The 71,035-nt window shown below is 41.1% G+C and overlaps 6 protein-coding genes across 7 annotated transcripts; 5 read left to right on the forward strand and 1 right to left on the reverse strand.

The window, feature by feature from the left end:
• Positions 1-4,497: 4,497 nt before the first annotated feature.
• Positions 4,498-8,729, forward strand: LOC133899362 (tyrosine--tRNA ligase 1, cytoplasmic). Its single transcript, XM_062340349.1, has 9 exons — positions 4,498-4,849; positions 5,320-5,603; positions 5,744-5,840; positions 6,027-6,132; positions 6,293-6,375; positions 7,134-7,279; positions 7,484-7,589; positions 7,959-8,018; positions 8,384-8,729. The coding sequence occupies exons 1-9, from the start codon at positions 4,616-4,618 to the stop codon at positions 8,402-8,404; spliced, it is 1,137 nt and encodes a 378-aa protein (XP_062196333.1). The 5' UTR covers positions 4,498-4,615; the 3' UTR covers positions 8,405-8,729.
• A 1,194-nt stretch (positions 8,730-9,923) lies between these two features.
• Positions 9,924-14,150, forward strand: LOC133899571 (transcription factor MYBS2-like). The gene is made up of 6 exons (XM_062340567.1): positions 9,924-10,293; positions 11,394-11,605; positions 11,691-11,783; positions 11,864-11,983; positions 13,333-13,605; positions 13,928-14,150. The coding sequence occupies exons 1-6, from the start codon at positions 10,014-10,016 to the stop codon at positions 13,955-13,957; spliced, it is 1,008 nt and encodes a 335-aa protein (XP_062196551.1). The 5' UTR covers positions 9,924-10,013; the 3' UTR covers positions 13,958-14,150.
• A 3,149-nt stretch (positions 14,151-17,299) lies between these two features.
• LOC133898312 (transcription factor MYB63-like) lies at positions 17,300-19,788 on the reverse strand. The gene is made up of 3 exons (XM_062338960.1): positions 19,341-19,788; positions 19,068-19,197; positions 17,300-18,381 (listed from the first exon to the last, which is right to left on the reverse strand). The coding sequence occupies exons 1-3, from the start codon at positions 19,471-19,473 to the stop codon at positions 17,649-17,651; spliced, it is 996 nt and encodes a 331-aa protein (XP_062194944.1). The 5' UTR covers positions 19,474-19,788; the 3' UTR covers positions 17,300-17,648.
• Positions 19,789-48,633: 28,845 nt separating this feature from the next.
• Positions 48,634-52,335, forward strand: LOC133899716 (uncharacterized). Its single transcript, XM_062340760.1, has 6 exons — positions 48,634-48,851; positions 48,982-49,008; positions 50,184-50,246; positions 51,827-51,905; positions 52,011-52,056; positions 52,150-52,335. The coding sequence occupies exons 1-6, from the start codon at positions 48,810-48,812 to the stop codon at positions 52,157-52,159; spliced, it is 267 nt and encodes an 88-aa protein (XP_062196744.1). The 5' UTR covers positions 48,634-48,809; the 3' UTR covers positions 52,160-52,335.
• Positions 52,336-55,133: 2,798 nt separating this feature from the next.
• On the forward strand, positions 55,134-58,005 carry LOC133899134 (uncharacterized protein At1g01500-like). Of its 2 annotated transcripts, XM_062340082.1 has the most exons (3): positions 55,134-55,776; positions 57,362-57,419; positions 57,695-58,005. In XM_062340082.1, the coding sequence occupies exons 1-3, from the start codon at positions 55,282-55,284 to the stop codon at positions 57,721-57,723; spliced, it is 582 nt and encodes a 193-aa protein (XP_062196066.1). In that variant the 5' UTR covers positions 55,134-55,281; the 3' UTR covers positions 57,724-58,005. The 2 variants fall into 2 exon arrangements, with proteins under 2 accessions (XP_062196066.1, XP_062196065.1); XM_062340081.1 differs by having other exon boundaries at positions 55,156-55,776; positions 57,362-58,005.
• Positions 58,006-58,453: 448 nt separating this feature from the next.
• Positions 58,454-62,432, forward strand: LOC133899133 (uncharacterized). Its single transcript, XM_062340080.1, has 9 exons — positions 58,454-58,965; positions 59,078-59,354; positions 59,440-59,541; positions 59,631-59,713; positions 59,792-59,908; positions 60,660-60,762; positions 60,847-61,501; positions 61,784-61,968; positions 62,063-62,432. The coding sequence occupies exons 1-9, from the start codon at positions 58,850-58,852 to the stop codon at positions 62,153-62,155; spliced, it is 1,731 nt and encodes a 576-aa protein (XP_062196064.1). The 5' UTR covers positions 58,454-58,849; the 3' UTR covers positions 62,156-62,432.
• The last annotated feature ends 8,603 nt before the right edge of the window (positions 62,433-71,035 follow it).

The following is a 71,035-nucleotide window of genomic DNA, read 5'->3' on the forward strand; positions in this document are numbered from 1 at the left end:
GTGCCTCGGTCAATGTGTTCAAGATCGGCAAAGCCACCATGAGAACTGACATGTTCACCTTCGGTGCCTTCCTGCTCGAGGTGGCTTGTGGCCGGAGGCCCATGGAGAATAGTGACAACACCGATTCATCAGGGCTCGTCTACCTCGTCCTCGAGTGCTGGAATGACGGGATGATCAAAGACACGAGGGACCCAAGGAAGGGGAAGTCATGGCCGGGGCTCACCTTGCGGGACGACATCGATAATGTTTTTTGGTTCCCTCACACCATTGACTGAGCGGCCCCATCATCCTTCGTGGTGATGAATTGCACAATAGTGAAGAGGGGCGAGACCAGCAGAGGCGCAGGCCCCTCATGGCATCGTGTAGCCCATGGAGGGCGCTGCTCAGCTGATGGTGCCTTGAGGTGGCTGGGCGATGATAGACAATGACGACAGAAGTAGGGCAACATCAGCAGCTTCACACCGTCACAAGAGAGAAAACAAGTGCAAGGGTCAGATTCCTGGGATCCTATAGATGGTTCAATAACAAGGAATTGGACAGAGTCTCATGGGAGAAGGAGATCAGGCGGCAATGGCGCCATGGCTGGAAAGGAGGAAGATGATCCTGAGCTACTCGGCTGCTGCACGATTCACACTGTAACTTGAGGGGTTTTACTCCTGGAAATAAGGGACATGTGGTGACACACTTTGCCGAAGTGGGAGATCGTTGAGATTGCATGGATAGTGGTGGAGGCTTCGGGCGTTGAAAGTGCATCTAGCCCCTATGTGTGGTTTTGGTAATTAATGACAATACCTATAGACTAACAATGTTGTTGAGATTGTTAGTAGGTTGTTCAATAGGTGATGCATGGAGAAAAGACATGCATGAACTCTAGGTGAATGGGAAGATTGAAAATATGCATCTAGATAAATGAGCTCTTGGTGATGCTCATAAAAAGAAGAAGAAGCTTGAGTGATGACAATATCTATGGACTAACAATCATATTGAGAATTGCTATTAGGTTATTCCATAGGAGATGCATAAATGATGAAGCATGGATTCTTTGAGAAATGCCATGAGTTCAAATAATTGCATCAAAAGTCATTGATATTTTAGTGATGCTCATAAGAAGAAGAAGAAGCTCAATAAGATTAGCAATAAGCTTGAAGGCTAAGTTACTTATGGAGATCAAGTAACTAAAAGGTATGCTTGTCAATAGATTTTTATGGACTAACCCGTGTGCTATGTGTTTAAGAATGAGTGGGGTTAGGTTCTATATGAAGATTGACAATATGCATGAAGGCTAATAAGTTACTTGTGGAGATCAAGTAACTTAAGGTATAAATGTTGTCATTTAGGTTTTATGGACTAACCCATGTGCTTTGTGCTTGAGAGTGAGTTGGGGTTAGGATCCATAAGAAGGCATAAGTTGAATTGAAATCATATATGCCAAGAGTGAAGAACAAGAATGGACTCCATATTTGATAAAATGAATTCCTTGAAGATGTCGAATACAAAATGGTTTTCTATGGCCAGACGGTGAAGGGAAAGCAAGACTCGGCTGCGATGGACCATCCGTGGTGAAGGGTAAGCAAATGGCTTGGCGCCGAAGGACCAACGCGGTGGTGAAGAGCGAGTAAAGGCTTTGCGCCGATGGACCGTGCGAGGCCATGGGATGCTATGGATGATTCACATCAATCATATGAAGAATCAAGTGAAGAATATATGGAAGTTGGCAACCCTCAAGGTTTGAAAGAAAGAAGCGGTACTTGAAAGATTTCAAATGCTCAAAGTGGTTCAAATGAGTTTTATCTTTGAATTTGAGTATAGGTATGCCGCACTATTAAGAGGGATGCAACGTGAGCTAATTGTCGCGTCTTAGTGCTCAAGAGTTCCTAACCAAACCCAAAGTGAGAGTTTGTTGTTAAGAGTCCGGAGCGGAAAGTGCGGAAGTGTCCAAAATAGATTTTGGAGTGTTCCTAATTTGATCCTATGTGTTTTAGGTCATGAATTGAGTTGGGATGTGTAGCCCTCTGAATAAGCTTTCCATAGAGTCCAAAATCGTCAAAATCGGACTCCGGGATCAAAAGTTATCGCCGTTTTTCGGAGGTCAGCTGTGCTGTGGCCGGAGACTCCGGTGTAGGCCGGATACTCCGGTACCTAGAAAGGACGGAGACTCCGGTGAAGTCCGGATACTCCGGTACCTGGAGTGGCCGGAGACTCCAGAAAGTCTCCGGGGCTGTTTTCTGGGTTAAGTGCCGACCGGAGACTCCGGTGTAGGCCGGATACTCCGGTAAAAGTCCAGAAAAGAGCATAACGGCTAGTTCTAACACGTTCTGTGACCGTTCTGACGCCGTATTTGGATTTAGAGCCGGATACTCCGGTCAGTTCTGACAAAAATAGTAACGGCTAGTTCTTTGGAGTGGGCTATTTATACCCCACTCACCCCATCCTTTGGGGCTGCTGCAAGGGGCACGAAAGAACACATTTTTAGAGCCAAAAGAACCTCTCCCACTCCATTCTAGTGTGTGATTTGAGAAGAAAAGTGAGTTGGGTTGAGAGATTGGAAGATTGAGTGCAAGTGAGCCAAATCCATTCTTGAGCACTTGAGTTCTCGGCAAAAAGTTCTCGAAGCGTTTGTTACTCTTGGAGGTGAAGCCTCCTAGCCAGCTAGGTGTCGCCGGTGAGCTCCCGTGCTTGTGGTGAGCCGCGGGAAAGTTTGTGAAGGGCTCGATTTCGCCTCCGTAAGGGAAGAAATCAAGAGTGGATCGAGGAAAGCGGTTAAAAGAGACCCGGCTCGTTGGAGCTTCCTCAACGGAGACGTAGGATTCACGGTGGTGAATCCGAACTTCGGGAAACAAATCTTTGTGTCTCCTCTCTTGTTTTCTTACTTTTAAGTTCTTGCTCAAATCTTTGCGTATTTTGCTCGATCTACTTGTTTGTGTGTATTTGAGTGTAGGTTCTCCGTGGATCTACTTGGAATCATCTCCGGAAACACACGACATCACTTGGTTTGAGCTAGAACTCTCCACTCATTAATTTTATTCAGTTTCGGGCTCTGTTCTGTACAGAAACCAGAGAATTCGGACTTTACCGGAGTTTCCGGACCTGTACACACCGGAGTATCCGGACTACACCGGAGACTCCATATGAACAGTATTTTCAGGCATATAAACAGTGTTTTTCAGCCTTTTTCAATTTAAGTTTTATTGCATATCTCTTGCTAGAATTGAGTAATTTTTGTCACCTTAGGATTGTAATTTCCACACTTATTTAGGGTGATTGTGCACTAGTTGAGCCTAGCATATTTAGGTTTTTCTCTTGTGAAAAACTCGTTAGTTTATATTCCGCTGCAAGTTTAGGCCAACGGTAGAAAGGGTTGATTTTTTGTAAAAACGCCTATTCAACCCCCCCTCTAGGCGACATCATTATCCTTTCAGGCGTGCATGTCAACAACGAGGAAGACAACGCACTAATCATGGATGCCAACGCGATGCACGAAGCCATCAAGCTGGAGCTCGTTGCGCGATCGTCCCTAGGCTCTGGAGCAGGAGGCATGCATGTGATGGAGCTGACAGATTATCGCTGCTGCTGTCGTTGATTTACACCTTCGGCCACCGTCCGTCCCGTCCAACCCCACGGTGAGCTCCATCATCCTCCACTCTACCTCTTTAGCCCCTTCTTTTACCCTATCCATGCTTTAGCTGACCCTTCACCGTAGCCTCCCTCTAAGCCACTGCTGCCCATTGGCGCCAACCGCCACCGACGCTTCATCGACCAGTCAAGTGCCCACAACCATCCATAACGACCCACTGCTACTCTTGTCGCGCAAAACCCGAGCTGAGACCGGTTCCTACCAAGCACCTCTTTCAGCTTCATCTCTCACGAGGTATCACCGACGATTCGGTCATCTTCCGATGACACAGACCCTACCATCGCACTCATCATGTCCCGTAAGTGCCCTAAGCCTCGCAAGCACTCGAGGCCGCCGCCTTTTCGTCGTTTTCGATCGAGCTCCAACGAGAGCGTCGTTGCCGTCACACTATGTTACCACCCCTCCGTCGCTATCTCTCTGCCTCTCCCTCTCTCTATTGGGCTAAAGCGCAGGACTCGTCATTGCCGAGTCAGCTAGGCCAGCGACCAAGTCAGCTCTCACTGCCAGCAGGGCAGGCTGAGTTGTCGCCACATAGGACGAAACCACCATCAAAATTAGTTAAGAAGATAAATTACATCAGTTTGAATAGTTAAAAGAGGTGAGATATCTAATTTTACGGTTTGAAGAGATAACCAGACTCGAGCAATAGTTGAGAGAGGTAAAATGGATTTTTTTCCAAACGAAATTCGTTCGGTTCGGCCTGCCACGTAAATGTCGCCCCATGAGAGACACAGGCCGGCCTATCTCCGCGGCCCGGGATGAGATTGGGCCACCGACACCTGGAGCCTCGCCTCGATCCGAGCCGCACCTGCCCGATCAGACGGCGCGCGACGCACAAGAGTGTCGGGCCCACTTGTCAGGAAGCGGTTCTCACCCCGAGTAGTGCGCTCTCGCAAAACCCTCGCCGCCGCCTCCCACTCCCGAAGCCGAGACCCTCCCTCCTCCGCTCCTCTCCAGTCTCCACCACCACCCACCGCCGCTATGGATGCCTCGCCGGCCCCCGACGCAGCCCCCGCATCCTCCTCCTCCTCCGCCGCTGCGGAAGATCTGGCCGGTGGCGTGGCGGCGCTGAGCCTTGAGGAGCGGTTCGCGACGCTGCGGGGGATTGGGGAGGAGTGCATCCAGGAGGACGAGCTCCTGCGCCTTCTGCAAAACAAGCCATTCCCCATCTGCTACGACGGCTTCGAGCCATCCGGACGCATGCACATCGCGCAGGTAGCTTCTCCATCTGAAAGCAGCTTGTAGGGATTGCATTGAGTCCATTTCTGTTTCCTCGTACTCTGGAGGTACGAGGAAACGGAAATGGACTGATTTTGCTCCAAGAATTTCTGTGCCCAACTTGAATGAACTATGAAGTGACTTGCACTGCTGAGATTATGAGGAAGTGATTGGCTAGGGTGGTCTCTGTTGTCATCTAGTAACTATTCAATTTTTTGTCAGTCTTCCGCTTGTCCTGATGAAGTACTACTTAATTTGGCGTCCAATAACCTAGTATGGCATCCAATAACAAAGATTCGGGAGGGTGACACCTAGACTTAGTTGTGGTTCTTTGCACTAGATATGCCTCATTGCCCTTTAGGTTTTATGTGGAAGAAAATAAGAACAGAAGAAGTAACTTTTTTCTTTTAAGATTGCAATATTTGAACAAAGACCTGATTGTGGCATATGCTCTCATGTATTCCCAGGGCATTGTTAAGACCATCAACGTCAACAAGATGGTAAGGGCTGGATGCAAGGTGAAAATCTGGATAGCGGACTGGTTCGCGCAGCTCAACAACAAGATGGGTGGTGACCTAAAGAAGATCCAGACCGTCGGTCGCTACATGATTGAGATTTGGAAGGCAGCTGGTATGAACCTTGATGGCGTGGAGTTTCTGTGGTCCTCAGAAGAGATCAACAAGCGCGCAAATGAGTACTGGCCACTTGTGATGGACATTGCCAGGAAAAATAACGTGAAAAGGATAACGAGGTACACACTCGTTTAGGTTGCATCTGCATTTGCGTTTGAATGTTATTTCACTTTCAAAGCTTGAATTTGAACGTGGTGTGGTTGCCTCATTTTTATATGCTTATGAAGTGGAAGTGATTCTATTTTTCTTTGTGTCGCAGGTGCTGCCAAATCATGGGGCGAAGTGATCAAGAGGAATTGACTGCTGCCCAGATTTTCTACCCTTGTATGCAGTGTGCTGATATATTCTTCTTGAAGGTTAGTACTTTTACTGTTATTTCACTCCATGTTCTGCAAAAAGCAAGTCTATTTATTTCCTTTTGCAACCTGAAAAAGCTTTTGATAATTTCATTCTGACGCTACTTAATATCATAGTGTCCACCTTCAAGCTAGAAACTAGTATTCGAGATAAAATTTCTTTCTCTTGTCCTTTTGCCTTTGTAGGCAGACATATGCCAGTTGGGGATGGACCAAAGGAAGGTCAATATGCTTGCTAGGGAGTACTGCGATGACATCAAAAGGAAGAACAAACCAATTATTCTGTCACATCGTATCCTTATCGTGTTCGTTTTTCCTTTACTCTCTTTTGACTCCTTATGTGTATATTATGAACCAATGCGTCCTTGTGTTGATGATGTTAGAACTCTTATTTGGTTTTTCATTGCTAGGTTTGTGAAAAATGTATATTTTTCCCTTAACCTGAATTACAGATATGCTGCCTGGTTTTAAAGAAGGCCAGGAGAAGATGTCAAAGAGTGATCCATCCTCAGCTATCTTTATGGAAGATGATGAGGTTTTTTCCCATGATACGTTTTTCCTCATCCGCAATCTTTGGTTGCTTTCAAATCTTGTGGCACCTAATAAAGTAATAATACAGTGTACAAGCAAAACACCAGTTAACATATTACATTGAGATCAAAGAAAATTACTTTTTATGTACCAATGGTTGGTCAGGAATGGTGCAACCCTGTAGTTTGCATTGGTTAGTGGAGATGCTAGTATGGTGAAGGATACAGGGTTCTACTTGTCTAGGATGTTGTACGATATGCTCCTCATCTGGTATGCAAGAAAAGGAATCTGTAACCACTATAATGTCATCTGAGTTTGACGATTTTAATTAGTTGTATTCTTCTAGATGTGAGTTGACACACCTGTTAATATTTTGAAAAGCCGTTGCCCTTGTCACTGACTCACTGTAGCCTTATATGCTGATTTGCAGTGTTTCTTACCTTTTAATATTCGATTTGCATATTCTAGTGGCTGATCCAATTCTTGTTTCCGTTTTGTGTTTCTATCATTTGCTTGAATTGTCTCTTTGTTGCTCATTATAGGTGGATTCCAGTCATCAGTCATCATTGTAATAAGCTGATAGTAACTTTAAATCAACAAAAGTTCTTCTGCTGTATTTGCTTTCTGTCACATCTCCTTTTCCTGCCTGGTGTCATATTTGTGTTTAGTTGGTCCTGTATAGTAGTAGCATCTACTCATCGGCACTCTACCCTTTGTTCTTTCTATGCCAGTATAGTTACATAAACAACTTTGTTATTGCAGGCCCAGGTGAATGTGAAGATAAAGCAAGCTTTCTGCCCTCCCAAAATTGTTGAGGGAAACCCATGCTTGGAGTACATCAAGTACATTGTTTTCCCTTGGTTTGGAAAATTTGAAGTGGTTCGTAAGGAAAGTAATGGTGGTAACAAGTAATATTCTTATCTCTGAACTATCAAAAATTGAATATTACCGTTTACTATCAAATGTGGGAGAACCAGAAATATTTATAATTCTGTGCCACCATAATCAATATTCAGCAGCCATCTGAGCACATGCAGTTAGGTTATTGAAACTCCAACATGGCATGACTTCTTGACTTTATGGGATTTCTAAAAATGTTTGCTTTCAAACAGGACATTTGCAAACATGGATGAACTAATTGCTGATTATGAGGGTGGTGCTTTGCATCCTGCTGATGTGAAACCTGCGCTGGCAAAAGCAATAAATGAAATATTGCAGGTAATGCTTTCCTGTCATTCGGTGCAGTCTTTCTCTAGTCAGAAACTGATATGGTGCAGTCTCACTCTTTCTCTAGCAACAAACTAATACATGCTCAGACTTTGCCAATTTCGAGTCTGATGTATTGTGATGCTTTTGATTGCTGCTGTCCTGACAAAATGAATTGGACTGTTTTGATTGTTGTGGTATCATCTTATTTGTTGTTAACGTATTTTTTCTTTTTCTTGAACTCGTTTGTCATGGGACACCTGTGTGTCCAGGGTGAAGTTGTTCATGCAAAATTAATTTTTGATGTGTGTTCATATTTGTTGGCATATAGATTTTCTTTGTCTTAATAGTGTTGTGCGCTTACCAATTTTCCTTTTCCAGCCTGTTCGTGATCACTTCAACAACAACAACGAAGCCAAAGTTCTGCTTAACACTGTTAAGGTACATTTTCTCTAACACTTGTCACATTAGAAAAAAAAAACTCTGGTATTATCTGCTTATGATCTTTCTCCAGGCACACTGTCAGACTGAGCAACTTCTTCCCTTCTCATGCCTTGTTCTCTAGCAATGCATTCAATTGCTGATTGATCAGTATCGATATTTTGTTATGCATTTTCGTGACATCTGCTAGTGCATTTGACTCATCAGGCATAACTATGCATATTTCATTTAAGAGGGAGATAAACTTGTTCAACTTGAATTGCAATTTTGTGACAGCTACTCTTACGATGCACCTGTTGATAATTGATATCATCAACATTGTTTGTTTGTGACCGAATTTAATTGGAACATTTAATCTTCTGCAGAAGTACAGAGTAACCAATTAAGGAGTGGAAGTGCAACGTTTTTTTTTGGGGGAATTCCGACCGGCTGCGATTTTGAATGCTGATCCAACTCATGGCACTACAGACCCCCCCCCCCCCCTCTTTAGCTTATGCGTTGCTCATTGTACAATCTCTGATACAGCATTGCATTATGGTGGCAGGGGCCTTGTCATTGGCCATCACATAGTAGCAAATTTTTTGACATGATCCTAAAATTTACCGTTGCATGAACTGGTGGAGTTTAAAAGCAAGTGTTTGGATGTATATCACGAGGTTCAGCCCAAACAGCGATGCATCGGATAAAAGATGTTGCTTGCTTCGGTTAACAGTTGATTGCTCTTGTTTGTTTAGTACAACGTACACTGTCTATGTTTGAGGACGCTCAAAGGTAGCACAAATATATGAGAGGTCCAGACGCAGATGCAGCAAAATAGGAAATGACTAAGGCTCCCGGGAGCTGATTTCGAAAGGTTAATGTTTAACTGAAATTTTTCACTAATCGTTCCAAATTACCGATCAAATACAGAAATGGCAGTTGGATAATAAAATTTAGATGGCCTGAGTTTACTGCCTAAACAGAAATTTATTAATATTAGTCTCCAAACAAATTGCGAGATTTTCTGTAACTCTTTACTCAACGGCAGCTTAAAACGAGGAAGATAGTTGCAAATACATGAAAGTTTTTGAGCGTAGGGCTTGTTTGGTTGCCTGTGTCACTGCCACATTTTTTCTCTCTCTAAAATCAGTCACTACACTTGTCGCAAATTTGGTTAGGAAATGAGTCTGTAGCTAAGTAGGACCAATAGTTCAGAAAAGCAAGGCGCTCCATAAGAGCGGCAAAAAACCAAACACTAGGTAGGGATGATCAAACCTAGACTGTAGCGGTAAATCAAACACACACTTAGCTTCACCTTTCCTCGAAACAAAAATGCATGCCACGCGTCAAATAGATCGTTTCATATGCATATTTGTTGGGTGTCTGTTACCAAGTATGCCGTAAAATCAACTTAAATTTTTAGTTCTCAGTGCAACCGCGCAACAATACAAACCTCATAATCCCTTAATAATTTTTGCTCTAAATATTGTTATCCACCTTCTTTTGCAAAGTGTCATTGTTAGCAAGACCATCTAGGGCATCATGTGGAAAAAAATGATGGTACAATACCGAGATATACCCGTATCTACTTGAAAAATCACATTTAAATGAAAATATATTATTGCTCATTTGAAATCAATGTTGGGCAATGTCGCACCCGTCCATCTTAATAGTCCAAAAACTAAAACATATAACTCTTTGTCCTCGCTGCTATAGGTGAAGCGACAACATCTCTAAGAAAACACCATCTACAAACTCAAATAATAAATTTATCAAGAAAAAATATGTGAGGGATTAAAATTTGAAATTGGGAATGAAAACCGAACTCTTCACGGCTTTGCAAAGGACCATTTTTTATACGGCGAAGGACTATTTTACTAAAATAAAGGAGAAGAGAGAGAGAGAGAGGAGAGAAGAAAACCGTGTCCGATAAATTACAGGGGCTGTCTCCATTCGTCCCTCCGACACCTCCCAATAAAAAGCCACCGCCCCACTCGCCGGAGCCCGGCCGCCGGGATGCCTCAAGATTCGCGCCCAGCCGGGATGCGCCTCTTCGGCGTCACCATCGCGCCGGCGCCCCAACCGGCGCAGGAGGCGGATCCGCCGGACCGGGATCCGAGCCCAAACCCGCCGGTGGCGGCGAGGGAGGACGTGATGCGCAAGTGCAAGAGCATGGGCAACCTCGCCGCCGTCGGTGCCTCCACGGACGGTGTTGGCGCCGGCGATGGGTACCTCTCCGACGGCGGGTTGATGCAATCCCCCGGGAAGCGGCGGAGAGCGCAGGAGAGGAAGAAAGGTGCCGCCTTTTTCGCTTACCTTTTGCCTAGAAATCTCTCTTTTGATCCATAAATGTGTACGAATACGCAAAGATCTGGTGATGAATGGTCTTTTATCCGTGGTAGGAATGCTTAGTTTGATCCTATTGTGTTTGGATGTAGAAGGTGCGGCATTTCTAAATTTTTTAATGCAGAAATGCTATTCTTCTGTATTTGTGCATGCATTAGATGGAGGGTTGGCGAGGATTAGCTTCATTTCGCATCGGAAGCGATTGATTTAGGTGTATTGAGGCGTCGTTTTGTGGTACTATGCGTGGCTTGTTCGTCAAATGCGTAAAACTTGTCCCTTTGCTAGTCTTGTACCTTAGCTTGTATGTAGCATCCATTTCATTGTTCTTGGCATATTGATACATTAAACGTGTAAACCTCCTTTTGTTTGGCTCTAGGGTTGTGGGTATTGTTTGTATGCAGCCTCTGTTTTGTAGTTGTTTGCACATTGGTTCTTTCAGATTTGTTCCAATGATGTGGACTGGTGAGTGCGTTTTGCTCAGTGATAGAGTTTAGTTTGGCAGTGCATTCTGATGGATGATTGGTAAATATAGGACTGACCAGAAAATCTGTCTTTGGAATTTTTATTACTTGTACTGATATTTTGTGATTGAGATCAATTGATTCACTTAAAGGTCAGTTATGAGCTTGCCTTTTTTTCAGTCAAGATGGAAGTCGAATAAGCCAATCATCAGACCCGTGTTTGATTTGTGTCATGGTGTAGTCGTCATGTCAAGCCGTCTACTGTTAATATACTTATGTTCAAGTCATCATAGGCATAAAAAGAAAAAGTTTCGATACGTTTGTTCTGGTGAACATTGTGGATGGATTCTAGTTACATTGTGCTCAATATACTAAAATAAATGATGAGTAACCCATACACATTTGTATGTAAATCTTTTTTACAATTAGTAACGAAACGTTCCCTGAGCCAACTCAGGAAGAAGTTTGACCATATTAAGTTGAAGAAGAGGGATGGGTGTGAATCCATTATGTAGCTACAATGCTTACATGCCTTACATCTTTCTATATTTAGTGCTATTCAGTTAATAGTTTTGTTGCCACTTTGCAGCTGTTCCTTGGACTGAAGAAGAGCATAGGACATTTCTTGCCGGGCTTGAAAAGCTAGGAAAGGGAGACTGGAGGGGTATAGCAAAAAATTTTGTTACTACCAGAACACCAACTCAAGTGGCGAGTCATGCTCAGAAATATTTCCTCAGACAAACTAATCCAAACAAGAAGAAGCGCAGATCTAGTCTTTTCGATATGATGCCAAGCGATCTGGTACTTTCTGCCAACCTATGGAGTAATGCACTGACTTCTGAAACATTGTTTCTAACCAATGCTTAATAAACATGTGATTTTACAGTCACCAGCACTAAATTGCCCCATCTTACCACCATCAATGGCAAAAGTACATGACATGGTAGCTATGACTAAGCAACTCCAGAACAGCAACTTGGTATGCTCATGATTTCCTCACAGTTTAATTTTGACACTGTAGTTTCAGTGCTGAACTGGAAATGACTATCTCATTTCCAGGAAGGAGTTTCATCTTCGAATACTGCTAATATAGCACCTCAAGTTGGAAGAGATCTCCCCCCAGTTCCATCTTTTAAGGCAAACAATATAGATTCAAGTTTCAGCAAATTTGACCACATGGTAATGCTACTATACTATTGCTTCTGTTACATATGTATTATGTGCTAATCTACTCTCAACTGAGGTCCTAACAGATGACTGTAGATTATAAGGTTTTCCTTTGATACATAATATATTATATACCACTATACCATATATCTCACAATATGTTTTGACTCTTGCGGTAAATTTCATGATGAGTTTGGATTTTTAACGAATTTCAATTGTTTTTTTTTTTTTGGTAGTTTTAGGTGTTGGTCCACATGTATGGTTAGCAACATTGTTTTTTAATTCCTATTATTATATCTATAACATGAGCATTATAGGCTCAACATAGTGCCACAACTCACAAGTGTCACTAACTAGATGAACCTGGGTTTGGTGGCTGGAAGTTGGCCCTAGGCGTAGTAGGACACTAGGCCTCCCTTGATCAGCAAAACCAAAATAGTCATTGCCTATTCATATTTGCCAAGACAGATTGTGGGGAAAGTGAAGTTACATTTAGTGGTTCGCTACCGGAAATGGGGCTCAGAATTGTAGGTATCACTAGTCAAGATAGGTGCGTCCGTTGTCTCCCCATTTAAGGATCATCTGAATCATCGCATAGAAAGCAAAGGAAATGCTGGTAGAATCATCAAAATTCAAGATTGTATTGGAATTTGAAATAGACAATAAGAAAAAAAAGGAATTTGGCTGAAAATAGAGTTAGTAAATAAAAATAAAGAAAAACTACTTCTATTGAGTAAACTTTTCTCTGTTTCTCATGTGTGAAGACATGCACTTTTGTTAGACGCTAGACCACCCTAATCCTTAACTTCTTAAATTTTTGTAGAATCTATTGTGATGATTTGGATGGTTGCTTGTCGGAGAGAGTGTTGGAGCATCGAATAGGTGGGCTGCACCAGATATCTTCTGTAGGAGTTGCATACCCTTCTGCACTTTAGCATAACTTATGAGCCTCATAGAATAGGTGGGCTGCACTGGATATCCCCCATGTCCTAGAATTTTTGGAGTTAGAAGCTGTTGCTTTTATTATTGAAACATCTGATGCGTAAAATATGAGGATGTTAAAACATTGCACCTTCTAAACCAAGGCTATTTGTACCTCTACAGGGGGCCTACCTGGTATCAGAAAATTTTCTTATTGGGAACTTCAGGAGTATTTCTTCTTTTTTTATTAGGAAGTGCCTATTACTAGTAGTATGATCGACAACTGATACAAAGAACCTGGCTGCTCTCTGCTAACTGCCTAACTCAAATAATCAAATACAGATCTATTTGTGATGTTTCTTTGCTCAAATAATTAAAATGCAGTGAGACATTTCTTTGCTTATTGATTAACTGATATTCATGCTTTCATCCTTTGTCAGGAGCGCTTCTATAGAACATCATTTCCGTTCAGACCAGTTCCTAGAGCCCCCGAAGGGACATCTTCATCAACTCCTGCTACTGCCAATATAATTGCTCCGGCATCTCAAGCTAACCTGACTGCATGTACTACCACTTTCTTCTTGAGCCCGCGAAGTGATCCGTCATCGTTGCCTCCTCCAAAGGCAGATCCTCCAGCAGAGAATAAGGATTTGGAACTGGCTGTTGCCCCGCCCTCCCAACAGACCATGACCAATCTCTCTTCCCAGAATGCGGTAGGCGTGATTCAAGTCATTTAAACTAATAATTTTTTTGGAAGTTACTATGTCATTGACAGTTGTCCAAATAAACATTAGCATTCTATTAGCAATACATCAATAAAAGCATGAATTAAGGACACTTGTTGTCTGTAACTTTGTATGATCCCATCATCCCATACCTGCTGCTTTTTTTCTGGTCACCGAAGTTCTTGCGCACGTTGACGTGGGGCCTATTTTTGCAACTTTTTTATGTTACTTCTGTGCATGCTTTTAGGAACTGGCACAAGCTTAACTAATCATTTTCGCTGCATTTGTATGCCGGTCGAACTGGTTGCAGTTCATGTGCATGAATGGTTCTCTGTATTAGGTCCTGGCAGAAGGTAGAGCATATTATCAGTGGAGAAAGTGACTGAAAAAGAGGAAAACATAATGTTTTTCCAGCCGTCGGCTTTTCTCCTGAACCTCATGGTTTGTATTATGGTACAGAACAGCTTGGTATCTGGCTGGTGTAACTGAAAGTGTTAGATTGGAATCTTTTGTGAATGAGAATTGTACTTTAATACATATCTCCTTGAAGTCTCTGAAGGAATAGTACTTGGTGCAGAATGCAGAATTGAGAACTAAGAACAAGGGAAACACTTGACCCAAATGCAGGATTGAGCATCTCTGCATCGATCATCTTTAGTCCTTGTTTGGAACATTGAAATTTTTAGGAATTTTATCTGATTTACATTTTGTAGGATATTTCCCGTTTATCTTTTTTTCTTGATTTTTTTCGGTGATCATATATACAAAATGCATGAACCCCATTGATTGAAGCCTTTGGGTTGTCTATCGAACAGTTAGCCACGATGTGTGTCGTCCCTTGCCGCAGTCTCTTCACTCCTTTTTCCACAATCGACTACTCATCCAGATTAAAACGCAAACACACGATTAAATAAATCAAAAGAAAAGATGAAATCAAAGAGTATCACTGACACCACTGTCCTTCAGCCTTTTAATGTAAGTATGAATCAACCTGTCGGCTGCCAAGACCTCAGCACAAACAAAAAAGCAAGCAGATTTTGGACAAAGAAAACCCAAAAGCCAAATGAAGTATATAAGAACAGTAAGTTGTCGGCTTGCCATGTCCAGTACTGCATTTCAAACCCTAACAAACTCTGATGTTGGAAGGCGGGAAAATGATGTTCATACACATGTCAAATGATCCATGGAGCTAGCTATCTGAGATTCGATGCCTCATCCAAGTTACGTTGTCCCGAGCTGCATCCTTACGAAAGTCACACACCACAGAGACAAAATCATCATGACACTGCTACACTAGATCACTACACGCAGCTGCTGCTAGAACAGAAACCTGTTTGGGATACGTCCTAAATCCGTCTGCCATTTGGAGTTCGATCTGTAGTAGTGGAAGCACGAGACTCGTCTGACCACACTGCAAAATCATGCTAAAAATGCACTCTTTCCATGGAAGCAATGCAAGCAAGCCAAGAAATTAAAAGTAATAATCAGCTAAAAAGCGTGCTTTAATCCATCGTCGGTCCACAGTGATATGCGATGGATCGTATCCATCAGCTGCGCGTGACGCTGCAGCTAATTCTCTCCATCGCTTTGCCAAAGTCCAACTCCACCTAATGAACCGCACAAAGTTAGTGATACAAAAGTTTTTTTCACCGACGACAATAATTAGTTATCGGGTGTACATCGGCTGTCACTGGACATTCGTATGAATCATTTGATGAATATAATCCAGAATGAGACGGATATGGATGAATGCATATAATAACGTACACCACTGCTTCTGCATGCGATGCCTTCCTTTCATGTCGTTCTCTCTCTTGGACGAACGTACTTGTCAACATGGGCCTATGCCTGCCTTGTCTCACGAAGAAGCTGCCTCTCCAATAATCAATTGCTATATATTTTACTTGTTCTTCTCAACACATGCCTAGCTAGGAATTGCACTCATCGATCGAGCTGCAAATAAAGCTCATTGCATTGTGCCCTGCTGGCTAACGGAGCACCTAACAATATTCCCTCGAGATTTTCATGGACATTATATTACATTTAGGCCCACACCTAGGGCTGCAAATTTGCCCCTGTCCTGGTCTGACATCTGAACACACACATTAGTGTCAGCGTGTGTGTAGGATGTGACACGCAGGGGACATTCTTGGATGAGGGTGATGCAACAAGTCTCGCCACTTGACGAATTAATTTCATGCTTGGGCTCTAAGGAACCAATGCATGCATGCATATATGCATGTTGTGCTTGTACCAGCACATCTCAGCTCATGCAACAGTTAGCTCTGTCAGTTCAGGTTTTGGGGGCCATATATATATATATATAGATATATATATTGGCGTTGATTAATATCACAATATGGGTGTAGTACTCTTGATTATGTACTCCCTCCATTTCAAAATATATGGCGTATTAGGATTATGAAAAGTCAAATTTTGTAAATTTTGATCAACAATTAGTCAAATTATGTGTATGTTTGGTGTACAAAAGATGTACCAATAGATTCGTATTTCACATATGTTTTAGTAAGATATTGGTTTCATAGAAATTGATGATATATTGTAGGAGAAATTAATGGTAAAAGTATACTTTCAAAGAGTTTTTCAATCATAATACTCCCTATAAAAAATAGAGGGAGTAATATTTAAGCAAGAGTTATCAGCCCTTCAAGCTAGATGAACATAAGAGAAATGTGTTGCCGTTTTGTTAAGTCATCTCACCTAGCGTTGATCAAAATGTGTATATATCTATTCTGTAAAGTTCCAATATTGCACCATGCGTGGATTGTGATGTTAGCTATGTGGGTTCATGGAAATGCTATATGCAGTTCTTATGAGTGTCTGTGTACACGTGTGTGTGTGTGTATATATATATATATATATATTAACACATTCATTTACTGAAAATTAAAATACAATAATTGATATGAAAACTTCAAATGTAAGAAACAAAGAGTTACCGGACAGTGGAAAAGAAACAAAGGGTTGCCCGTTAGAAACTAATTTTCATGATAATTATATATACCGTCAGGCACTTGGAATGCTCGTGACGTTCTACCGCTCACAGAATTAGTCTGACAGTTCCCCATCGAAAAATAGTTTCCTTATGGTTTTTGTATTTATATTTCTCTGATGATTTTATATGTATTAAAGAATCAAATTATATACCTTCATAAACTAATTAACCACACATTCAACGATGACTATTGTTATATGTATTAAAGAATCAATTTTGACAAGATTTTAAATTTCCCTTCGATCTACATGTGTGACAGAGACGACGCACATACTCGATCACCTCTCTCAACTCTGACGTACGTTTATGCGGTTTTTTACTTGTACAAGCGGTCGCTGTAGGTATGAAAATGTTAATTTTGGACTACACATCCATCCGTGACACCATTCGCTTTCGATTTTTATACATATGAAAGCCATATGTTGGATTTGCAATATATAGTTAAGCACCAATTTATTACACTTGATCTTAGCCAATTTATTCTGTTCTTACACAAGAAAACAAACAGATTACGAGAAACAGAAACAAGAAAGTAGTTGATAACTAGATACATCCATCCACATCCACATGCATGCGCAATCTATAGCACAAACAAACACAAGAATCCAAAGCAGAAAAGAGTGGCTCCTTTTCAAACCTTTTTCCTTTTCATTTGTGTCATGTTGCTTATTTTAAATTCACTTAGATACATCAATCAAATTACACTCCGAGTGCAACGCTATGCAGCCATGCATGCGTGCAGTTTCTCTTTGCAAAAACCCAATTAACATGTACACACTCTTCAGTCTTCACTCCAAACAAAAAAAAAAAGGTTAAAACAAATGGAAAAATCCAAATGAAAAAAATGAAATATCCAACACAATAAATTACACGCTCCTTTAGAAAACCTCTTTTTTTATGTATAGACAGATCAGATCGGGTGAGAGCTAGAGAGGGAAGAGATAGATCAGATCAGATGAGATCAAGAAGGAGAGAGAGAGAGAGATCAGAGATAGATGCATGCACACCAGCTTAATCATGCATGGTCATTTGGTCCCATAAAAAGGAGGGAGTGAGCACCACTTTGCATGGCTTCCAGGTTGGACGGTGTTAGTTCCTGGTCATCGTCCCACATCAGCAAGTGCTGCGCCGACTCGTCGTCCCACTGCTCGTGCTGCCCTAGCTCCTCTTCCTGCTTCTGCTGCTCGTAGTAGCAGCAGCCGCCGCCGTTCGCCGTGTCGACCGCTTGGCCATTGTTGCCTTCGGGATGATCGCCTCTTTCCTCACCTAAGCTGCAGTCCATGACTCCCATGCCCATGCTTATACCGTCCACCAGGGGAGGCAGCTGGTAGCTCGGCGCGTCCATCGCCGCCGCCGTGAAGGCGAGGAACGGGTGCTGCAGCTGGGCCGCCGTCGACGTCAGCGACGACGGATGGTTGACGCTGCTGACGTCGAACATGAACAAGGGGCAGTGTGGAGGCAGTGGCGCCTGCGGCGATTCTTGGCCGCCGCCAGTCGCCAGCTTTGGCGGCAGAGCTAGGCTCTGGCTGATGATGGCGTCAAGCTGGTGGTCCGCCGCGCTGAACGGTGTCTGCAGGTGGCCGTGCACTACATCCAACGCCGCCGTGCTGCATGGAGGGCTCGTCGTCGTCGCCGACGAGCTCGTTGTGCTCGCTGGCTTGCGGATCTTCTTCTTGATCCATGAGTTCCAATAGTTCTTGATCTCGTTGTCAGTCCGGCCGGGCAAGTGGCTGGCAATGTGGGCCCACCTGCAGAAGGGAGAGACAAGGCTGTGGTCATGTACACATCAGCTAGGTGTTGCATCACTTTGGACTAAGCCTTTGTTTTCAAGTAATGCAATCCTTAATTATACTGCTTGATTTGTTATAGTCGTGTTCAAGTCTAACTAGAAGAAAAAGGACTTATTAATTGGCACGATTCGCCATGTATATATGATGTCAAGCTGATGTATGTACAGATCACTAATGAATTAACATTGAGAGGAAAAATTGAAAAAAGATATATATTAGCTAGCGAGAGATAAATACCATCATACGACACTTCAAATCACAATTAATTAATTTTGAAGAAATTTCAGATCACTTGTGTCGTTTGATGTTACATACAAGATCGATCGCTAAGTCAATGTGCCACGGGATGAAAATGCAGCGAGGAGAAAATTCGAAAGAAGAAGATGAAGCATCAACCAGTAGCGATTTCCAGCCAAGGCAGCATTGCCAAATCAAGAACACAATAATTGAGCTTGGGATCGAATTCATCGAGATACGAACAAGAAACACACCAACGTGGCGGGTTCACCATTTTTTGTTAGTAATTGACAACCCAAGCTGATTCACTATCGATCCTAGCCATGTAAGTAATTTGCAGAAAATAAGTAGATGAAGAGAGAGATTAACTAATGGAAATTAAGCTCACACCAACTCTTGAGACCTACCTGTTGCCAACAATGGCGTGGAGGCTGATGATCAGCTTCTCCTCCTCAGCCGTGAACCGGCCTCGCCTGATGTCCGGTCTGAGGTAGTTGATCCACCGCAGCCGGCAACTCTTCCCACACCGTTGTAGACCTACACACAACCATGCATCACATTGCACAAATTAGCTTCATCAAGCAAATTAAATCACCCAGCAATGTTCATCCAAGAACAAGAACCCAAATAATGATCATCTCAATCAAGTCATGGATCGGCGATCGAGTCGAGAGACCTACCGGCTTTCTCGGGGACCTCGCTCCAGCATCCGTAGCCATGGGTGGTGATGTATCTGATGAGCTTCTCATCCTCCTCAGGAGACCACAGCCCCCTCTTCACCTTCTGCTGGTTGCAGCAGGAGTGATGCCCCATGCACAACACACAGTCACACACAACCTTGATAACTAACTTGTTATGGATAGCTAGCTTAACTATAGCTAGCAAAGTGTGTTATAACTATGTATCAAAAGCTAGCAATATGACACATATCATATATGGGTGCAAATGGTTGGTTGGTGTTCAGGCCTTTTAAAGTGATCGAGCTCTCTTGGCTTGCCCCCTTCTTCCTCTTCTAGCTCCAGTTCCTGCCTCCTTCACTCTTCTTCGTCGATTAATTAAATTAAACTAAATCCTCGATTAGTTTCTTCGCTTGTTGAGGGATCCTCCTGATTTAAGCAAGTATACAAGGCCTCATCACGACACTTCCTTTCAATTGCATTTCCATGGTGAGGGCCCTGCCCTTGTTCCACTATAATTGGTGCTTCCTATCTAACCCTACAGCGACATGGCATCAAACATGTAGCTAGAAAGAAATTGCTTCTTCACTATTATGCAGCATAACAACCTGGTAGCTACATGTACACTTGCATGGACGCGATCTTGTGATGTACATGGCATCAGTACGAAGCATGATAGCACCATAACTAACTTGCAGAAATCTATATGCATGATACAAGGGATTGAAATTTCGCCAATTTCAGAAAATTCAAAGTGGAACAAAATATCTAATTTTTTTTAAAAAAAATCACTGATATGTGGAACTCACAAAGCAGATGACAAAAAATGATTGAAGTTTCAACGAAATTTCGTGAATTTCGGCCTTTTCACTGGTGAAAAAAAAATTATAAAACGAATTGAAATCCCTGATAGATACTGTTGTGGGGTAATATATATGTATTGTACACACATGTGGTAATATATATGTATTGTATATCATGCAAGTTGGTGTTGCTGTCAAGAGAAAATAAAAGTGCATAGATATGTGCCTTTGGGTGCTCCTGTTGGTAGTTAGCAAGCAAATGTGGAGTTTGGTATGTAGTCGACACAAGATTATGCGTGATCTTGATGTCAACCTACTTTTTGATGTGAGTTGAAATGAAAATTGAGGTATCTCCTGATTGGGATTTGGGATATTCAGATTTCTATGTATGTATATTCATGATCTCAATAGCAATCATTGCTATTTTTGCTTGGCTATTTTCAATAAATGGGATATGTACCTTCTTCCATTCTACCCAAACAAAGTAATAATACAGACTATGTTTCCCCCTGAAAAACTGTATGTGTTAATTGAAAGTGTCTAGTTTAATTAAATGAAATTATCTCCCTTCGGAAAAACACACAGCCTGTAGAATTGAATGTGGATCCATTTTTAACAATTCAAATATCGTATCAACAAGGTCTCTCACTAATATAATAATTTATTATTATATTATAAAATCCAATTATGTGGGGTTAAAATTAATCTCTCAGAAAAAAGTAGAATATAATGTGCTGTGAGTTCCCGCAACAAAGAAAAATATCTCGCCCTGTAGAAATTGAACTACAAGATTGTGATATATACAAGACTGCGAATGTATTTAAACTAAGATAAGAAAGAGTATATGATCAAGCAGCAAAAACACCCTCATTAGAATATACTCTAAATCAAATTCGAGATTTGGAACAATCCAAGGAGCATACTAGACCAGAGATCTGCTGGGTGGGTGTGAGCCTCCATATTTTTTTTTTTAAAAAAAGACCAGAGATCGTGCAACTGCAAGGCGCACGATATTACTTTCTACAAATTTGAATGGAAATTTTTATTATCAGTGACTGAGAAAATAATTCAGGTGGAATATTTTATCCAGATTGTTGAGAATGCCAATTGAAGACAATTAGAAAGAGGTATGTTCTAGATTGCGTTATACGAATTAGCTATAGTCTTTAAATGTAAGTTCTAGACTCTTGATTTATTAAGTGTCTTCTTTTGTACATATTTCTTTTTCATCGAATTGAAATCCAATGGTGGGAAGATAGGCTTCCCCAACGCATCCTGTTGCACTCAATTCTAATACAAGCTAAAGATTTTGAGATAAAAGTATATTTAGGTTTCGAAGCAGAAAAAAATCTTATGAAACGGAGAGGCTTGCAAGATTGCTGGTTTTGCCAAACAGATATACTAATGCATAGTGAAATTGTAACACACATTCATAGTTCAAAAATGCTCTTAGAAGAAGCACATGAATTTCCTTTTCCAAGCTATATTTTCCCGGACATATAATATTTTATAGATAAGCAAATGGTTCTTTTTGGTTCAAGGAATCAATATGTAACGTTGTTCTTGGTACTAGATTCTTTGTAACGTAACAATGAAAATGGTTCTAATCCATCATTATCTAACAAGTGGTCCTATCTGCTTTTCTCTAAGAAAAAAATCGTGTACATCTTGGAAGAAACTGGATTGAACAACTGATGCATGCACTATATTATTAATCGTCGCTAGAAAGTAAACACCGTGAATAATGGCTGATGACTAAGACTCGCAGGAACAGAAATTGTGGAGTTGAGGATTAATTATTTTGAAATGAATATATAGAAGCCTATTTGTAAACTGAATTAATTTACAGAAGCAAATATGAAAAAAATCTTATGAAACGGAGAGGCTTGCAAGATTGCTGGTTTTGCCAAACAGATATACTAATGCATAGTGAAAGTGTAACACACTTTCATAGTTCAAAATTGCTCTTAGAAGAAGCACATGAATTTCCTTTTCCAAGCTATATTTTCCCGGACATATAATATTTTATAGGTAAGCAAATGGTTCTTTTTGGTTCAAGGAATCAATATGTAACGTTGTTCTTGGTACTAGATTCTTTGTAACGTAACAATGAAAATGGTTCTAATACATCATTATCTAAAAAGTGGTTATCTAAAAAGTGGTCCTATCTGCTTTTCTCTAAGAAAAAAATCGTGTACATCTTGGAAGAAACTGGATTGAACAACTGATGCATGCACTATATTATTAATCGTCGCTAGAAAGTAAACACCGTGAATAATGGCTGATGACTAAGACTCGCAGGAACAGAAATTGTGGAGTTGAGGATTAATTATTTTGAAATGAATATATAGAAGCCTATTTGTAAACTGAGTTAATTTACAGAAGCAAATATGAAAAAAAAATTATGAAACGGAGAGGCTTGCAAGATTGCTGGTTTTGCCAAACAGATATACTAATGCATATATAGTGAAAGTGTAACACACTTTCATAGTTCAAAATTGCTCTTAGAAGAAGCACATGAATTTCCTTTTCCAAGCTATATTTTCCCGGACATATAATATTTTATAGGTAAGCAAATGGTTCTTTTTGGTTCAAGGAATCAATATGTAACGTTGTTCTTGGTACTAGATTCTTTGTAACGTAACAATGAAAATGGTTCTAATCCATCATTATCTAAAAAGTGGTCCTATTTGCTTTTCTCTAAGAAAAAAATCGTGTACATCTTGGAAGAAACTGGATTGAACAACTGATGCATGCACTATATTATTAATCGTCGCTAGAAAGTAAACACCGCGAATAATGGCTGATGACTAAGACTCGCAGGAACAGAAATTTCAGTGGAGTTGAGGATTAATTATTTGAATTGAATATATAGAAGCCTATTTATAAACTGAGTTAATTTACAGAAGCAAATATGAAAAAAACATTTGTTAGCATGTTTTCCCCTAAAGAAAGTTTACCTTTAATTTGTAAAACAAAAATATCCACAGTGCAAAGAGGTCATCCAAAAGAACAAAGAGGTATAGCTTATACTCCATCTGATTACAAATATAAGTCGTTTTAGCCAACTCAACTATTCTTTAAATATAAATCATTCTCAAGCTTCTATGCACTTTTTTCTCTTTTATTCTTTTTTTACCCTTATTTAATAAATATTACCACTCTCACAAATGAATGCGTCATCTTTTTCAATACAGAATAAATAAGGAGCAACAAGTTCATTCGATCTACTTTCTTAATTCTTATGTATAAATCTAAAATAACCTACATTTGCAATCGGTGGGAGTATAAAATACTTGTCACGGCATTTATGAAAATACATGACACTTGGACCCACGTGTCAGCGACTGAGGATTTTGTCCCTGCATGGCCCACAGCACAGGCCCACCGGCAGCTGCGCAGAAAACGGCATGTCGTCGACGATGGCGCATAGATTGAGATTGAATGAAATCTTATACGAAAGGTAATCAGGACGACCATGAGATGTGTACGCAGGAGACGTCCCCTTCACCGGATCGGCAACCATAAGCTTCGCATAATCTCGATCAGTACGATCGAATTGGTTCTTTGAGCAGGATGAAACTGACCTTCCGAGGCCGCCGCTAGATCGACAAAAGCAAGATTCTCTGATGACCTCATTGAATGTCACAGTGATCTCGAGATTTTAATTTTCTGTAAGAATGTAAGATCTACAAATATGAGAATGAACCTTGATAGAGTACTCTTTGATGGACTTGATGACCAGAAGAGCTGTTTAATTGTACGATGCAACAGAACTAACTTTTGGTATCTCTGCCTAAAAAAAACTTTTGGTTTCTCCTGTAGATATTGATTTGTTCAGAATATTGGTCCCTTTGTGCATTCGGTGCAGCAAGTAAGATTGAACATACGTGCATTCACATTGTGATTAATACGTAGTATTATCAAAGCTTTTTTATTAAAAAATATGATGCCCACAATTAAAAAAAGGCACCAATTGGTTGCAAGGCTTGAGCCAGAATTTGGTGAAAACAACTTTATTCAAATCAGAAATCTATCCACGAGCTAACCAAAAGAAAAAAAAACTGCACCCAGTTCTAAGCAACTCCAAAGAACTTGTCTATCTCTGTCTGATAAGAAGCTTAGGGCATCTCCTAATTGCCATTGTTCAAAGCAAAACAACCATGACAAATTCTCTGAACAAACTCAAATGCATGTACATGTAGATTCTTAATTTTAAGACAACAACTCACCTTCCATTATTTGCTGATGTTAATCTTGAAATTAAGTACCCTGGATTTGCAGTAATTCAGACAAGTCCAGTTAAATTCAACACAAGTAAGTAACTGATTGCCTTCTTCATGCAGAAGTGCCCAAGAAATCCAGACATTTCCAGCATGACAATCTTGATCTTAACAGTTAACACTGTACTGATCACCAACCAAAACATGATCTGTAGGGGCCCAAAAAAAAGCAGCCTTGGTCCCGTTGGCTCTCTCTTTCCCCTCAATCATGTACCTCCGACGCCGACACCGTCGATCTGACACAGATTCGCCGTGCCGCCGTCGCCGTTGGATGTCGCACGCGGCACGCCTCTTCGCCATACGGTCGATCGGCCGGTTCCTTGGTCCTCACTACTGTGCATTGTTAGTTCAGCAGTGACGCTGATGGAATCCAACGTACGCACATACGCTGCAGCTGCACACTGAATTATCAGGCTTCTTGTCTGCAACTTGCAGCACGCACTGAGGAGAGAGAGATGGTATTAATATGTTGGTCTAAAAAAAAGATGGTATTAATATGAATGTTTGATTATTCCTCTTCTGCTTCATGCTGCATGCTAAACGTAGATTGATGTAGATATCAATAACTGATCAAGAACTTATGAGGGAACGAGGAAGACAGAAAGTCCTCCTGCAATTGATTGTGCTGAAGAAAAAATGGAGGCATGTACATCATCATACTGCTTACTGCATCTATAGGTAACTAACTGAACGACAAGTACATGAGCCTTACATGATCTTGACTTCTTGTACCCATGGTGTGCCTTTGAATCCATGTGAGTTTGTACTACTCTTTTGTTGAAAATCCAGTTAATGTGGCCCTGTTTTTCCAGTAAATATCAACAGATGAAAGGGACAAGTGTTTCATAAGCTATATTTACTCTTCTATGGGTGTAACAATGAATTTGATCGTCAGGATTTAATTTAATTTGTAGCGGTTATCCTTGCTGCTACTGAATAAATGTGGTAAGCAAAGCTGTTGTTTTCTTACGGAGCGAAACCAAAATGTTGTTTTCTTGATCGTTATTTCAGAAATTAATTAGTTATGCTATGATGGATTTGGACTATCTTTATAAATATTTTTGCAATAACCGACAAAGATTCGTCAGTTGGGTGAAGCATCAGTGCCAAGAATTGTGTTAGTTTTACTAGGTTGTTCTCTAACAAATCGAAGAACGAGAGAGACGAAGTAGAAACAAAGTAATTTTACAGAGTGAAACAAAAAATGGTGCTTTCTTCATCGTTATTTCAGCAATTGAATTGAATTAATTATTCTGGGATGGGTTTGAAGAAAAGAAGCATCTTTTAAATTGTTGTCCAATAACTGACGAAGAATTTCCTCGGTTTGGTGAAGCATCGGTGCCAAGAATTGTGCTGGTTTTACTAGGTTGTTTTCTAACAAATTGAAGACTGAGAGAGATGAAGTACAAACAAAGCGATTATTCTTGTCCATATGTAAACATGGATCCCAATGGTAGCTAAAATAGATGTTATGGGCAGATTGGGAAGCCAACAATTTAGTGAGAATGGCCCTTTAACAGCAAGAACCAAAAGGGAGGCAACCAAAGCATGTGGTCAAAAACCTTTTGAAAATGTGGTTTGCAGTTTGCACACATGGCAGACAGGGTAAGCTACATGTTGCTGCGGTTAGGCCACGTTTGGAATGTGATGTTCCCTATACCAATTTCCTGTGGGAATCCTACATTCTGAACGCGGCTCATGGAGAATTCAGGTTCGTTGCCGATGAATTTTGGATATTACTCCCTCAAATCATAAATACTTATCGTTTTAACTAAGATTTGATCAAACTTTTAAAACTTTGACCGTCAATAGTTTTTAAATATTTAGTTTGAAAATATAAAATCACACGTGTAGATTTTTCTTAAAAATAGTTTTATAATATTATATTTTTATTAGATATTATAATAATATAATAATAGAAAATAATGATCAAAGTTGTTCGTCGAAGATTGTGGAAAGTCAAAAGCGATAAGTATTTATGACGGGGGAAATAATAAAAAGGGAACACTTAGCACTAGATAGTAAGGGCACGTTTGGTTACTCGGCAATGGCTCGCCTCGTCTTGCTCGGCAAGGCTAGCCGTTTGGTACTGACCAAAAAGCTTGCTTTGTCGGGCAAAGTCGCCCACGCGAGCAAGTTTTTCCTTGCTCGTGCAAGAGAGCCGATTTGTCTCTGCCGCACCGGCAAGGTTCGTTTGCCCGCTCGAGTGCCAAGTTAATTGAGCTCGAGACACGGCGAGGTCGTCCCTATCCCCTCCGACTAGCTTGTCCCATTTTCTCAGGTCCTCATCGATGCCGAATCAAGCTCCAATCAAAATGCTCGATGCTGAATCGAGCTCCAATCAATCTGCTCGCTGCCAAATCTAGACTAAATCGAGCTCCTTACTGACAAATCAAACCCAAATCGAGCTCCTCGTTGCCAAGGTTCACGTTACCAACCGGAGCTCGGTAACCGAGCTCACCGAGCTCCGGCGGTAACCAAAATCTCGTGGTAACCGCGGTTACCGGTCAAAAATTCAAAAAAAATTCGGAAAAAATTCATTCGGCAAAATTTGAATTTTTGTGAAAAAATCGTGTTTTTGCCCTCTCAGTAACCGCTCGGTTTTGGTCGGTTACCGAGCGATTTTCTCGCATTTTTGATTTGGTCGGTTACCGAGCGGTTTGGGTTGGTAACCGCTCGGTTTTCTCGATTTATCGAGCGGTTTTATCGAATTTCAGCGCAGTTCAACAAAAAACCTAAAAAGGGCTCAATCTTGTAAAATCAATAACTAATTCATCTGAGATTCAAATCAAGTGAAACAAATTTTGTTGGCTTCCTTGTAACATGATATACATGATAAAAGTATTTATACTCATAAAAAAGTTCAAAATTTTCTGTGAGAAATTTTATTTTTAAACCAAGTTAAATGCATAGTTTACTCTTTGCTAATCCAAAAATCATGAAACTAATTTTGTTAGTCTTCTTACATGATCCTATATCTTTTGAAAATACATGAACTCATGAATTAGTTATTGTAACATGCATGATTGTGTAAATGTGTTGCGACTAGATTAATTCATAACTGACCCATCACACCTCAAAAATTAGTGAAACCACTTTCATTAGCTTATTTATACTATTATTTACGTAGAAAAAATAATAGTAGACATGAAAAAGTTAATTACAGTGCTGTTTCTTAACATATTCACTTTATGCTTGTGAACTTTGTAAAAATCATAGAGAATTTAATAAAACTCTAAATAAAGTGAAATCAATTTTAAAAATTCTCTTAAAATACGTTTTATACAAGAAAAATATGTTTTTGCATGTTACACTTTTCCTTAACGTGAGTTAATAACTGAGCCGCACGCTTCAATTTTTTTCATTTTTTTCAAACTTTCTCCCTATAGAATATGATGCAAACGACATTATTTTTGAAATTTTTTCACATAAGGTCTTAGAATTGTGTCTAGTTTTTTTAAAGATTTTTTTTGAAATTTTTTTGAAATTTTTAATTTTTTAAATTTTTTGAATTCAAATTTCGGTTACCGTTCGGTTTCTGAAACTAGACCGGACCGAGAAGGTCGGTAACCGCGATTTTTGGGGGGTTACCGACGGTTTTTTGAACCCTGCTCGCCGCTAAACCAAGCTCCGTTGAGGACGATTTGAGCACATACACATCTAAATACCACATACTTTTATCCAGATTGAGGCCAACTCGAGCGGCGGTGCGCTCTCGGTGGCGGATGCCTATCTGTCTGTGGGGTTTTCTTTTTCGAAAAGGGCATCTGTTCTTGGATTGATTTCCTTTCTGGTGCTTAGTGATTCTAGATTTACTTGGATGGATTTTTGTGGATTATTTTCTTCCTTTTCTTTTTGGCTGAGGAAGGGGGAAGAAGGGTGATGAGCAGGAGGAGCTTGGCAAGCAACGGTACCAAACAATTTGGTTTTCCTTGCTTTTGCCTCTCCTTGCCAGGAGAGGCGAGTGGGCAAGGCGAGGTTCACAGTAGGATCCAAACGTGCCCTAAGGTAATATATGCTAAATTTTTTGGTATACTCATTCTAGCTAGGAATTCTATTTGCCTGCCTAGTAGCTGGTGGAAGGAAAAGTTCAGTGGCATGAGGAGCACAAAAATATTGCTTGCTCATGGACGTGTGGGTTAATATGTCAGTATCCCCAAGTACTATCGTACGTGTAATTATTATTGCTTATGTTAGTTATAGTTGTGCGTGCCAATAACGTTTTTCTACGGCACAGCAGCAGGAACAGCTGAGTGATGTGTGATTGAGGCATATAACTCACCATCTGTGATGTGAGCAGCTCGAGCTTCCATATCTCTTTCTTCTTCTATTTTTGCTTCGACGGGTAGCAATCCATGGCTGAATAATAAACAAGAGGAACAATGTGGCGAGTTCTTTATAATATATATATATATATATATCTGTGTGTGTGTTTCAAATAGTAGTAGTTCACTGTAATCTCATATCACAATTTTATTTTCTTGCTATTATGATCTTGAGTGCAATGCATCAATACATAGAAGTTCGTGCGTATCCACTATAGTTTTGGTAACATATCATGAATTCAGGATAGAAATGTAAAAACCAACGACTTTGAAGGTTGCAGTAGAATTAGAACCTCAGACACATTTCGCACGAACTATTTCTGTTATTACCGACATAGTTGTGGTAGACCTACAACCTCATGCTTCCTGCATTTTGCATGCACGAAGCATTTCAGCTAGAGGACTTGAACTAACTCTTAAAATTCCTGTGTTCCAAATTGAAACCAACGGAGCCTTGATCGAGCTCAAGCTACCTTAGCTTGGTGATCTGAAATAATTAGTGACTAAACTAAAGGGATTTATGGTTAATCAGGGCCATCAGCTTAGTTGTTTTAATTAGGGCCACTATACTGTAGCAATCAGAAGGACCTTTTTGTCAAAGCAAGCAGTGGAGACATGCTTGATTAGCACTCACATAGATTGATGAGGAAGGGCAGGGCCCTACACGGCTAGCCACTGTCGCCCTAGCTAACACTGTAACAAAGCAATTTAGCTAGAGCCTTTGTGTTACTGAATTCAACGGATGCTTATTCTCTCTCTCTCTCATGAGTCGATTAAGTGAAGCCAGTCCGAGATGGTTAAGACGTCGTAGTCCTCTAGCTTATCGATCCTCTCTCTCTGAATCTCTCTCTCTCGTCCCCATATGTCCATTAGGGGTTGTCCTGTGACCATCCCCTTAGGGCAATGTGGCCCTCTACCCCTAGCCGGGGCGCCACAGATCCTAATCATTGAGCTCATCATTCAATTCATTAACAAAACGCAATGAACAAATCCCGGATGATCAATGCATGGATCGGTCGGTGCTTCGATTTTCGTGCAAGTGTGCCGGCACTGTTCACTGTTTCTTCCTGGCTTGATCAATTGACCCACACACATGTACACACTGTTGATTCTATGGGGACTGATGAGAGTGGAGGAAGACTTGTTGTACTATAGAGAACTGTAGATGAACAGCTTGCTGGTAATTATTTTCCTATTTTGCAAGCAAGAATATTGCTAAGTGGGGACAGGGTTTAACTTATCGTCGGTTACCACTCGATAATCACAATTATCGAGCTTATCAGACCGTACCGTATTTCACTACGTCAGAACAATACATTAGTGACGGGTGATAACCGTCATTAGTGACGGTTACAGCATTCATCACTCTTATTACGTCACTAATGGCAATTACCAGTGACGGGTTATAATTGAGACCTATCACTAAAATGCGTCTTTTATGATCTGAGCAGGCTGGTTGCCTGTTATTGTGACCGTCATTAGTGACAAGTGTATGTACCACCCGTCACTAATTATCTATCCCCAGTGACGGGTAGTTTTCCAATCCGTCTTTGGGACTCGATCATTAGTAACGGATGTTAACTACAAATCGTCACTACTGACCGAGTTATCAGCGACAGTTTCTTACCACCTGTCATTGGTTACTGAGTCATTAATGACGGGTAGATTTCTAACCTGTCTCTAGGACTCGGTCATTAGTGACGGGTGATAACAACAACCCGTCACTAATTAACTAGAACCAGTGACGGTAGCTACAACCCGTCACTGGTGTTATGAGTCATTAGTGACGAGTATATTTTCAACCCATCTCTAATGACTGAGTTCCAGAGACAGGTTAGAAAGCTACCTGTCACTGGGACTCAGTCATCAATGACAGGTGAATTTACCACATGTCACTAATAGTCTCATCCCCGAAGGGATTTACCTTTTTCCTAGCTGCATCCTGAAGCAATGTCAGGATTTAGCAGCCATCTTCTCCTGCAAATAAGACACATCCAGATACATTCATACCATGATCACCATTCATTTCAAGATATATACCCGCATGGACCAAGTCACGAGATATGCAACCACAAATTACATAATCAAAAGTCCTTGAAACGTACAACGACGCAAATCCACATCAAGAGCTCGAATTACATAAGTCAAAAGTGCAACCTCGAATTACATAAGTCAAAAGTGCAACCACAAATTACATCAAGATAGTTACAAATTACATAAATCGAAAGTGCAACCACAAATTACATAAGTCAGAGATCTGCCTCCCTACAATAGAACTCACCTTTCGAAGAGACGACTTCGGTCATTAAGAACGAGGCGATCCGTGCTCGAATGTTGGAGAGTGCAGAATCCTCAATGTTGCCATCCGATAAGCTGAATTACTGCTGAATGAAAGTAGTTATGGAAAAAGTATGTAATTAGCGTGAGCAAAATCATTTTATCATCAGATATTTGTAATGAATAAAAACAGCTATGAAAAGATTATGCAATTATCTTACATCTGGAGATTTCATATCCTTTGCTGCCATAAATAGCAGCATGCAACACGCAACGTAAAATCCGCAAGAATTGCCCGGTGGTTGTTGGTGACACTGGAGAGGGAAAAAACCGTCAGTTCGAAAGAAAAAAATGTAGTAGTAGAGTATTTACAAATATGTCTGCTGACACTTACCATGAAGGCGGTCTTATGTGTCAGTGTGTGGGGCTCTTTCAGATCGTACTTTGGATCACATCGCATATAAATGTCAAAAGCCCTACATGTGAAGAGGGATACAATAGTCAACATTTGGTGTAAGTTTGAAAAGTTCAATATGTAACCTAAGTCATGAAGAGCTTACTCGTCGAGGATTTATTTGACGAAAGTATAATCATGTTGTTCCCATTCGCCGTTAGGTCCCACCACTAATCTTGATGAATCGAGGTACCAGACCAAGTTCCACTTGGGAGCAATGATCAATAAGATCCAATGGCCACCCGTGTTGTGGGCAGCTATCAGGTAGTCCCTCTTCGAAAAGTGGCTTATTGCCCTAGCCACATATTCCACAACAAATTCCCTTTGTTGTTCGATCAAAGAAATCGTCAAATTTTGAGGGTCAAGGAATTCAAAGGGCTCCTTCTTCCTCGTTTCTTGTATCAAGTGTCTATATATAAGAAATTAGTTAGACTGGAGAATTTAGTGGTAATAATTAATGAACATCTAGTTTAAAAGGGCTTACAATGTAAAGCATCACAATAACCCCATGTCCAGACCATCGAGGTTGAAGAGGTCATATAAGTTGTTGAAGCCCACAAGGAACTAGTCGTCCCCAGTCAAGAAGTGACGTTTTTGGTAATATAAGACAATGGAAACCTTCTTCTCTCTACAACCTTGCAGGTAGTAATTATGCAACTCAACACAAGGTTGTCCCTCCCGCTGAAGTGGATCTGCCAGCAGCAAGGGCTTCCCAAGCTTGAATTTTGGGTTTTCCTTAGTCCAAGCTTCCCCTATCCAACGCTTCTCAACGATTGAGTCCTTACTAGAGGACTTGGATTTCTTCGACAACTACTTCATGGACCCTGGCCTAAACTTCTTCTTCTTCTCTGGGCTGCCCTCAGGTTGCTTACTTGTAGATAGCAGAGTGGGCAAAGGCTTCTTCTTCTTCTCTGGGCTGCCCTCAGGTTGCTTAACTGTAGATGGCAAAGTGGGCAAAGACGACACAACTAGCGCATCTCGAGGCTGAGGTTGGGGTAGGGAACTTGAACATCCAGGCGGATCGCTCCTAGGTACCGTGTGCACCAGGATGTCCCCCTCTTCCATTGAATCCTTTGAAGACGAGCTTGACTACTCTTGTGTCCAGCAATAGGGCTACCACTAACTGGTGCACTAGGAATTACAACTCCCTGTGCCGCAAATCTTTGCATGACATCTTGATAAATTAATGACTTAATATTAGTGACGGTTATAAGGACACCTGTCACTAATTATTTAACATTAATGACGGGTGATAAGGATACCCGTCACTAATGACACATGCAAAGATTGACTTCTACAAACAAGAGAAGTACATGCATGCAAACAGAGAGTACTTCAACATCCCATTCAATAGAACTGAATTGAACTTCAATGGATGACATCCTATAGCAATGTCAGAATTTGGCAACCATCTCCACATTCAAGAGCATAGATATACATCTAGAAACTTGAATTTAACTCAAATCGGTCATATAATATAGTTATACATACTACTTATGCAAATATCCATACATCATTACACTTTAGCATTTGTCGGAGCACATAACCTCTGATATTTAACATAGTTGAAATCTACAATACTGTATCCTAGTACTTCATCAATATACATTACCGCATGAATTTGTGCACTCTCTTTCGCTTGGCATGGACAACCCGATGCTTTACCATAGACAGTAAACAAGATCTTATTAGCTGATTCATTTTCACTTAAATGAAACCTTATATCAGCCTGGAAGTTGCCTCCAGCAGTGAAGTCCACTCCGGGGATATAAAATCTTAACCCAAGTTGCTCCATAGCTTGATCTAAGATAGCATGAAAGCTAATTGCCGCAAAGGTGTCACCAAAAATATCCTACAAGCAAAAAATAATAATAATAATACACGCTAACAGTCATGTATATCAAAACAACCGGATAACATATTATTGTACCATATCATATTCATCGAATTGAGTAAGCCTCTCACAGATCAAAGCTAAATCCTCTTCGCCCTCCTCAAGCGCTTTTATTAAAAAATAGTTGTAATCAGGCAAAAAGAACCTATGCTCCTCAAGCACTTTCAGGCACCCTTCAATGATGGTTTTTTCAAAATACAACGAAATCGGTGATGCCTTACCACAGGCCCTAATAGTGATATCCCCACTACTTTCTCCCCTTGAACATATGTCAAAAGAGATAGACAGCTTCACAAAATTCCTTCCATCTAGAGTGGATTGCACCAAAGGTACAGTACCACCTATCACAGGGATGACCTCTTTAAGCCATATGATCGGTTTCAACACCTACATAATAAGATGATATGAATTGTACCTAATGTACTATAAACTCAATAAATTGTTATATCCTAATGAGTGTTACTATGAGCCTAACAATGAGGGAGAACAAGAAAAGAGATTACTATGATCCGTCTTGATCATGGCCAGTGGGGGAACGCCGGTGGGGGAACACCTGGAGGGTAGTGTATGCCTAGTGCATGAGCCGATGGAGGAGTTGTCGGGATCCATCCAAGTCCGCCACGGCGACGGCAACGCCCCCGCCACTACCTTGATCCATCGCCCTAATCCTACCAGGTAGAGGGGGGTGGCGGCGTATGTCAGGTTGTGGTGGAGGGGGGAGGATGGCGGCGAGGTGCGAATGGTGGCAACGATGGGAGGAGGAGGCGAGTGAACATGAGCGGAGATGAGAGTGGTTGAGAAAGAGAAATGGGTAGATAAGAATGGTCGAGCAGATAGGAGTGGCAAAAATTAGTGATGAGTTATAAGGACACCCGTCACTAATGAGTTAGTCATTAATGATGTTAACAACTACAATCCGTCACTAATTACTTTAATATTAGTGACGGGTCTCATTACGACCCGTCACTAATGAGTAGGCTGTATTTAGTGATGTGTGCCCCATATACTGTCACTAATGACTGAATTATTACTAACGGATATTAATGTGATCCGTCATTAATATCTTTAGTGACGGACTGTTCGCTCGCCGTCAGTAATGAACCCTCATTAGTGATGGGTCGTGGTCAGGTCCCAGCTCGAGCCACACATTAGTGACGGGTACTAAAGAGCCGTCACTAATGACATGTCTTCTTTGATGGTTTCTTACGTAGTATTTGTAAATCGAACAATTTTCAAATTTGAATTTAAAAATTTTAAAAAATGAAAAAAAAAGGTCCTAAAAAACTAGAGACAATTCTAAGATTTTTTGTGAATTTTTTTCAAAAATAATGTCGTTTGCATCATATTCTATAGAGAGGAAGTTTGAAAAAAAGAAAAAAGTTGAAGCGTGTAGCTCATTTATTAACTTATATTAAAGAAAATCTTAATATGTAAACACATATTTTTCTTGTGTAGGAAGTATCTTAAAAGTATCTTTAAAATTAGTTTCACTTCATTTAGAGTTTTATTAATTTTTTCATGGTTTTTACAAAGTTCACAAGTATAAAGTGAATATGTTAAGAAATAACACTTTAATTAACTTTTTCATATCTACCATTATGTTTCCTAAATAAAGAATAGTATAAGTAAACTAATAAAAGTAGTTTCACTAATTTTGGAGGTGTGATGGGTTAGTTATGAATTAATCTAGTCACAACACATTTACACAATCCTGCATATTACAATAACTATTTCATGAGTTAATGTATTTTTAAAAGACATAGCATCATATAAGAAGACTAACAAAATTTGTTTTGTGATTTTTAGATTAGCAAAGAGTAAATATGCATTTAACTTGGTTTAGCAAATACATTTTCTCACACAAAATATTCAACTTTTTTATGAGTATAAATACTTTTATCAGTAGATCATGTTATAGGGAAACTAATAAAATTTGCTTCACTTGATTTGAAGCTCATATGTATTAGTTATTCATCTTACAAGGTTGAGCTATTTTTTGTTTTTTTATTGAACTTCACTAAAATTCTAGAAAACCACTCGATAAATCGCTAAAACCGAACGGTTACCGAAAATGCGGAAAATACGGAAAAATCGGTCAATAAATCGTCAAATACGCTCGGTAAACTGTGTAATTCGACCAGTTACCAAATGTTCATTCGGTCGATTTTTTCTCCAAATTTTAAATTTGATCGAGTGAATTTTGAGCTAATTCCTATCAAATTTTGAGTAGTTTTCATGATAACCATGAATTTTCATTTACCGTCGGAAGCAATTTTCGATATCCAAACGATTTTGTGAACCTTAAGTAGGGCTTAATGTCGATCGATCATCCACACACTTTTTGGCCACCATGTACGTACCTAGATGCATATCGTTATGTTAATTATCATATACAAATGATGGTTTACATGGTATATATTTGGTACCAAAGTGCGCCAATAATTTGTTATTAAACTAGGAGTAGGTTTATATATATTTGGTACTCTTAGAGTATGTTAAAGATGTTCAAATGGGTCAATCGGGTCGGCCCGGCACGGGTCTATCTCGGTACGGCCCGATTGGCCCATTTACTGTTACGGGCCGTGCCGTGCCGGCCCGCGTGCCAAGCCGTCGGCCCACGGCACGACCCAACTGTCACCGTACCGTGCCGGGCCGGCCCACGTCACGGTCGGCACAATGGGCCTGTTCGGCACGATGGGCCCGTTCGGCACGGTGGAGGCACGACAGGCCCGTTTGGCACGACGGGTCCGACCGGTACGGTGGAGGCACGACGGGCCAGGTCGGCACGGGAAGGCACGACGGGCCCGGTCGGCACGGTGGAGGCACGTTGGGCCCATCAGCACTCAAAAAAATAGAAAAAAATCAAAAATAATAGCTAAAAAATTCAAAAAACAATAAAAAATATAGAAAATAAATACATAACATCTTTATTGATTGGTTACCTCGTTAAAAACCTTTCTACTAGAAGAAAAAAAGAGTACAACCAATGATTATGCTCTGAAAATTATATGGTTTCATTAGAAACCCCAGAATTTTGCTTGCAATTTTTAATATGCTTCCTCAAGTGTCCCGTTCCATGTGAAGATCTGGCACCTATTTCTATGCTGCATATATTACACTTAGCAAATCTTACCTGTTCCCCGTTAATTTCTTTGAAGACCTTTTCAAAATGTTGCCACACCCATAACCATGCACGTGAGTTCTCGGCGTCTTGATCCATGAATTGAAATATGGAATTGGTTTCTTGATGTGAAGTGACTACTTGCTACTTGGCTAGCAAATAGGAAAAGAGAGATGGGTGGGCAGGGTGGGCAATGAGAATACATGGAGTTTGAGATGGAGTAGATGGTATTTATAGGCCACGATGAGAGGAGAGGTAGGTGGGGGTGGGGCCGCGGGGGGTATTTTAAAAAAATAAACAAAAAACATGAATAAAAAAAACTTAGAAATAATAGGGGCACATGATTAATTCTAAAAATGAGCTTTATTGATAGGTTGCCTCATTAAAAACCTTTCTAGCAAAGGAAAAAGAGTACAACCTAGCTCAGAAAATTTAAAATTACACGTTCTCATCAGCATCTAGATACAAATTTTGGAATGATTCTTCAAGCTCAGTATTTTCTGCAGTGTGTTGCATTCGTGCTTCAGCTTGTTCCCAATACTTTACTATGGTGAGTATTTCAACCATCTCACTTGACAGATTTGTTCTTCTCTCTTCGATTATCTTTTCTGTAAGACTGAAGGCAGCCTCAGAAGAAACTGTAGATACAGGAACCGTTAACAAATCTCGCGCTAACAGTGAAAGCACTGGATAATTCGTCTTGTGCTCATGCCACCATTGCAGTATGTTGAAGTTTTCTTGTTCGTGGCTGATAACGTCACTGTCGATGAAGGTAGTTAGCTCCCCTCCGGATATTGGAATTCCGGTGCCCGTAGACGATCGTGACGAAGAGTCTGAACTTCTTGATGAAGAACCTGCACCAAATATTTTCCCCCACGTTGTCGTCTTCTTACTTGTTGTGGGTACTAGTGGAGGTCGTTGCAGGCGAACTCCGCCATACTTTGTTTCATATTTACTATAAACTTCGAATAACTTAGAACGAACATTAGTATAATAATTAGAATAATCATGACCAAGAGCATCACCTAGAATTGCGAGAACTCTACAGAAAGCTGCAATTTTAGCTCTAGGATCTAAAATAAAGGCAAAGGCGTATAATAAAGGAATTTCTTTCCAATATTTTAAGAATTTAGATTTCATAGGAACTACACAATCTCTTAGAAGATTGTCATTTTCATAGTTGTTTAAATGAGTAGCAATTTCAACAATATTATGCACTACTAAACAAGATGTTGGATAATAAACTCCTGATAAACTCACAGTTGAATCATAAAAAAATTCAAGAAACTCCAGTATCCTTTCAGCAACATACCAATGCGCTTCCGTGAGTAAAGTTTGACCCCCCATGCTGATGATAATGTGTATGAATAAACACACCAAATGTGCTCTTATATGGTATAATATTTTTAAGCATCAAGAAAGTAGAGTTCCATCTCACCGGCATGTCCAGAGCAAACTTACGTGGACGCACACCCATTACAACACAATACTGTTTATATGCTGCAATTCGTTGGTTAGAGGAGTTCACAAAAGATATTGCAGTACAAAAATCTTCTAAGTATCGCGATAACCTCTTCAAACCGGATTTTACTATAAGATTGATAATATCACAAGCACAACGTTGATGTAACAAGAAATATTCAGCATAAGTACTAAACAACGGAGTAAGAATATCCATTGCTCTAACATTTGCACCGGCATTATCTAAAGTGATAGAAAATATTTTATTCGTGAGGCCAAAGTCTGCAACTACTTGAGATATTTTTTCAGCAATATTTTCACCGGTATGCGCGTTGTCAATCAAACGAAAACCTATTATTCTCTTTTCTAATTCCCAATCATTATTAACAAAATGAGCAACCACACTAAGATAATCCTCTCTAGCCCTACCTGCCCATATGTCCGAGGTCAAAGCAACTGAAAATGTACATGTTTGCAATATTTCTTTAAGTTTGCTACGACACGTATTGTAGTATTTTACCATATCCCTACTAGTTGTCTGTCTAGAAACATGCGTGAACCTAGGATTATGAGCTTGCTTAATGTAATCTTCAAATGCAGCAGACTCACCGATATTGAGTGGTAGATCCGCTCTTGCAATGAAGCGACATAGCTCTTTTCGAGCATTGGCAGAGCCGTACTCCCAATGATGAACAGAGCCGTCGGGGTTGTACTGCAACACCGTCTGTTTCATGCCTGCTCCACTATTTCGCTTGCAACTTATGGCGTGCCTCTTCAAGTGCCCCGTTCCACCCGAGGGCTTTGCAGATAATTCATTTTTACAAATATAACACCTAGCATACCTGACACTTACCCCATCTTCCTCTTTGTAGATCTTTTCAAAGTCTTGCCAAACTTCGGAAGTACCGACTCTTGATCTTTTAGACCCGCTGCTTGCTAATGTGTGCGCACTTGTAGAGCCTGACGATGGAACTGCTGCTGCATCACCTGGATCTGGATGTGAACCAACCGGAGGTTCACCGCCGGATCCATCATCACCTGCAGCACTGGTATCAAAGGGGCCATAGTCCCCTGTGAGTCCTTGAAGAAAAAAATCATGATCTATGGATGTATCATGATCACCGGCATCCATGATCAATGTCGAATGACACTATAAAAATTGCAAATATTCAGAGTTAGAAATAATCAAGTAATAAAACTAATAATAAAATAAGACTCAACAACGATGCAAAAAAAATCACCAAGATTTCTTCAACTTTAAGATAGCAAGTCAGCAGGATGACGATTTTGGAATTGCTCGGATTTTTTTGCAACAATTCAAACTAATTTTGCCAAATTATCGCTAATTCTCACGAACTTTGAGACAAGAATGAGAGGAGGAAACAAGAGAGAAAATGGTGTTGCTGGTGTGGAATGGAAGGGCAAGGTGCTCCTCTATTTATAGGTGAAAAATGGTGATTTTTGCAATTTTTTTTGAATTTTTTGGAGCTCATACGGTCACAAAACGGCTATAAAATTCAAAAATATCGGGTTAACGGGTTAAATGGGCCGTTCCCGGCCCATTTAACCCGTTAACCCGCGTGCCCCCGCGTGCCCCCGCCGGCCCATCGTGCCCCCACGTGCCGACCGGGCCGTGCCCCCCGCGGTGGGCCGTGCCGTGCCTCCTGGGCCACCAGTGCCTGAGCCGGGCCGTGCCGTGCCCGTGCCCGCCCGACTCAGCCGGGCCGTGCCGTGCCGGCCCGCCGTGCAGCGCTCGGCCCAGGCACGGCCTATGGCCTCGTGCCGTGCTGGCCCGGCCCATCTCGGCTCGGGCCGGGCCGTGCCTGGGCCGTGCCTACAGTTCCGTGCCTCGAGCCGGCCCAATAAGCACGACCCATTTGAACATCTTTAGAGTATGCACTCCCATATTCATATCTCATAATATATGAAATATCTCATGTGATGAATAATATGTATATGGAGCATATGAGTATATAAAATCATCTAAGCAGTATGTATACTTTCTTTATGTGGTTTGCGCATATTTTTTTTAGTATAGTACATTTTATATACATATATAAAGGTATTACCAAAATTTATTAAAATTGATTAACTTTTTTTAATTTTTTCATGTAGTTCATATTAAAGTATCTTAGAATGATAAATAAGTACACTCATAATAATAAATAGGTATATCCAATTTATTTATATAATATATCATAATAGAAAGTATGTATTCTTGGGAGTACAACTAAGTATATATAGCGTCTCCAATGCATCCAATGTATGGTAGCTTTAGGCAGTGGCTCTAAATAGAGAGATCAAATGCATGAAAAAACGTTCTATGTTTCAACCTCTATCGAAGTTGTGCATAAGGAAAACACAATATAAGGCAACATCAACACATATTCCCTCCTCGTCCTTCTACTGCGATTAACAAGAATCTAAAACCATGCAATTTTTAAGAAATAGTAAAAATCACAAAGCTTTTGCACGTTCAAAAAAAAACAACAGAAAACCAATCAGAATGATCAGTTTACTTGCTTAGCTAATTTGCTACGGGTTTCCACCAAAAAACTTACCTCAAGCATACAAACTTTCATGTACTGAAATTTCAAAAGAAAAGGAGATTAAATAATGTTACCTCAAGGACACGATGATTCAATAACATGTTAACTCTGATTTTTAACACATTGATGACAAGTTTTTTTGGTAGGAAAATATACCATGATGAGTAGTAGTTGGATTGCATGGCACAAGTTTTTTTTAAGAGGAATGCATGGCACAAGCTGAACAGAAAATGCCCGCCAATATTATATGCGGCAGCCCTGTTCTGCGATGTTGCTGTTGCCTGTTGATGTCTTGCTGCCGGTGTATGTTGATGCTGTTGCGGCCTTTTGAGGCTGCTTTTCTGCTGGTACTCGGCATCGATTTGCTACCAGGCTGCCTGTTGCCGATGGGATGCTCGCCGCCAGTTCTGCTTTGTTTTGTTGCTGCAGCCTATCGTTGCCTGTTGCTGCCAATGCCGTCGTGCGGACGCCGTGATGGCGTTGGTGCGGCTCGTTGGAGGCCGGCTGCGTGCGCGGTGGCTCCTTGGTGCTTCGGCGAGCGCCGCTAGCTGCCGTGGTGCCGATGTGGTGACCATCGTGGAGCAACGAGGTGGGTGGAGGCACCTTTGGCTGTGCTCGCCTCCTTGCCTCCTCATGTCACATGTGCTTGTCTCCTTTTCTCCTCACGCCATCGGTGTTTCTTCTTTTTATCGGATCTGTCTCTTTTCTCTCGGATTCGGCCTGTGAGGAGCGTGACAGCTTGTGGAGTGTTGTGCCACCGGTAGTGACTGCCACTCCTTCCCTTGCTCTAACCGGCATCCGCTGCAGCGGTGCCGTGTCGGTTCCGACTCCTGGCGTTTGCGTTGCTCCTCTCCTTGCTCGGCCTCCTCCTCTTCTCCAGGTTGGACCCGTGTGGAGCTTTATGACGCTGGGATGGTGGTGGGATGGCGCGGCTGCGAGGAGGCGATGTGGCCCTTGCGCGAGTTGGCCATGCACAAGGGACAGGATGTGGGAGTCGTTGGCGAAAGCATTGCCTAGTTTTTTGCTAGCATCGATCACGGTGACACCCTCATGCGCCGTTCTCCTCCTTGGAGGTGTTGTCAGGGCGTCTCCCCACTTCCCTCCCTAGATTCTTTGGATGAAAACCTTATTCGGTCAACCAGACGAGCGACGGCGGTGACTTGACGACGCGTCCTCCCTAGAGGCGTTGCTCTGGAGGTCCAGTTCTTGCGCCACGATGGTCATCGGCTTAGTGGTGGCATGGTTGGGTTCAGCATTGGCACTAGCTACACTTTGAACTGTCGACTTCTTCTATAGGTTTATCTCTATATCCTCAATTCGCGGTGGCTCTTCACTGGTTTGACATTTCTCGACAGTGATTTGTCCCAATACACGCTCCTCTGAAGCGACGCGTTGCCAACTTGTGTGCAGAGAGGTACGTCGTGGGAGTAAGCCTCCACCGACTGAGTTATGTTGTGGCGGCGTGGGAGTAAGGCTCCGCCGGTTGAGTTGTGGTGGCATGGGAGCAGAGCTCCACTGACCGAGTTGTGAGGGAGATAGTCGCTTGGTTGTTTAGCGCGCGAGTTGAGTTGGATTAAACTTGTTTATTTGCATGGTTGTGCCTTCTGGTGTATGCGTCTATTTTGAGTTGAGGTCGTATCATTGTCTTGGGTTGTCTACTGATTTCCTTTTTAACCACGCAGTTGTGAGGATTTTGGGTCCGATTTCCTTTATATACTGAATTAATTCTCTTCTTTTATGAAAAAATCAGCAATACTATTGTCACCTTATCGAGGAAAAAATTCTATGTGGCCCATCGTTGCCTTCGAGCTACCTCTAACCGTTGAACCTCCCTCTCTCTACTATGCCCCTGTCGCTCCTTTGCCCTCTAGATCTAGAGAGGTACTATCGTCTTCCTGCATAAAGGTGATATGCCCTAGAGGCAATCATAGAAATGATTATATCACACGTCTATGTTCATGTACTTCTGAATAATATGTTATTGCAAGAATGACTATCGTTTACTTTGATTAGTAAATATGCGACTTGTTCATGAAACTCTTTATTTATCATGATGTTATTCTTAGTCAATCCCTGGTTGCATATCATTGTGATGATACATAAGACCAGCATATGTGTTGACTGATGATCATATTTTATGGATCATAGGTATATAGATACCAGGTCAATATTGTGGACATTTATATTAGAGAACATAATGTTGGATAGACCCATCTTGAGATACTGTTGGGATTGTTTATTATGATGTGTCACCAGTTATTATGATGTGTCACCAATTATTATCTCAAATAGTGTACTTAATGAGTTGAAAAAAAACATGCGAATTGGATTCGTATATGAGTTTGATTGAATTGTGATCCATGAGAAGTTAGAGTCCTAAAGGGCTTCCAATGTGGGAGTCTATTAGCGAGCTCTATATAAGAAGAGGTATGGGGTGGGGCGTGCAAAGGTTGATCCATTCTAAAATCCTAGCTATAGCCTTCCATATGATCTCCCAAAACCCTAGCCATGCGCGAGGTGTTACCACATCTACGCTCAGCGATTCTTCTCAGTACGTGTGGATACTATAGAGGCGCTGCTGCTATTGTGGTGCTAATCTTTTTGATGAGTTGATCACAACGTGTTCGGGACTGGTCACGAAGCACAACGCGACCTTCGGAGTGTACAACACGACCACTCGGATCTGGTCGGATAGCACGACAAGACCACTCAGAACTGGTCAAGATCACAACAGACCTGATCAAGAGCGGGTCGAGGAGCACGACCACCTGCTCGAAGTTGGTCGAGGAGTGTGACCATCTGCGTGGGGCTGGTTGCGGTTCTGATCGAGAAGCTGTTAAAGGAGTTTGACGTGCACGATGTTGGATGGGTCTACTCCAACCCTTCTTTCATTGCACTGCACGTCGAGTGGTAACAATCTATGATCTCCTACTAGCATGGTTTCCTGCGTAAATGCGGTAAATTTTTTTATTTTAGGCTAGCGTAGCCTACCCGTTTCCCAACACTGCATCCAATCGGTTGGTGGATCCACCTCCGTGCTCCTGGATGCCCTCTGCTCTGCTTGCTCCTCCTTCCCATTTTTGGTCATCGCTACTTTTGCTGCTCCTAGCTCGATTGTGTCACCGCCTATGTACCCGTGTATTGATTTTTATGCTTCAGAAACAATCATTTTTTTGTGTTGGAACAATTGGATTTTATTGCTAGAACATTTGGTTACATGCCCGAAACATTTGATTTTTGGGGCATTTCCTTATATACCACCGTAAAAACTCACAAATCCTTGATATGCCATTGGTGTGTCTATAACGCGTGGGGCCCTGTCACATCCCAAAATGCTAATCATGTGATTAAGCATTCATAAGCATCATGACATTGTGTTTATGCATATTCGTTTGATAATTTGAGTTTAAACATGTTTCAAAAGTACTTGGAGGTAGTTTAGAGCCCTTTAGAAAATTTCAGTAAAAAACCCTTCTCACGGTCTGACTAGGATTCCCCGTAGTCTGACCACCAGAGGGCAGCCACCTAGGCTTGCCATGTGGGCTTTCCGCGGTTTGATCGAAACTTCCCGCGGTCTAACCGCCACAGCGCAGAGGCTCCACTTAAGCAAGTCTACCAACTCTCTCTCACTCTCTCTCTCACTCCTTCACCCACACCAAGAGAGAGACCACCTTGACGCCCATGACGACCGGAGATCAACGGAGAGGGCTTCCTCAAGCTCATCCCCTTAAACCTAGTCATCGGTAAAGTTTCCACACGAGTTCATCCACCTCAAGCTCCAAACCACCCTGGAGCTCGATCTCCAAATCGGAGCTTCCCCGGAGTGATCCCCTCTAATATAAAGCTTCCTACCCCTAAGGTGAGGCATCCCCTACCAATTCTCCATCATTCTCAAGCTCGAGTTGATCCCCTTCTCGATCGTTTAGACCCAAGCTTAACCCTAGCCTTGAGATTATCCATAGAGTTTTACAAGTTTGGCTCGGTGAAAGTTATCCAAACCACCTTAGAAGCACTCCACTAGTTCTGTAGAGCATTTTAATACCCTTTATGGTCAAAGGCCTCATTAGAGCCTTCGCTGATGACCTCACCAAGGTGCTGCCGGCAAGGTCTCGTGGTCTGACCACCGACTAGGCTGGTCTGACCGCTGGTTAAGAAAATCAAAATCCCAGTCGAACCTATATTCAGGAGTCAGACTATTGTTGGCCGGTTTGACCGTAGAACCTCGTGGTCTGGCCGACGGTTGGACCGGTCTGACTGCTAGAGGCCAAAACCTTCTACACACTGGTGGTCTGGCCGCCACTTCAACACCGATCTGGCCACTAGCCACTTAAAGCTATATGCATTTAGGTTGCCTTATCCGAGGTTTCAAACTTCAGAATCCTAATCATTTGGTGGTCTTTTGCAAATATTTTTAAAACACGACGCTCTTTTAATTTTCAAACACACATCATATGCACACTTTTCTATCGTTTGATTATTTTTACAATGCATTCTTAATTCATTTAGAGAGCGTTATGCCAATGGTCCAAGCGAGTGAAGGCGATATTAATCTACCGGAGATCTATGAGTGTTGCACTGGGAGTATCAGATAACTGCCAGAGCAGCAAGACAAGTATCTAAGCATACTCAACCTACTACTTTGGATCTCGTATTGTGTAACTTAATAAATTACGCTTTATGTATGTTTGGATGAGTAGTGAGTCCATTGTCGGGTTTAGATGGGTAGAACCTATGTTGATGAATTGCTTTACCTCTACCTTGAGTTGTTGATTATCCATGTCCTTGTAGCCTTGATAACATTGTTGATGTTTATCTTACAAGTTTCTTCGATATCCTTAGCAATGCTTAGGTTATCAGTAGAAGTCGAGCATTGGTTCAGCCGTTGTTCGTGAGCTTAGGACTTACTTATTATTTACAAATACAATGACAATGATGTAGGTTGTATGAGATGTGAGGATAAGGCGATATGTGGGTGGTGACAGAGGTAGGTCGGGCGAGGAGACCGGATGTCATAGACCGCTTACATCGTTTAAGCACCGTCCATCAGAGTTGTTGGCTTTATCACTTTTCGTATAACCACATATTCGGATAATGGACGAATGAGCTGAGTATCCTATGTCATGCTGACGCTTGCCTTATAGCCCTATGACGTGTAAGAAAAATAAAAGAGAAGCAAGGTGGTGGGGAGTCGGAGGTGTCTGAGTCACGCTCGTGGTAACCCGATGCCATAGGGGTATGTGCAAGTGGGTAGTTCCGGGTATGAGAAAGGTTGTATCGGGGGCCGAGAGGATGAACCTAGATCGTGTGGGTAAAGTTGTACCCCCTGCAAGGTATAAGAACAATTTGAATTACCGCGCTCTCGGTCATGAGCATACTTCTATCCATCCACATTGGTCATAGAGTTGCAAATATGAGATGTTGTAGTATGGCATATTGGGTTATGGTTGAGCTGATTCTATTTAATTTACAGATATGCTTATTATGGTTCCAGTCACATATGTTCTTGTAATAATTATGAGATAGAATGTTAAGTTCATATGTGTATGTTAAGTTGTATTTCTCTTATGAAATTCACTTAATCATATGGTCGATTCCTTGTTAATACCTCAATACATTCTCCTTACGAGTATCTTCATACTTACGCTACTCTTTCAGATTATACTGATGGGGAGGAGCTCGTGTTTAGCTATTTCACGTCCGTCAATGTATGTGGCGGGAATGATTAGGGCAAACTACTCGTATGGCATTCTTTTAGATGGAGCCTAAGGGCATATGGTTTCACCTAGCTTTTGGTGTTGATAGATGTTATTTTTCCACTGCGTAGTTTCTCTAATCTTTTGTTGTAAATTGTTGTAAATGGTTGAACGTTTAAGAACTTGTAACATAATTTAATTACTCGTTTTTTCTTAAGCTTTGTTGTGATAATATATGTTGGAAAAACATGTGTTCCGATCTTGGGCACAAAACACGTGTTGTGACTACCGGGATAGTATTCTAATTAATCATCAGGTTTCACCTAGCTTTTGGTGTTGATAAATGTTATTTTTCCACTGCGTAGTTTCTCTAATCTTTTGTTGTAAATTGTTGTAAATGGTTGAACGTTTAAGAACTTGTAACATAATTTAATTACTTGTTTTTTCTTAAGCTTTGTTGTGATAATATATGTTGGAAAAACATGTGTTCCGATCTTGGATACAAAACACGTGTTGTGACTACCGAGATAATATTCTGGTTAATCATCAGGTTTCACCTAGCTTTTGGTGTTGATAAATGTTATTTTTCCACTGCGTAGTTTCTCTAATCTTTTGTTGTAAATTGTTGTAAATGGTTGAACGTTTAAGAACTTGTAATATAATTTAATTACTCGTTTTTTCTTAAGCTTTGTTGTGATAATATATGTTGGAAAAACATGTGTTCCGATCTTGGGCACAAAACACGTGTTGTGACTACCGGGATAATATTCTGGTTAATCATCATGATCGTGATTAAGCAAATGATTATCCTGATGATTAATTAGAATACTATTTGGATAATTTCTCATAGGTCCACCTCAGTTACTGACAGTGATATATTAGGGATTTAGATTTTATCTAGCGGCGTGTGAGAAATTATCCTTGATTTTTGTGGTGGAGGTTCCCCTCAATTCATGTTTGACAAAATATGACCAATTTTATTATTATTTCTTCCATTTTTATACTTATTTAGTACCTTCAAAATAAAAGCATAGGAGGCAAATCAATATCGATTACGTTTAAAAGCTATCACATTAACAATTCAAATTATACAGCATGATAAATTCAAAGTATATAAAGGGAACAATTAAAAAAATGCGATATGGAACATTTAAAAAAATACAGAGGAACAATTGAAATGTATTAGGGAAGCAATTAAATTACACTGATGGAACAATCCAATATATACCATGAACAGATTCTAAAATATGATACGTTCAAAGTAAACAAGGGGAAAAAAGATGTGACGTGGAGCATTTCAAAAAAATTTGAGGAACAATTGAAATGTACTAGAAGAACAATTATATTCAACCGCCGGAACAATCCAATATGTACCATGATACACATAAAAAAATCCTATAGGAACAATCAAATGTTGAACAATTAAATTGTATTATGGAACAATTTGAAGTAACAACAAAAATAATAATAATATCACGGCAGCACCTTAAACATGCTAAAAAAATAAGGAACAAGTCTGCTTTACTCCTCAAACTATGCTAGTAGTCCGAATAACCTCTTGAAGTTTCAAACCGTCCATTTTACACTATCGAAGTTTCAATACGGGATCATTTAGCCCCCTGAGTTAGTTCCAATAGCGTTTTTAGTGATGTGGAAGCAGTTTTTGATGATATGAACTTCTCCACATCCACGTGGGTTGGCACCTCCGACGACCAAAATAGGACCACTCGTATAGTTCAAGAGAGTAAAGTGAACTTTTTCCAAAAAATAACTGCTAAACACAGACTATAATAAAAATATAAAGTAACAATATACACACTTAAAAAATCTCTACTATATAAAACACAAGTTAGTTCCCGCATCATATTTTCCCTACTCTCCTCCCATCTAATATAACCCCCTAAAATTCGAATAATTTACTCTTTTTTGCTATCCACCCTCATTCTCTAGTCCTCATTTCTTTATCGGCTATGGATATAATAGCTATTTTACTAATAAAAATAAATAAAGATAGATCTCATTTGAAATCAAACTATAATATCGTTTCTGACGTATTCATTCAATAATGCTGCTATGACGTATCTATATCTTGATATCTTAAATTTGTACTTAATATTACTATATAAAATATTTGTATTTTTTTAACACATGGGCATTTAGCGAGTGACTTGTTGCATGCATCGCCATACAAAAGAAAAAGAAAAAAAAAATAACTCGGTCCACTAACACAATGCATCGCCATACAAAAGAAAAAGAAAAAAAAAAGAAGTAACTCGGTCCACTAACACAAATTCTGTACACAAGAATTTTGGGCCATGATGCCAGCCCATCAAGGCATCAATTGGGCCTTTCAGGCACATCGGGAGAGCACAAATCAGGGGGCACATTCAATCTGAGCCGTGCGATACAATGGCACGGATCTTAAGGCAAGCATCCCCGCCTGCCGCCATCGCCTCGAAGAGCGCCGAGGAACAAAGCCCTCTGCCTCCTCCCGCGCCGCCTCGTTCTCGTCCTCGCCGCGCACCGCAGTCTCGCTAGGGTTTGGCCTCCCGCGCCCGTCGCGCGCGCTTCCAAACTCTCCGAAGAGTGGGGAGGCTCCCGCCGCCGCAGCCATGGCGTCCACCAAGGTCCAGCGTATCATGACCCAGCCCATCGTAAGCCACCCCTCTCCCCTCCCCTTCGCTCTTGTTTCATCTCTTGCTATGTTGCCGCCCCTAATTGTTTTGCTTCCTCCTTCCCTATTGTGGTTGATGAATCCCTGGTGCGCGTGCGCGGCGGCGCCAGAACCTCATCTTCCGATTCCTCCAGAGCGTAAGTGGATCGGAAATTTTCGCCCTGTTTCCAATTATATTTTTGTTTGAACCGTTGTTGCAGATTTGCCATTTAAAAAACCCAAATTGCAAATTTTCCATTACAATCGGTTGGATACCAACAAACCTGCCATTGGACTGCCACCTTTGACTAACGCCGTCTAACATGGGGGTTTCACAAAAAATTGGACCAGCCAGCACACTTTCTCATGATGCAGGAAGCAAAAATAACATTCTCATCATGCAAAATAGGTTGAACATATAATAGAACACAACACACATTATTCAACATGATGATAGCAATACATTTTGAGGGTTCACATCACTTAGTTCAGCCTGATACAAGAAAAGCACTATTACAGAACAACTATTAAAGGTTCACATCATCTTGTTTGACCCTAACAAAGACTGTAAAGGATTCAATTCCTACAAGGTATGAAAAAGGGGAAAATATTCTAATAAGCTTCATCTAATTCCCTACATGAACACAGCATTGCAGTGCATATTCAAACAAATTAGTCACAGAAAGCAATTCTAGGAGAGTTCTTGCACCGTTCCATATCGCCTCACGTCCTGCCCTTCCACCCTGTTCGTGGCCTCGCGTCCTGTTGTAGCCGCGGCCACCTGCCATCAGGCTCCAGAGGCCGTTGCGACCACTGGCTGCACCCCAGAGGCTGCAGCCGCCTACAGCACATCAGCCACAGCTCCGCCCAGCACCAATTCATCACTACAGGTCCCTTCACCCACTCTATTGTGGCCGATTTCAGGTTATTTGCAGTGGATTAGGGAGAGGAGAAGGGGGATTTGGGGATCTAGGGTTCGTGGCTGAGGAGTTCGAGATAGAAAGAGGGGAGTTCGGGATGAGCGTTCGAGAGAGAGAGAGAGAGTTCAGGTCAGTTTGGTGGGAGAGAAGGAACACAGGGATACAGGCAATTTGATCCTTGCATGTGAATTTTAGTTTCCTTTTTTATTTCACAAATTGCTTTTGCACCTCAAATATAACGATTCCAAACGGAAGGACAAACCAGTGGCAAACGGAATGGATACAGCTCAGTTTTAATGGCAAATTTGCAATTTGGGTTTTCATAATGCAAATCCGCGATAACGGTTCAAAGTAATGGCAGATATGCAATTTACCCTAAATTGATTTGGTTCTGGGAAATTTATTTCTTGCAGAAAGCGCGTATCCAGATCTGGCTGTTTGAGCAGAAGGATCTCCGGATTGAGGGTCGCATCATTGTGAGTTCCCTGGCTGTTTCCTTGTTCACAATTGCAAAATTTAGTACTAATGGCCCTCTGCTTGCATAAACGCGTGGTAGTGGCAGTGTAATCAGCCAATTTTCACAGAAATCCGCAATGACCCTCTATAATTACTAGAGATTTTAAGAATTCATGGGACCTTAGTCAAATGCTATGCTATTACCATCTAGACGACACCTAGTAGTGTGCTGTAAGCATGTTGCACAATCCTGAAGGGTCCCAACTTGAAACTAATTGACACATGCAATCAAGTAAATTGTTGATTTCTACTAAGGATGTCTTCTTGAATGTGTTACAACCTAGGTAGACAGGTTAGTAAAAAAGTGACTTTCATTTCAAGGCAAGGTTGGTTTGTGCTCCGTGATTGTTTTCCCCTCAATATGACTTTTATGTGTGTAAAATGTGACGCATTATAATGCCAATAATTACTTTTTAACATATCTTAAACCTGTGAACTAAAGAAGAATGTTGTATGAACAACTATTCCTGTAAATAGCTATTGAGTTCTGGTGCTTGATCGGAAACCGGTTCAAACATTACCTATATGCGCAAACAGAAAATCATCTACATGTGTAAGAAAGTGTTCATTTAGTGGATATTGGGCACTGTCTTTTGAGTATAGAACAGTTTGGGTATATATTTTGCTTGTTTTGACTCACGAGGCTGGGAAAGAATGGATTAGTGATTAGTGACAATCAGAAATCACTTATGTCCTGGGTTTCTGAAAGAAACCACTTATGTCCTTTTGCCTTTTTCTAATTATTATGTGTTTATTCACAATGGTGTTTTAACAACTAACTACAGCTCTAGGGCCAGTAGAATATCTAATTCACTTTAGTGCTTGGGACTAAATTCCTTGCACTTCAGATTTTCTAGAACCGGTTCTAGGTTGCTGCGTAATGCCCAAGCTTTAACTTCATATTTAGTTGTTTCTCTTGGCATGGTTGATTGACTAGGACCATGTGAATTTGGAATTTGGGAACTGGTCAGTCATACTCTATAATGTGTTGCTATGCTGCTTCTGTATTTCAATTATGTGAGCATTTCATTCTCTGTGCAAAATAAACTGAAATAATTCTTGTACAAACAGTGAATTTAGATTTTTTCTAAAAGATGACAGTTATGCTTTTGTTATTGCTGAACTGTTGTAGTCATCAATCACTCCCAAGATATATTATCTTGTTTTCTGTCTGCCATGTTTTCCCTCCGGTTTCTGTGGCATGCAGCTATTTTTTTCCTTTTGTAACATAATAGCTTTGCCCATTGCTTTAGATTGTTGCTTTCTTAACCTTTTGCTTATGCTCAACAAAACGGAACAGATAATTTGTTTTACCTGTTTGAAACTATGTGATATTAGTACTTTTTGGGCATTACTTAGTAAACGGCGGCTACCCTATGTCACTTGAGGGCTATATTTAGTTTGAATGCTTCCTGTAACAAATGGTTCCTGTACATGTTCCTTCTGTATATGCACACTTTCTTTGGCTTAGAGGTCATTCGATTTATGTGCATTGCTGCTTAGTAATGTGGTGTTTCTGCACTGGTGTATACATTTGCAGGGATTTGATGAGTACATGAACTTGGTCCTTGATGATGCTGAAGAGATCAACATTAAGAAGAACACTAGGAAATCATTGGGTTAGTAAATTTCCAGCCCTGAAAAAGTCTTTTTCTTCCCCTTTACATGACTAGATATCGTTATTCCATTGCTATGTTCTAATGTTTGGGTGGAATGATTTGAAGGTAGGATACTCATGAAAGGCGACAACATAACTTTGATGATGAACACGTAAGTGAACACATCAAACCTCTCTATCCATGTTATGATTTTGAAATTTCGAGTGACAAGACTTGTAATGTGTGTGGTTTTCGATTTTTACAGGGGAAAGTGAAGCTTCTCCCGAGTGACGTTCTGGTGCTTGAGTATTTCTGTGACACATTGGACTGGAATGTCGCATGTAATCGTGGTTTATTGAGGATATTTAACGGCTGTTGGCTACCTATGAACTCATTCTGTGAACCGTATGCATCATGTCGAGGTAACTAGCTGACTGGTGTTTGAGATTGACGTGACCTTGCGATGCATGATGGCATTTTCTTTTTTGTTCGCACCATCTGGGTCAGATTAACTTTTAGCCCTTTTGGAAATGATGCAGGAAGAGAAATGCACATAACGATGTTAGTTAATTAGATGTCATTTTATTGTTAATGATTTGCGTAGCAAGTTCAAGCGATTCGAATTGATTCTTCGTATGTTTAACACAGGAAAAAGTGTAAAGCTTGGTAATATTACACATCAGCAACAAGAATCTCTGATACGATGTTCTTGCTCGTCTGGAATTTAGCATGTTCTTGGACTTGCTCTTGTTCATATTCAACTTTCTCTTCCTCGCCATCTCCATTTCCAATCTCTCTTGTTGTCATCCTTGCTACTCACACTGCTCCTCTCATCCTTCTCTTTTTCCTCTTCTTCCTTCTTGGTGCGTTTTGCTGCTGATGACACCAGCTGTGGTGACGTTGAGCCGCCCGGTGTCCACCGTTGCATCACCTTGTCCACCTCTCCCAAATCATCTAGCCTAACCCTAGTCTCCTTTGGCCTTATCACCCCCTTCAGCGTCGCAAACCGTGTCGCTCCCAGCTGGCTTCGTTGGCGCCAGTGTGTGGGACTTGAGCACGTCAAAGTGGCGGGTGAGGTCGGCCTCCGGTGGATCAGGCGCCACGGTGTTGAGTGCTAGAGGGCTCGAGGCGGAGGTGGAGGTGAAGGAGATGAGGTGGGAGCTGGCCTAGAGCTTTAGCAACACGGTGTCGTGCGTCCACCTTCGCCTCCTTATCAGGGTTTGAAAAATTGTTGAAAATCGTTCGGTATTCGCGCTATTCGGTCAATTCAGTTTGCATCGCATTCTTAATTCGACCGGTTTTCGAATTTGAATTAAAAAAATTCTAAAAAATTAAAAAAATTCTAAAAAATCACAAAAAATTCTAAAAATACAAGAGACAATTCTAAGATCTTTTGTGAATTTTTTTCAAAAATAATATCGTTTGCATCATATTTCGTGGGAAGGAAGTTTGAAATAAAAAACGAAAAAATGCTGAAAATTAGACATATGAACAAGATGCGTTGGCCCATCACTTTAAGAAAAAACTTAACATACAAACACATATTTTTTTAGAACGTATCTTAAGAGGATCTTTAAAATTAGTTTCACCTCATTTAGAGTTTTATTAATTTCTCCATAATTTTTACAAAGTTCACAAACATAAAGTGAATATGTTAAGAAACAACACTGTAATTAATTTTTTCATGTCTACCATTATTTTTCCTATATAAATCATAGTAGAAGTAAACTAATAAAATTGGTTTCACTAATCTAGTTGCAATACATTTACACAATCATGCATGTTAAATAACTATTTCATGAGTTAATGTATTTTTAAAAGAGATAGGATCATGTAAGGAGCCTAAAAAAATTAGTTTCATGATTTTTTGGATTAGCAAAGAATTAACTATGCATTAACTAGGTTTAGCAAATATATTTTCTTACAGAAAATATTCAACTTTTTTATAAGTATAAATAATTTTATCATGTAGATTATGTTACAAGGAAACTAACAAATTTTGTTTCACTTGATTTGAAGCTCAGATAAATTAGTTATTGATTTCACAAGGTTGAGCAATTTTTTGATTTTTTTTAACTTCACTGCAATTTGGGAAATACGCTCGGTAAATCGGTAAAACCGAACGGTTTATAAAGAATTTGTTCGAAATGAATTTAATGCAGTTGGTTTGCGGTGTAATTTGATCAATTTTTGATTGAATTTGAGCGGTTACCAAATGGTTGATTCGATCGAATTCTCACCGAATTTTACAAAATTGACTCAGTGAATTTGATCAAATTCTCACTGAATTTTAAATAGTTTTTTCAATATTCACGATTTTCAAAAATTTGATGAGTCCTAAATAGTAAACAGTTCTTCTAGCGCTCGGACGTCTGTTGGAAAATTTCCCATCAGACGCTCTGTCCTTCCGTCGCAATATCAAACACTAACTTTTGCAATATCGAAGAGAAGTGTCTGTAATATTGAAAAACATTCACCAAAATAGTTCGATATATGCATCTGATTTCAGGAGAAAATTTCCACCGCAACATCACTCCATGTTGCACGCAATATTTTTAGGTGAAGCCCCATGGGTGCAACATACGAAAATAACTATGGCAACAAATTTATATAACGTCTGAAACATTAAATTTGAACATCTGAAACATTAAATATGTGAAATATAGAAATTAACTCAAATAGATAATTTTTTCGGATCCAAATTTATACGTAAGAGATTCCGGATGTAACATATGAAAATAACTATGACAATAAATTTTCATAACATCTGAAATATTAAATTTAAACGTTCGAAATATTGGAGATGTAAAAAATATAAGAATTAACTTAAATAGATAATTTTTTTCGAATCCGAATCTGTACGGAAGAGATTTCGAAATGCAACATACAAAATAATTATTTCAACAAAATTCTATAACGCCTAAAACATTAAAGTTGAACACTAAAATATTAGAGATACAAATTAGGATACCGAAACATCTCAAATAGATAATATTTTTAAACCGATTTAATGATAAACTATAGACTAAAGAGACCGTCCCGTCCAATGCACCCGGACATGAGTTAAAGCATTTCTGATTTGTAAACTTTGCTCCTCGCCAGCGGAGACCGCCGCCTTCTCTTCGTGGTTGATTTGATTTCATGTCGTTGCCATGTCGACTTCAGTGATTCCCTTCGCTTTAATATTTTTTAGGGACCCTTCGTTTTAATACTAATTGCATGATTAGAGCGCCCCATGTAAACCCATATTAGAACTGGCCCATGTAAGCCCATATTGGAACTGGCCCATGTAAGCCCATATCAGACCAGGGCCAGCAATCAATTAATTAACAAATAAATTAATCATTTTTTACTAATCCCACGCCTCTCTCCTCTCTCGTCGCCTCGCGTCGCGCGCATGGACCACCCGCCGCCGCCGGACTCCGGCAGCTGCCTCGAGGTCCGCCTCTTCTACGTGCGCCTCTCGCCGCACGGCGGCGCGCCGCCGCCGCTGCGCCTGGCGCTCGACCTCCGCCCCGCTGGTGGCGAGGCCGCCCTCCCCCTCCCGCTCCGCCTCGACCGCCACGACGCTTCCTCCGGGGACGCCACCTACGTCTCCACCGCGGCCGCGCGTCTTCCCCCACCCGCCGCGGCCTTCGAGGTCGCCGACCACCGCGGTGCCGCGCTACTCCGCGGCTCCCTTCGGCGGTGCCCCGATGGGAAGGCCGATTCCCCTGCCTGGGAAATCGATTGCATCCCCGCCGCTGGGGCGGCTGCCTCGGCCTCGGCCTTTGAGGTCTATGTAGCCGGATGCTGCGCCGGCGAGCCCGCCGTCCTCACGCGCGCCCTGCGGCTAGCCATGCCTGAAGAGGCTTCTGGCGGGTTGGTTCACCGCCGATCGGGGGCATTGACGGTGAGTGTTAAAAGAACATTACTCGAATCATTTTACTGAGTGATATTGACTTTGAAAGGATGTAACTTTGTTATAGGAACATATAGGTAGCAACAAAATGATCGGCTAACACTGTAATTTGCATAGCTGTAGAATGCTTTTGTTTGCTTGTGTTTACTATAGATTGTCGAAACATGACAAGTGAAGATTTTGATGCCACAGGAATGGATAGATTATTGTTCCAAATCTTTGTTCACACAGTGTGTTGTGATTGTGATTGATTTGTTCATGTATTGCGTTTGTGGTTCAATTAGCAGGGTACATGTTGTCAATTGTACTGTGTTGTGTAGAAATATTTTGTGTGGGTGTAATCACATAGACGGAACACGTTGATTTAGATGTTACATTTTCATTGTTACTTTCTGTAACAATGATGGATTGACGGGTAATAGTGGTGCTATCCCCAGTCCTGGATTGAAACATTCATATGTGTGTCAAAAAATATTATTCATCCTGAAGGGCAAAGCACCTCTAGGCTCCAGCTTTTAGAAAATAATGTCATGTAAATCTTGACTTACATCCTGTCAAGATCCCCGTTAAGGAATTCTGATTTAACATCAAGCTGATAGAGAGAGTACCACACCCATGTTTGTCAGTGATATCCTTGCAAAGGAAAACATAGTTAGTAATAATACAGCACACCAGAGTGTTGAAACACTTGCATATATATGATACTCCAGAAAGGAACATTAACAGTGTATGATTTTTAAATTTAAGTTAATTTCATATTTGTTTAATATACTATATCATATAAAATAGTTTGTATTGCTGAAACATTATAGCACATATACTCTATCTAATTCCTGCATTGGCTAGTTTATCTTGGGTGGCTGTGGTGAACATGGAACTGGTATTTACTATTTGTCATGTGCTATTCCCAGTCTTGCTTTAGATCTCTCCTTAATCTTAAAAAGACTATATCAAGTGGCATAGGGATGCTGCAGCTGTCCTCAAAAGCTTAAGTGGGGTTATTATTATGTTATGGTATTACTAATAATGCAATTAATATTTGAAGTATCAAGAAGTACTCCCTCTATTTTGCAATACAAGTCAATTTTTCTAGGAAATCGTCATGGTGTTACACCTTCAGTGTTGCTGTAGAAGGGGTTAAGTGGTTGCAATATGCCATTTAGTAGGTCTATGTATGGTCCAAAGTCATTAACTGCTTGTCAGATTTAGTGCCTATGCAATACATTGTAGTTTTAGTCTAGTTCCTTGCTGTCTCATAATGAATCCTATCTAGCATTCTCTTTGACGATTTGTATCAGGGAATGGACAAATCTAGAGAAAGAGATATTAATCATAGGAGTTAGGTATCACGGATTTTGGTTCTATGTTGCTGTACAATATAATTTTGCATATAAGGTGACAAGACAGAAAAATATGATTAAATTCGACTTCTACGACATTTGCTGCCCCGAATATTGTTCCAATATTTTTGATTTGTCCTTGTGCCTCTACCTTCAATTGAAACTACATGCTTGGTGATCTCAAGTTCTTGGACCCTCAAATTTCCGTTGGTATTCTATGGAGGCTTCTTTGGCAGGCTACAGGGGATGGAGGCGACAATGATATGAACTCTGGTAGCATGCAATACCCTGAAGGTTGGTACTCTGACGATGATGACGGGCAACTCTCATGGTTCAATGCTGGTGTTAGAGTCGGTGTGGGGATTGGCCTGGGAGTGTGTGTCGGTGTTGGCATAGGAGTTGGGCTCCTCATGCGCTCCTACCAAGCAACGACCAGAAGCTTGAAGAGGCGGTTCTTCTGACAGTGTTGTAACAAGTACCACGGCCTCTGATGGCCAGTAGAGTTGTTCTACTCGTTTTGTTCCTGAGAGCAGATCGCTGTATAATTCGTTCATGTGTTGTCTGTGTAGGAGGAGATGTTGTATTGCTGTGGTTGTGAAGTTTTTGACTTGTGTACACCGCTCTCACTGCTGTGTGTATACTGGAACTCTGGAAGTGTGAAGGTGTTCCTTGGACTTGTGAAGAAAATGGTCTCAACTTTGAACCGGAGCAGCTGCACGGGTTGCAAACTTGCAACCTTCTGTTCTCTTGAGAATGTCAATTCCCTCGTGTATATACAACAAATGTTGATTATTAGCAAACGTTGTTGAAGCATATTTTTTTTCCCTGAAGGACCTATTACAGGTATGTAAGAATTATGAAATTCAAATTGGATATTTTTCTTTCGCATTTTAAAACATCTGGTTGGTGTTGTTCATGCACAAAACTTAACATTAAGAGCAAAGGTTCCCAGACTGAAATGGGTGAGAATTGGTCGTTTTTGTGGAATAGAGGATTGGCAGAGAAATCATGGGCGATTTGGCTAGCTTTTAAATTTTTAGCGAATTTTTGGTGAACTTTCTACATTCGAAGCGGCTTCTTGTTGAAATACAGCAATGGTAGTTTGACTTCAATTGGTGACAGGGTTAAAACCTTTCTGAGTGATTTTACAAAACTAGCAATTGCACATGTGTTTTATACACATGGAATTAAATATTAGATGTCTAGAAATGAAAAATAAATATTGGACGTATAAATATGTAAGATAAATAATAAGAGATTAAATATATTTTTAAATATATAGAGATAAATATTAAACGTCTATGTATAGAAGGGAAATAATAAGAGACTGAATGTATTTTTGAAAGAAAAATGAGTCTAATTTTGTACGATGACCGTTTAATCAGTTTGAATGGATGGTAAAATTTGATCGGATCTGTCACAACTCGTGTATTTTATAAAAGTATATATAATTTGTTTTTTATGAGAAGAAATACTTAGTTTTTTTGGAAATACATCTAAGTACTACTAGTAGTAAAACAAAAAAGGGAAAACGTGAGAAGAGAGAGGTAAAAAAAAAAAAAACAAAGAAAAACTGCCCCGCCACAAAATCTTGTGTGTGTTTTTGAAGCTTGCTCATTCGCGCGAAACGAAAGGGGAAAGCTCTTCGTTTCCCTCCCCCCGAAAACTGACCACAAGAAGAGGGGCCAGCCGATCCGCCGGATGCCGCCACCGCCGCCGACGCCATGACCGCTGCCGCCGCGTGGCCGGTCTGCACCATCTGCTACGAGGACATCCGCCCGCTCTCCGACCAGCATCTCCACTGCCTCCCCGCCTGCGGCCACGTCTTCCACGCCCTCTGGTCTGTCTTCTCTCCCCTCTGCAATCCTTTTCTTTTCTTCGCATTTCCGGTCTCGATCCTACAATAGATGGCTAAGCGAGGCCGCTTCTTAATACGTGTGAGGTGCGAGCAGTCTGGAGCAATGGCTGGAGTACTCCCCGGGCGGGAAGAAGAAGCTCACCTGCCCCATCTGCAAGCAGCCCTGCGGCGCCGCCCACCCTCCGACCCGCCTCTTCTTCCAGTCCACCGGTGCGTGCCCGACCCAGGCCTGCCCCTCCTCGCAGGACGCCTCTGAGGGCGCCGACCCGGAGGCGCTAGCCGCCGAGGTCGCCCGCCTGGAGCAGAAGGCGGCGTCCCTCGGCAGGGTGCTCGAGGAGCAGCGTGACGGAATCAAAAAACTCAACGCCGAGGCCAGTCCTCATTTCCTTTCCGGATCTGTGTGTTGGATTGTGTTTCGCATGGATTACTGATTGCATATTGGTGGTTTTTGTTCAGGTTGCCAGGTGGAGGGAGCAGGCAGCGACGGCGGATGCAATGCGGGATGCCGCAAGGAAGGAGAAAGAGTGTGTCCAGCTGCTGCTCAATGCGAAAACAGAGGTAACTTGATGGATCTGGTGGCGAGATTTGATGCCCCTGACTCTTCATCCTGTCACGGCTTAGTGGACTGCATTATTTCTTCATTGTAGGAGCTGTCGAGGAAGACGTCAGAGTGCGGGAGATTGCAGGAGAGGAGCCTTGCGCTGGCGAAGGAGCTTGCTGCGCTGAAGCTGTATGTTTGTACGACCTGTAAGATGCTAATATTATTACCTTAGTGAAAGTGACTTTATTTTGATCTCTTGTTCGTTAGGTCGACAGACATGAACCTTCAGGAGGAAGAGATCCTTAAGTTGGCGTCACTTGGTAACCATGGAAACCTGGAGAATGCGGTTGATGTTCTAAAGAGATCGCTTGCTATGCGGAACAAGTATACTTATCTTCTTGATTTCCTTATCTGGAAATACTTTATTTATATTTAGTGTGCATATCATAGAGCATTAGTGAAATTTATTATGGGACCATTCCTTCACTGTATTACTTGTTACAGTAGACCAAGCCAGGATTGGAATCATACACAGCATTTTGGTCCTTCAGAGCACCATAGTTTTATCTGCCCAAGTCTGGTTGTAGGCGCTTCATTTTTGGCTTTTTGCTCAGTCGATGTGTTGTACATTGCTCAGGCCTTTTATGGAAGCACGAAGTTCTCAAACTAAATCATAGTAGTTTCAACTGTCAAACTGGACTTGTGAGGATTCCCTTAAATACTGTTGATCAGTCCTGAGTTCTGGATGAAATATTTTGAAATACATAGTCACTAGCACCAATGACCACTTACCAGTAGCTAAATCACTGGAGGCAGTGATGTGCAGTTCTGGATTAAAGCCAACAGACCTACTGTATTATGGTTGGATCTGTGGTGAAGAGTACGTTGTTTCTGACGTGAAATGTATTCTTTGGTTGTTAGCACTGCTGAAAATGTTATGAAACAATATGATGCTAGATACAAAGAACTACTCTTTTTCAACAATGGAAATACAACTCCGAGCCTAAAAAAAAAACTTGGTTCTTGATTTTCAAATTAAAAAAAGAGAAGTACTCTTGAACATTATTTTCCCTTTTTTCTTTGGGTATCACAAATTAAGTGGTTTGAGTGTTCCAGTAATGCATTCTTTCTTTAGGAGCTACAAAGAATTGATGGTCCAATGCAATGTTCTGGGAAGATCAGAGTCTCGCATGCAGCAGAAGCTTGAGAAGGCCAAAGAGCATGTAAAAAAGTTGAAGGTAAGTTTGGCCCCATATATAAACTTAATGCTTTTAATGTACATAATTCGTGTGAATGACCTTTATCAGTGTGAACAAGAACAGGCAAGGTTACAGGAACTTGAGAAGGAACTAGAAGAAAAAGAAAATGGTTTCATAAGGGACTTGAGGTCTTCAAAGAAATTTAAATCAGACCAGACAAAATCAGGGAATATCACAGCTAATAATGGTTCCCCTAACCCAAGTGCTGGATATGAAAATCAAACAATCAAGCTTGATGAAGTGATGCAGGATCCGTGCAACGACAAGTCTAACTTGAACCCGTTAAATCCTGAAGCTAAGAGTGATCTGAATTCAAAAGATAACCTGGATAACAAGAATGCAGATGTGATAGACCTTGATGCCGATGATTCTGTTTTCGGAGATGAACACAAGACAGAACTTTCCGCCAAGCTGTTTGGGAACTATGATAAAACTTTGGATTCCCGAGATAAGTCCAATCCTTGTCACAATGATATCATACAGTCCACAACGTATGAATGCAAGACCATGCATGTTGCAAAAGAAACATCAACCTTTCAGGAGAACCTTACGAACAAACTGCATATTCTTCAAGAGAGTCCTATTCTGAGAAGCAGTGAAGTGACAACTTCGACATGGGGGAAAGAAACACTGACAATTGATGGCATCTCCAAACAAGCAACTAGGCTGACTTCTGGCACTGGACCTCAGCAGATTCACAACTTAAATTCGCTTTCTGGTGAGTTCTTGTGTTGTTCTAGTAAATAACTTCTGCATTCAAGTCGCAAAAACTGGACCTATGATTTTACGGACTGTACCTTTATTCTACTTGCACAAAATAAGAAATCTATCTTTCTCTGAATTTAACTAAATACGGCAAAATTGTAATCTGATCCTAATTTGCCACTGTGTTTTAGTCTATGGATTACTAGTAATTTATGGATATCTATGGAATGCTATTTCTACCTGATCCCGCGTACTCGACATACTTACAAAGCAACTGTATGTCATCTACAATCAGATGATTTCCAAACACCTGGAATTCCTGGTGTGGGTGGAGCAAGAAAAGGCATTGGCAAATGGTGCAAAGGCTCGACAGTTCCTGGATCTGCAAGTGCAAAAGCAAACAGAGGCAATCTGATCGCTGTAGGACCGGATGGGCGTGGAGGGAAGGTCAAAGTTCTGAGAGATCTCGGCCGATTCCAAGTCAGTTCAACAAGTTCTCATGTTCTTCCTTGTGAGACGACAGAAACAACTCAATCCCTTACAACTAATCTATCAAAATGTTTCTTTGATGCAGGATAGCAACTCTCAAGCACTGTGGCCAAAGGCGCAGAAGCTTGGAGGCAAAGGCGGCCAATCTCAGATAGATCATTTCTTTGGCAAGAGATGATCCTGCTGAAGAATATATGCCTCTGATGTTGTCATCAAATTATTCGAAGAGTATCTGTTGCCATGCATCTGTGCTTATCTAGGTCCCGCAACAGGTTCCTGGATAACTGAATCCAAATTTTGCAGTGGTTAAGTCTTGGGCCTGAGACTACAGAACATGTACATAATCTTTCCGCCAGAAACCTGAATTTCTCTTGGTCTCGTGTGTACCGTGTACACGCATTGCGTACTGTAAAATTCGAAGGGGTAACAACATTTCATGTTTCAGCTGATTCAGATGTGAATACAGAGAGCTTCACCTTTGGTTCAGCCTCAACTTAGTCTGGTTTTATCACATAATCACTGAAGTGAGTAAAGGAAAAAATAGGGTAGGAACAAGAAGGTGATATGGACTTGTGTCGAATATCTAATTATTATAGGATATATGCATATAAGCAGTACACTATATATGAATATGGTATATCGTATATTTGATGGACAACTTTAGATATTACGGATCCGAATCTGTGGTATTTGATATATTCGGAGATCACAAAAGGTTATACTAAGAAGATCCCGATCGGGTTAACCAACTTAAATACGATTAGTATTCAAGCTGGATTCGGTTGCCTTGTCTTGGCTGACAAGACAGAAGACTCCCTATCGACTGCGGCAGACTCAGGGCGGTGCTAGGATCCCTATATAAGGCGGAGGATTTAGAGCCCTGTTGGCGCGGAATTGGGCAACATCTCGCCAACACGGGTCCATCAAGGATACTTGTCGCTTTTCGTAGCGGCGCACGACTTGTTTACAAGCAAACAAGCAAAGATTTCGACTGGCAACCTTGGGGATCACCGCTCGGATGATTTACAAGCAAATCGACAAAGAACTACCACCCAAACCACAGGGTTTCGAAGTAGCAGCGAAGAACTAACCCTAAATTGCAGGAAAATAAAGACAACGAAAAAAATGCAATAGATGCGATTGACTGATAAATATGCAATCGGCCTTCACCCCTCAACTATTTATAAGGGGGGTATGGTCTTGACACTAGGGAATCGAAGTAGGACTCTATTCCAACCCTAAACACGTCCTGTTCGGCCAAAATTGTGAAAAAGATCCGAACAACTCCACGAATCCACCTCGATTAGGTTTCGGACTGAACACCAGATGGTCCGTTGAGAACAAATTCCATAACACCGGACCATCCGGTGAGTTCACTCGGCCGAAATTATAAGACTCGGTCTTACACACACCGGATATTCCGACGTCACATTTATACTCACCGGAGTATGTCACCGGACCAATATTTACAGAGAGCAAATTTTTTTGCAAAGTTTTCCTTTTGAACGCACCGGATGATCCAGCGATCATCAAAGACCTCAACGGACAATTTTCACCAGAGAATATTTTTTTTGGCTAAAAACCTTCTTCTTCTCGCCGGATAGTTCGGTGATACCCCGAAATCTCCACCGGACCATTTCTTTCAGAGAGCAAGTTTTCGGGCGCAAATTGACCTTCTACACATTGGATAGTTTGGTGTTATGCCGGAATCTCCACCGGACCATTTCTTTCAGAGAGCAAGTTTTCAGCGCAAATTGAATTTCTACACACCGGATAGTCCAGCGTTTTCACCGGACCACTCACCGAACTATTTTATACAGAGAGCATGATTCGCTGTACCAAATTCTCATCCTATTCTTCGGATAGTCCGGCGTTCAATGAGCCCCTCACCGGACTATTTTTTCTAGAAAGTATGTCTTTTGGCCGAAATCGAACTACAAGCAACAGATAGTCCGGCGATGACACGACATTGATCACCAGACTATCCGGTGTATAAAAAAATCTGACCGTGCTATTTTTTTCTATCAACACATGCCCCTCTATTTTTTTTGGTAAAGATTGCGCACTGAAAAATATTTTTACACAGGATAATCACGAATACCTCATCTTCTACTCTAAGTTATGACTTAGGGTGATACAAATAACATATCGGCCATATGTGCATGTTCTAAGGGCGATGATATTCACACCAGCCACAGGACGATAGTAAATTACATCGGCCATGTATAGTTAGTTACCTTCTCAAGCATCTTGCCAAATGCTCGGATAATATTTCTTCTCTAGATATGTGAACGATGGTGAAATCATCAAAACTTGCTATGATATCTAAGCATCTATCCAAATATCTATTTAGTGGCTCATCAAAGCATTGATAAACTCTAGAAACTTATTGTACCACTAATATTGAATCACCAAACACTTTTATATGTGTCACGCCCATGGACTTTAAAATTTGCAAACCTAACAAAAGAGCTTCGTCCTCGGCTTGATTGTTGGTACAAAAGTATTCTAAGCGAACAGATGTTTCAAAAATAACACCTCTAGGGGAAATTAAAATAATGCCAACACCTTGACCTTCTCGACAAGCCGAGCCATCAAAATATAATTTCCATGGACACACATTAATCAAACTAACCAATGCATCACTATCAATACGATGATCAACAATAAAATCAACAACGATTTGACTTTTCATAGATCTTAACGGTTCATAAGCCAAATCATATTCAATCAAAGCATAGGCCCACTTTCCGATTCTACCACTCAAAATCGGCTTTTGCAACATGTACTTAATAACATCGGTTTGGCATGCAACCACACAAGTATTAGAAAACAAATAATATCTCAACTTAGTGCATGCATAGTATAAAGATAAATATAATTTTTCAATAAACACATACCTTGTTTCCGCATCCAAGAAACGCCAGCTCAAATAAGTGATCGCATATTCTTTCCCTTCGCTTTCTTGTGTAAGAACAACACCAATTACCGTCTCTTGTGCAGCAACATATAGCCGAAACAGAATCCTGGCCTTGGGCGCCATTAACACAGGAGGTGATAATAAATATTTTTTGATGTCATAAAAACTCGTTATTATTCTGCTCCCCAAGTAAAATCGGCTTCTTTCTTTAACCGAAGTATGGGAGTAAAAACACTAATCTTGCCAGATAAGTTAGATATGAAACGCCTCGAATAATTGACCTTTCCCAGCAATTTTCGGACATCTCTCTTTGATTGTGGTGCTCATAACTTATCTATAGCTGCTATTTTGTTAGGATTTATCTCTATGCCTCTTTCATGTATTATGAAATCTAAGAATTTTCCCGCCGATACACCAAAGCACATTTAGGTGGGTTCATCTTTAAACCATACCGACACATTGTTTCAAAAGCTAAACACAAATTGGCTAAATGACTATCCATAGCATCCGATTTGATAACAATATCATTGATATAAATCTCCAAGATGACACCAAGCAAATCATGAAAGATCAAATTCATAGCTCTTTGATAAGTAGCACTGGCATTCTTTAAACCAAATGTCATAACAACCCATTCAAATAAACTAACAAAACCCGGGCAATGGAAAGCCGTTTAGACATATCTTCTTCGGCCATGAAAATTTGATTATAGCCTGCATTACCATCCAAAAAACTAATAACTCTATGACCCGAAGCATCATTAATCAACATATCGACAATGGGCATAGGGTATTCATCTTTAGGAGTAGCTTTATTTAAATCTCTAAAATCAATGCATACTCTCAACTTATCACTATTTTTCTTCTCAACCGGGACAATATTAGATATCTATTCAGCATATCTACAAGGATGAATAAACCCCATAGCGAGCAACCAACTTATTTCTTCTTTGATTTGCCCATACATGTTAGGATTAAACTTTCTAGCCAGTTGTTTGTGAGGTTTAAAACCCGAATTTATAGGAAGCCGATGCTCTACAAGCTCACGGCTAAGTCTCGGCATCTCATGATACTCCCAAGCGAAACAATTGATATATTCTTTGAGTAATGCAATCATTTCGCCTTTTTGAACATCATGCATGTTTTTATTCACAAATGTTGGTCTAGGAACAGTGCCATCTCCTATATCTACCTCTTCTAATGGATCAACCAATGAAAAACCTTGTCCTAGCTTTTCTATCTCATCAAAATCATCAATAGTCTCACAAATATCGTTCTTTTTAGACCGATATTGCTCCACACGCTATTGCAACCATTCTATTACTTTGTTTATCCATTTATAACATTACATTGCTAAGTCTAGATGAAGAAATTGGCTGTACAGACACGGGTACAAAACCATCTCCAGTAATACTAAGAAAATCATACCCCGAAAGATCTTGACCGGAGAGACACTGTACATTCCCATGTTGCCAATCTACTGAAGCATCAGCCAAAGCAACAAAAGCCGATATATCCGCATGTACAACCTCTATTTCATTGTCTACCCATTGAATAAAGAGTTGGTGCAAACTAGAAGGTACACAACGATTTGTATGAATCCAATCATGGCCTAATAAAACATTGTAGTTACCTTGCACGTCAGTGGCAAAGGAGGCTGTAGGGACCGTCTTGCTCCCAACGGTGAGCTCCATGGAAATTATGCCTTTTTCCTCCATAGGCTCGCCGGTGAAGCCATTAAGCACCAAGTTTGTCTTTACAAGCTCTTTGTCTTCTTTTCCTAGCTTCTTGAAAACTGAATGTGGTATTAGATTCACGGTGGCTCCACCATCCACTAGCATTATCGAAATTGGCCTTCCATCAATATACCCCTTGACATACAATGGTCTCAAATGTTGGCTCGATTCTTTGGGCTTTTCAAATATAGCTTCCTTCGGACCAAGATTTAGTTGAGCAACCTCTTCATCAATAGCCCGAAACTCTGAAGGTAAAACAAAATTCATATTGATATCCATATTATCATGCGGTGGAATGCCATCTCTAATAATTGGAGAGTCTCCTAGCATATCATATTCATCATCACTAGATGTCACAATAAGCTCTACGACTTGCTTTACTCTCCATTCTTACCGAATAGGCACCATCGGCTTGATTTCATTGAATACTTGATCTCTCACCTTTTCAGCTTGTGATTCTCCCAACTCTTGTTTTCGTAACCTTTGTAGCCTCCTCTTTTGGGAATGTGAGAGACCCCTAGGACACCACAGTGGCTTCGGCTTAGTCCTAAGCAGCAAGGACTTCTCCTTTTCAACCTTCCGATCGTCTGAACTGGCAATCGGCTTTGAACTAGAAGTTGCTTCTTGAACATTTGGCGCCATGGGCTGTTGTACTACTGTAGATGTCACCTCCTTAAGCTCAAGATCAGTACCAACCACTCCTACAACTTCCCCTTTGTTGCTGCCACTTGATCCGTCATTAGCCGATTGCTTTTGCACTTTGCTCTCATCAACAACCGGCTGTTTTTCTTTCCATTCCAGATCTGATTTCTCATTAGAAATACTCGTGTTCTTCACACGATAGACCTTCTTAACATGTATTCTATCCCTCCTATCATTTGACTTATTTTTGGGATCAAACTGGTCTTGTTTAGGACGAGATAGTCTGTCGAACGCCGAAGATCGTGATGCTGTCCACCCCGGGTGAAATAATGCAAATGGCATAGAAGGTGGTGTCCAAGGTGGACACCAACCCCACGGCGGATATGGAGGGCAAACCATCGGAGGAGACCCCCACATCATAGGCATTGGCAACCCGAAAGGAGGGAACAGAGTTGCTACAATATTATCCTCCCATTGTCTCCTCCTCCCTTCAAACTCACGCTTCGGAGGTGATGTTGGCTGTTTAAGAGTATTGGGCCGGCTGCCCCATTTTTGGCTGGCCTTGCCACTCTCATACTTAGCCAAAAGTGTATCAAATGTAAGTTTTAGCTTCTCATGCTTCTTAATAGCTTTGTTCTTACCTTCATTCACTTTCCAACAACCAATTTCTGGACTTTTAGGTTTGATCATCTTTGGCCTTACATTATTATCACCAATGATCACACTCTTGCCTTTCGTCAATTCGGTTTGAGACGGCCGAACCAAGACCTTCTTCCCTTCAAAGTTCATCATGTTGACGGGGAATGGATCATCATCTAGCTTCATCTTAAAATTTGCAGCAAACTTCAATCATCCTTCATTAATGGCCGATTGAATCTGTTGACGGAAAATATTGCAATCATTAGTAGCATGAGAATATGAATTATGCCATTTACAATATGCACGTTTCTTAATCTCCTCAAGTGATGGAATAACATGATTAGGAGACAAACTAATTTGCTTTTCTTGTAACAAGAGATCAAATATCCTATCACATTTAGTGACATCGAATGTGAATTTCATCTCTTCTTGCCGATTCTTCTGTGGAGTCGGCTTCAATGTGGGGCACACGAATAGCTTAGATTTGGGCTTCCATGTCCATTTGGCTACACACACGTCTATGCTATCATCATCTAACAAATCATTCTTATATTCAACTATGTGAATCCTCAGTTCGAAGGAACAGGCATAACAATCCTCCTCCATCTCTTCCTGAAGAATTCAATGGAGGCTGTGAAGCCTTCACACCTGAGCTCTAATCGATATGATGGCCCGAGAAGTTCAAGCCGGGTCCAATCCATAAGTACGACGGGAAGCTTAACCCCAATGAGTGGTTAAAGATATACACTATTGTTATTTGAGAGGCCGATGGTGACAACAGGGTAATGACCAATTACCTACTAACTGCCCTCTATGGACCTGCAAGGTCCTGACTGCTGAACCTACTGCCCAACTCAATTTGATCATGGGCTGAGCTAAAGGCTTAGTTCATCGCCAACTTTCAGGGAACGTTCGAGCACCTAGGAACAGAAGACGATCTCCATTAGTTGAACCAACGCACGGACGAGTCTCTTCGAGACTTCATTCACAGATTTTGTGATAGGCACAATACAATCCCGGACATCTCTGACAGCCTAGTCATCATCACATTCAAGCGAAGCATCAAGGACAAAGATCTAGTCGGGAAGCTTGCTACCCGGAAGATCAATACGATGAAAGAACTCTTCGAGTTGGCTGATAAATATGCAAAGTGTGCTAAAGGTCAGGCACACAACAAAATCCTCAGACTGGAAAGGACAAGCTCAAGTCCTCAAAGAATGAGGGGAAGAAGAACAAACCTAGTGACAAGAGCAAAGGTCCGGACACGACCGTGGTTGCGGTCGATAGGAGCAAATCACACAGCACTGGGGATAATAAGGGCCTAAGCCGTGGAGGTAAAAAATAGTGTCCCGTCCATCTTGTCTAATGTTTTGACGAATGTCATGTTATAAAAAATAAGCTCGATGACAAGCTTAAGGCTACTATTGCTGAGTACCATAACAAACAGACCAAGCTAGACGCCAAAGACAATGAGCCTGAATTCCGAGGGGTCGAACAGAGCTTGACGCACATCTACGGAGGATCCGTCTCATATGAGTCCAAGATGCAGTACAAGGCGGTCAAAAGGGAGGTCAACCTGGCTCTAATCGGGCCTTCTTGACACCTCAAGTGGTCAAAAGTCCCAATCACCTTTAATCAAGCTAACCATCCAACCGCGGTTCCACACCCAGATCGATATCCAGTTGTGGTCAAGCCTGCTATCCTCAACATCAAAGTCCATAGGTTCTTGGTCGACTGGGGTAGCTCGCTGAACCCCATCTTCACCAAAACATTAGACAAGATGGGAATCCAAAGGTTGGAGCTCAAGACAGGAACTGAGCCTTTTCATGGTATAACTCCAAACTCATCGACCATGTCCCTTGGATAGATCGAGTTGCCGATCACGTTTGGCGAGCCTTAAAATTTCCGTACAGAGAAGCTTACCTTTGATGTTGTGGATTTCGAGATAGTCTACAATGTGATCCTAGGTCACCCAATGTTAGACATGTTCATGGATGTAGTGCACTACATATACCAGATGCTCAAGATCCCATGCCCTAATAGGGTCATAACCATCAAGAGAGATCAACGTGTAGCAGTCAAGTGCGACAAGCAGAGCTTGGATATGGTCGAAACACTTCGGTCGAGCAGCAACTACCTCAAGAGGCATGAAGTCTTAGCACCAGAAGCACCATGCCACCCCTAAGGTCAAGGATTCCAAGCTCTTAAACCTCGCTAATACCTCCAGACCCGACGACGCTACCAAAGGTGAGGACCATGATGGTACTAAGGACAAGAAGGCAGGTAGTGGCGTCAAGGTAGTGCCCCTCGACCCGTTTGAACCAGCCAAGATGGTCAAGATAAGGGTCAACCTTGATCCCAAATAGGAACTCGAGCTCATCGCTTTCCTCGGGCAAACTAGGATGTGTTTGTGTGCCAACTGTCCAATATGCCCGGGGTCCTTAGGGAGGTCATCGAGAATCGACTAGCAGTGAAACCCGCCACCAAACCTGTGGTGCAGAAGCAACAAAGATTTGCGGAGGACAGAAAACAAGCTATCTAGGAGGATATGGGCAAACTTCTAAATGCAGGCTTCATCCGAGAGGTCCATCATGCTACATGGCTTACTAATCCCATCCTTGTGAATAAGGCTAATGACAAATGAAGAATGTGTGTTGATTTCACCGACCTAAACAAAGCTTGTCCCAAAGATCCTTTTCCTTTCTATCGTATTGATCAAATTATCGACTCTACTGTGGGTTGTGTAGTGCTATGTGTTCCAGATGCCTACTCAGGGTATCACCAAATTAGCATGAGAGCCGAGGATGAGGAAAAAAGCACTTTTGTTACCCCGTTTGGTGTATTTTGTTATGTAAAAATACCTTTTGGTTTAAAGAATGTTGGTGCTACCTATCAATGGTGTATTCAAAATTGCCTATAGCTCCAAATCGAGCGTAATATAGAAGCTTATGTCGATGATATTGTAGTTAAGTCTAAGACCAAAGATGCATTGATTAACAATCTCAAGGAGACATTCGACAACCTCAGGAAGTATTGTATGATGCTTAACCCCGAGAAGTGCACGTTTAGTGTCCTGTCCAACAAGCTTCTTGGTTTTTTGGGTGTCAAGTCGAGGCGTTGAG

The sequence above is a fragment of the Phragmites australis genome, chromosome 18 (genome assembly GCF_958298935.1).
Source record: "Phragmites australis chromosome 18, lpPhrAust1.1, whole genome shotgun sequence".
In the NCBI taxonomy this organism is placed as follows: domain Eukaryota; kingdom Viridiplantae; phylum Streptophyta; class Magnoliopsida; order Poales; family Poaceae; genus Phragmites; species Phragmites australis.

Coding starts and splice junctions, on each gene's coding strand:
- LOC133899571 (XM_062340567.1), top strand. CDS start 10,014: ATGCCTCAAGATTCGCGCCCAGCCGGGATGCGCCTCTTCGGCGTCACC. Junction 11,784..11,863: donor AACTCCAGAACAGCAACTTG/GTATGCTCATGA, acceptor TCTCATTTCCAG/GAAGGAGTTTCATCTTCGAA. Junction 11,984..13,332: donor TCAGCAAATTTGACCACATG/GTAATGCTACTA, acceptor ATCCTTTGTCAG/GAGCGCTTCTATAGAACATC.
- LOC133899133 (XM_062340080.1), top strand. CDS start 58,850: ATGACCGCTGCCGCCGCGTGGCCGGTCTGCACCATCTGCTACGAGGAC. Junction 59,542..59,630: donor TGCTCAATGCGAAAACAGAG/GTAACTTGATGG, acceptor TCTTCATTGTAG/GAGCTGTCGAGGAAGACGTC. Junction 60,763..60,846: donor AGCATGTAAAAAAGTTGAAG/GTAAGTTTGGCC, acceptor GAACAAGAACAG/GCAAGGTTACAGGAACTTGA.
- LOC133899134 (XM_062340081.1), top strand. CDS start 55,282: ATGGACCACCCGCCGCCGCCGGACTCCGGCAGCTGCCTCGAGGTCCGC. Junction 55,777..57,361: donor GCCGATCGGGGGCATTGACG/GTGAGTGTTAAA, acceptor CTTCTTTGGCAG/GCTACAGGGGATGGAGGCGA.
- LOC133898312 (XM_062338960.1), bottom strand. CDS start 19,473: ATGGGGCATCACTCCTGCTGCAACCAGCAGAAGGTGAAGAGGGGGCTG. Junction 19,198..19,340: donor CGAGGTCCCCGAGAAAGCCG/GTAGGTCTCTCG, acceptor GGTTGTGTGTAG/GTCTACAACGGTGTGGGAAG. Junction 18,382..19,067: donor CACGCCATTGTTGGCAACAG/GTAGGTCTCAAG, acceptor TCCCTTCTGCAG/GTGGGCCCACATTGCCAGCC.
- LOC133899362 (XM_062340349.1), top strand. CDS start 4,616: ATGGATGCCTCGCCGGCCCCCGACGCAGCCCCCGCATCCTCCTCCTCC. Junction 7,280..7,483: donor GAAAGTAATGGTGGTAACAA/GTAATATTCTTA, acceptor GCTTTCAAACAG/GACATTTGCAAACATGGATG. Junction 8,019..8,383: donor TTCTGCTTAACACTGTTAAG/GTACATTTTCTC, acceptor AATCTTCTGCAG/AAGTACAGAGTAACCAATTA.
- LOC133899716 (XM_062340760.1), top strand. CDS start 48,810: ATGGCGTCCACCAAGGTCCAGCGTATCATGACCCAGCCCATC. Junction 49,009..50,183: donor TCTTCCGATTCCTCCAGAGC/GTAAGTGGATCG, acceptor TATTTCTTGCAG/AAAGCGCGTATCCAGATCTG. Junction 50,247..51,826: donor GGATTGAGGGTCGCATCATT/GTGAGTTCCCTG, acceptor ATACATTTGCAG/GGATTTGATGAGTACATGAA.